The sequence below is a fragment of the Amblyomma maculatum genome, chromosome 4, assembly GCF_055883805.1.
Source record: "Amblyomma maculatum isolate TAMU_Amacu chromosome 4, ASM5588380v1, whole genome shotgun sequence".
NCBI classification, from domain to species: Eukaryota; Metazoa; Arthropoda; class Arachnida; order Ixodida; family Ixodidae; genus Amblyomma; species Amblyomma maculatum.
In genome coordinates, this window is record NC_139347.1 from 124,563,716 (window position 1) to 124,635,615 (window position 71,900).

Here is a 71,900-nt window from a genome sequence, read left to right on the forward strand (position 1 = left end):
GTGATACGTTACTCAAACGCCTCTAAGGAGACTGGCGAACGTAGACAGCGCCGGTCGAAGAGGATCGGCGTATTTGCGGCGTGCAACGGGTGGGAGGGGAGGCGCAACCGAGGGTGCCGTGTTCATTTGCTCCTCAGCTGGCATCGGCGGTGGCTGGACAGGTACGGCAGCTGGTGAAAGAGGCGCAGCGGGAGACGACACACACGGTAGCGCCTTAGCTGGCTCCGGCGGTGGCTGTAGAGGTGCGAGAGCTGAGGAAGGAGGGGAATGAACTGAGGAAGACAGACGCGCAGCGGGGCCTGTAGCTGATGCGACAGCATCTGAATTTGGTGCTGCTGGGCAGCTAGGGCCGCCTCGAGGGCCGTGATTTTGAGGTCTGGCCTGTGTGGGTGCGATTTCCAGCTTTCAGGTGTGTTGGTGGAACTGGCGATGGTGGCGGGGGCAGTGGAAGTCTCCGACCTGGGCAGAGGCCGGAAGGAGATAGAGCGATGGCTCCTCGCAGGCCGTGCACTGCGGGAAGCAGAGTGGCGACGGGGATGGGAAAGGATGGGCTCGATAGGAGCCGCTGGTGGAGAAGGCTGCTGTAGAGGTAGTCGGGGGCACGTCGGGGGTGATGACGGTGGTGGTGGTAAGAACATTTATTTACACAAGGGCCAGGAGGTATGTTTGGATCGGCCCATAAGGGACCTGTCCTTACAAGCACTAGGTGGAGGTCCCTAGATGGGGACCCCAGTGGCGGTTGCCGCCGCTCGGGCGCGTACGACTAAGGCTTGTTGGGCCTGTAAGTCGTGGCAGCCGAGCAGGACCGCCTCCCAGTTCTCCCGGGTTGGGTTGGGGATGGGGGGAATAGCCGGGTTGGAGGGGCAGGCCCAAACCATGTGATAGAAGACACCGCTCCACAGTGTGGGCAGCTGCCACTAAAGGAGGGGTCGAAATGTTTTAGGGCTGCCGGGCACAGCAATGTATTGGTGAAAAGGCGGAGAAGGAGCCGCTCATCCGCCTTTTTGAGGCCTTTACATGGGCTGGGGTAAAGGCGATGACAATTTTGATAGTACGTCGTGATATCTTCGAAGGTGTAGGCCGGCTTAAAATCGGGTTCCTGATCGGGTAGGGAGGAGAAAACAGCCCGGTGAGAGAGCGCGCGGGCGGCTGCGTCTGCGTCCTCGTTTCCTGCCAAACCCTGATGAGCAGGGGCCCACATAAGGTAGCGGTGTGCGGGGTCCGTATCCCGTATGTAATTTAAGTAAATTTTATAGGCTAGTAAGGGAGTCCAGCCTTGTCTGACGTTCCGACAGGCTCCTCGCGAGTCGGTAATTATGTATTTTGAGTCGGAATGAGAGGCCGCGAGAGCAATCGTCACCTCTTCTGCGTGTGTTGTACTGTGGGCTCTGAAGGTGAGACCGTTAACCGTTTTGCTGTTGTGAACTACAGCGGCCGTGTACCATCCCCCGTGGTGAGGGCCGGAGGCGTCCACGTAGTATACACCTGTTTTGTTGTCATAATGTCGGGCTAGGGCTTCCGCTCGTGCCAGGCGCCGACCATTATGATCTTCGTGTGACATATTCGCTGGCAGAGGTCGCACGCAGAGGGCGCGTCTCCACAATTCTGGGATACGAAACCTGTCTTCCATGAGTGTGGTGTGTTGGATATGGAGTCGAGCAAGAAGGCGGCGACCCGACTCCGTTTGCGACAAACGCGTGTACTGATTTGTAAGGTGCGCCTCCCGGAAAGTATTCATCACCCCAAGGGCCATAAGACGGCTGTTTGAAGCAGTGATGGGAAGGTCCAGGGCACGCTTGACAATTTTGCGAAGGATAACCTCAAGGGCATCCTCCTCTTGTTTTCGTAGGTGGAGATAAGGTGTCGAATATAGAATCCGACTGGTCACGAAGGCGTTTGCCAGCCGCAAGGCATCCTTACTTCGCAATCCCCCGCGTTTGAAATCCGGCGGACCATGCGGCCCACCTGGTCCCCCACCTTACGAAGTTTGGCCAATGTAGTGTCTGACCGTCTGTGTTTGTGTATGTAGAGTCCGAGTACCCGTATCTCGTCAGCTTCGTGTATGGAACCACTGTCTGAAGAAAGAGTGATTGGAGTTGTGCACTTTCGCGAGGGGCGGAGGTGCACAAATTCTGATTTTTGTGGGGAACACTGAAGTCCACAGCGGCGGGCGTAGCGGTCTACTATCGTCGCCGCTGTTTGCAGGCTGGTTTCAATGTCCCCGATACTGCCATGCATGGCCCACAGGGTGATTTCATCGGCATACAGGGCGTGCTGCACACCAGTGACACCATCGAGCTGGGCAGGCAGGTGCATCATAGCCAAATTGAAGAGCAGCGGGGAAAGTACTGCGCCTTGGGGGGTTCCCCGCGTGCCGAGTAGGTAAGGACCATGCTCATTATCTTGGATGCGAATGTAGGATTGACGCCGTTGCGGTAGAACCGCAACCTGCATGGGCGCGACCACGTGATGTGGACTCCTTGCACAGGATGCAGCAGGGGACGCAGGCTAGGGGCTCGACTGCCTTGTCGGCCCGGCTGCAGCGGTGGCAGAGGCTAGACTTAGGCTTCATGCAGACGACCGCTCGATGGCCAGGGGTCCAACATTTCATGCAGGCCTCGGATTTGGAACGGAATGGGCGGCAGCGGTAGATGCCACAGTTGAAGATGATGGTGCTGGGCAAGGGATGGTACCGACGAAGGTGATAAGAATAGAATATCGTGCGCCCCATCTGGCGCGCGTAGGCGATGACGCAGGGGGTGTTGATATTCATGCACTGCAGGTCGTGGATGATATCGTCCTGTGTTTGGGAGTCCACAGCGTTGTATATTATGTCACGGAGGCCGTTGTCGGGTTCGACGACGTAGGAACGCAGGGTAAGAGCTATCCCCAATGCGGAGTCGAGGGCGTCAGGGAATGAGTCATATTGTATATTATCAAATACTTTGGTAACATCCAGAGCTAGTAAGGGACTCGTACAGTTTCAACTACAGTGTACTAGAATAGTTTCAACGCTGTGGATCTAGAAATCCTTCGGAAATTCGAAGCATGGTGCACTGTGTGTATAAGTGCCTTCTGAATCCCAGCATCATGTGTGGAAGAGATTGTGGGTATACATGTGGTTGTGTAATCTGTTAAGGATTACATGCTTGAGACGTTTCCCATGCATAATGTGAGAAATATTGGTCGGAGATGAGATATGTCTAATGGTTTGTTTGATCTGAGAATGAAGGTGACTCTTGCGTGTGTCCATTTGGGGGGAAAGTACCTGCCTTGCAGTGCTGGTTGAGCACGTCTGTCACGGCTTGGACCGAGTTATCGAGGTTTTGCAGCGCTTGTTCGTTATCCTACCTACTCAAAGAGCGGACATAGTGCGGAGCTTAAACATCGCTGCCCGAACCTCTCACGTCACTGCCTGCATCGATATCGGAGTTGGGCTTCCTATGGTACGCCATCTGCCGGAGCTTGGCGAGTATTGTGTCGCATCGTCACTGGTTTTGTATAAAGAGTCCAAGAACTCTGATTTCCTTAGATCCTTGAATGGGACCGCTTTGCAAGGAAAGGTTGATTTGAGTCGGAGCATGAGCGCGAGGGGCGCAGATGCACGAATTCATATTTCTGTGGTGAGCATTGGAGACCACAGCCGCGAGTATAGCGGTCCACTAGGCTAGCAACCAATTTGCAGGCTGGTCTCCATGTCCCCCAAACGCCCTTACGTGGCCCAAAGGGTGATGTAATCGGTGTACAGCGCGTGCTGCACGTTGAATTGCAGATGGGACAGCACTGGCATTGCGGAGTGCCCCTCGTGCCGACGATTTTGTCGTTTCTTGTGAATGTGATGGGGTTCAGTATATCGTGGTCGAGTTGGAGCAGGACATCCTGTGCGGATCTGCGTGGGCGAAATCCTAATATGGTGTACGCGAAAGTGTTTTGTTGTTCAAGGTACTCAGACAACCGATCCTGCACCATCGTCTCTATCAATTTGCCCACACACGAAGTGAGAGAGATGGGTCGGAGGTTGTCCGTGTCGACTGGTTTCCCGGCTTTGGGAATAAAGTTGACGAGAGCCATCTTTCATTCAATGGGGCGGAAATGGCGTCAGGCTTCCGCCGTTTCAATTTTAGTCTTGACAAAGTGTCTTCCGTAATTTTATTGGTGCAGTGGAGGCCAGCCCGCTGTACCGAATGCTCCGGTGAACTAAGGCGCCTTAAAGGCGGGCCTCAAGCATCCTATGCTCCCCTGTAACATACTAATAATAATAATAATAATAATAATAATAATAATAATAATAATAATAATAATAATAATAATAATAATAATAATAATAATAATAATAATAACTTTATTTTACCACCACAAAGTACATGGTGTCAGAATGCCTACAGTAAAAGCTGCCTCTTGGGCAGCTGGACAAGGCCACAGGCACCCAGCCGTTTACTTTGGCAGCAAAAGTAGTACAACATATTTAGAAAACGACAATACATGTATCACAGAAAACTACATAAGCGCATGACAAGTATTGGCCACAAAAACAAAAATAAAACCACATACATAATTATTCACATGCAAAATAAAATCGCCATGTAGAATTTTACTTTCATAATGGGGTGTCGTTCAGTAGGAAATATTTAAACAGTGTCTTGTATGAGGTATTTTCTAGTGGGATATCATTGAAATGAAGGAAATTCGGGAGACGTGGCAGCGTATTTTCCAGTGTTTGACAGCCGTATGTTGTTTTGTTTCTTTTAATGTGCCACTTATCGATGTTTCTCGTTTCGTAGATTTAGAAGCTGAGTTCAGTGTTCGGCAGTTTATGAATAAAAGACGTGTTATTAGTGAACATACAGTGTTATTAGTGTACAACATAGTGTACATATCTTTTTCGCCTATCCTGTCCTTTCTCCCCGTCGCTCATCTCTTTTATTTCCTCTCCCTCTTCCTTCATCATCACCATCAGCCGACTGTACCCACTGCAGGACGAAGGCATCTCCCATATACCCCCAACCCTGTGTTGTCCAAGCTGCATCCGCTCGACCCTTGCGAAGTTTTTAACATCATCCGCTCACTTAACTTTCTGGCGCCCCCTGCCGTGCTTTCCTTCCCTTGGAATCCAATTTGCTACCCTAAGCGATCGTGGGGTGTCCTCTGTACGCACTATATGCCCTGCCCGTGCCCATTTATTCGTGATTTCCACTAGAATGTCGGTAAACTTCAGTTATTAGTACGTTGCACTACTTGCCGCAATCACGAATTTTGCTGATGTCTGTCCGAAACCCTTCATTCTCTCCTCGTGAGCTTGAAGTGGAGAAGTGGAGAAAGAGAAATTAGCGAAGCGCGCGTCGGGCGGCTCGGAATTGACCAGGCGGAGCGGCCGCGCAGCTGCAGCAGCAGCCGCTCTTTCTCTCTCTTTCTCTCTCAGCCTGTCTCGCCATGAACTTGAAGGGAAAGAGAAGGTGGTGACGCCCACATTACGCGACTAGCGTGCGGAACGGCCGCACAGAGGGGGGGGGGAGGTGGCGAAGGGTGGCAGTTCCTGGCCCTATGGGGCTGGGATGGTAGGTCAACGCCGCTTGCGGCGGGGGCTAGCCAGCCACCGAATTTTATCTGTTGTAGGCCGTCATTGCACCCGCCACTGCTTCAGTGGTGGACGACGGCTGTTGTTGCGGCGCGCGTCTTTCTCTCCCTCTTCTTTTTCCTTCTCTATTTTCTCTTCTGTCCGCACGAGGCAGCGGAGGTGGCTCAGCTACAGAGCCAGTAGCAGGCCCGTGCATTTTCTTTTCCTTCTTCCTACAGCCACAACAACCACAACCGCATAGATCCAACCAGTGAGAGAGTAGAGTGCGTCACTGTTGCGGACGTCGCGGCCTTCACAGGGCAATGTTGTACAAGTGTGTGTTATTCCAGACTGAGCAGTCATGTGTTTCTCTAACCCACTTTGCACGCTTCCTATCTCTTAACGTTACACCTACCATTTTCCGTTCTATTGCCCTCTGCGTTGTCCTCAACTTAAGTAGAACCCTTTTTGTTAACCTCCATGTTTCAGCCCCATAAGTCAGTACAGGTAAGATGCAACTTTTGTATATACTGTTTCCCTGCTGTCCTCTTCCTTACTATTCCTTTACTTCTGTCCCCACTTCAGATCTTCTGTCTAGATAGCAGATACCGGGGCTGGCAAACATTTTTTACTTCTTTTTTGTTTATTTGGATGAAGCCATGCACTTACTACTGGTGCAGCACGTGGTTAGGATGCCCGACTACTGTACCAGAGTACCCGAATTCGATCCCGACCACCGGACTCTGCGTTTCGATGGAGGCGAAATGAAGAGGCATCCACGTGCTGTGCGATGTCAACGATGTTAAAGATCGCCAGGCTGTCGAAATCACCGCGCAGCCCTCCATTACGGCACTTCCTTGTCCTTGTACTTTCACTCCCACCTTCCTCCTTTCCCTTACGGCTAGATTCGTGTCCGCAGAACAAGTGTGACAGGTACTGCGCCTTCCTTCTGCTGTGACCAATTATTATAATATAAAACTATGAAAAAAACGCTGATTGAAAAGGCGATGTTACAGAGGCTATTGCTGCAACATTCACAGCTTTCACTCTATGACTATATGTTCAAGCCATGTTTAAACCACAAAATTTATAAAGAGGAGCGCGCAGCGAGGCAGGATATTGCTGCAGCATGAAGCCCGAGGAGAAGAACGTGCATGGCGTTGAGCCCGAGCGCTCAATTGCCACAGAATCAAGGCGCTTCCGACCATCTAGTCGACATCGCCCGCCTAGCAGCTGCTTTACAGCGAATGCCTCTTTGCAGTCATAGCCAAGGAAAACCTTTCAGCGCAATAAGAGCTTTACCACGAGTAATTAAGTGCTATCGTGTACACACTAAGTTTAACCATTGCTAACCCACCAGCAATTTTCCTGTCGTCTTAATTCACCACAACACTGAAGCAAGCCTCCTTCAAAAGCAGGAATCACAACGATTGAAGGATCAGGGATGGTTTTCATCCCTCAGGTGGCTCTTGGCATCTTGAATTTGGCTGCTGAAAACGAAACTGAAACAAGTTAGGAAGGAAAGATTGCCTGGCTGTGGTCAAGACACCCGCAGTCAATACTAGCACATCCGAAGCCGAAGCTTGCTGTGTTTACTATAGTGCCTAGAATATACTGTTTACAACTTCTAGAGCACTGTAACATTTGCAGCAGAAACTGTGTTCGGGCAGTTAAATATTCCATTTAAGAATAATGCTCGGACATTAGTGACTGTCCATTTTCGTTAACACGTCCTTCTTGTTGACTTTCACCCAGACACGTAGTTGTCGTTCGGCCGTGTTGGATTCGTGTTCGCTTGATCTTGCGACAGTCGTTCACGCGCTCTCTTGCCAGAGCACTTCGCCAAACAAGTGCCGTTGATTGTGTCGCATCGGCTGAGGGCCAGAAGAACTCGAAATGACCCGTCACGCCCGCAACTGCACCGCGGGCGCGGTGTACACGTACCACGAGAAGCAGAAGGACACGCAGGCTTGCGGTTATGGCACGCAGAAGATGCGCCTGGGCAAGGATGCAGTCAAGGACTTCGACTGCTGCTGCCTGTCACTGCAACCCTGCCGTAACCCCGTCATCACGTGAGCGTCTCTCTGTTAACCTCGTGGCGCTAAACGGAAAAAACACCAGACATACCGATGTCCGGTTACCACGCAACCACCGTATGACAACAAAAAATTCCAGAGATGCACTAAGGAAAGCTCATCACATATACTGCGCGCTAGAACTAATATAATTGGCTACTAGTCGTCTGTTCTTAAAAAGACATGGATCAAGTCTTGGTTTGAACACACAGCTAGGAACATGTCGAAACCGAACAGTGTACATGCCTCTGTGGCTGCGATATTCAAGCAAACAGTAACAGTTTAACAAAAATGTAGCTTTTTGAACTCGTGCAGTCAAAAACTGGCCTTTGCACGGGCCACTTTCATTCTCACTGCACATGTTCACCACATAGTAAATGAGTCGGTTGATCGCTATAGTGCTATGCCATAATTTTCATTGACAACAAGCCTCGTTTACCCGCGAGAGTTATCTATTGCAGTGAAGCGTGTGGAGTATGGCTGGCACGACTACAATGAGGGGAAGAGCAGCACTTGGCAACAGCTTTATTTGAAATTCATTTATATGTACAGCTCTGGCAGCACCGCATTCAAGTCACACCTTCAGGAATTCGCTTTTTAAGTTCAACACAATAAAACAGGTGTTGGGACATGTCAGGCCGAGTGACGATAAGCTTACTATGCCAGCCAATTGCATAATTCATAGAATGCATTCCAGTGAGCTGCACAGTGTTGTGCATAGAAGCTTGTTTGCCATGGAACAGAGGCCATTGTCATTTTTTCTCTTGCTCATCATGGTGCATCTTTGGAAAAGTGTGCAAAGTGAGGGCAGTAAACTTCCAGTAGAAAGTAGGGCAGTAAGCTTCCATCTGCCTTTTTAAAAAATTATATAAGCAGAGAAACCACATGGATGAGGTTATCACACAGCATGCTGACACCATGAGGAGGACTACTCACTCATAAGTTGAACCAGCAAAGCTCATTTCAATTTTGTCTCTCATGCTGACATGTTTTCTGTGCATCTTTCTCACAGGGAATGTAAATTGCCTCTCTGCTAGATTCTCTCCAGAGGACAGCTGGCAACGAGCGGTATAAACGATCTTAGCGGCCGTAAAGGCATTTTAGTTTGGCACAAACGCTCTCCCATGAATAGAATCAAAGAAAACAAAGAAAGATTTAGGGGAAACCTCAGTCCACAAGCCAACATTTCGACAACACAAGACCTCTTGTTGAAACACTGACTTGCAGACTGTGGTTTCCCCTCAAACCTTGTTCAGTTTTATTTGCTATTATGTAGTAATTTTCTTCACCCTTGGATCTTCATCAGTTAATGTTACAAAAGTGGCAGGGTACATTGAAATTAGAAGAAAAAAAAGAACACTGGAACACTCAACTATATTCAAATGCATTTTGCAGACAGTAAAAAGTTGTAAGTATGTAAGGGCATATGTATGTGGTAAATTTCTGACGAGTAGCTGACACCTCCAAGTGTTTAGGCCATTCCACTCGTTAGCATTACAATATTACAAGGGAAGAATGATATAAAATGCTGTTTTCATGGCGTGGGTTTGTGATAGCTGCTGCTGACAGCTGACATGAAAAGGCACTAGGGTGGTGTAGGCGGGCAAATGTAAGGCTCCTGTTATATAGCCCAGAAGAACTTGTGAAACAAATATTGGCTGGGCTTGGTGGCATCGTTGTTGGAAGTTTTATAGATTGTACTTTGATATTGAAAATATGCGGATGCCATTAGAATAAGAATGAATTATTCTATTCACTTTCTTTTGGACTGTAAAACAGCGAAAGATTGTGGTGGTCATGAGAATATATATTTGTATTCGTTATTTCTGTTACTACCCAGTTATTGCACCATTTTTGTGCATGATTTTGTTCGTCTTGTAATAACTAATGCTTACAATAGTGAGTCATTGTTTTGTAAATGAAATAGCCTCCAGCAAAGAGGTAAATATTGCAACCTAATTTGTAGACCCATGCTGTAAGAACGACAGACATAAATATAATGGAGGAAGTGACCCGCTATTTACAAGTTCTGGGTTAATTTCATTAGCCCTACTTGGTGACGATCATAACGGTTTGTTGTTCTGTAAAGAATAGTTTGTTTGTTAGTCGTGAGGTGCAAGCATATCAGAACAACTGCTGGCCATTCTCCTCTTGTAACACTAGTATTCTCATCAGAGGAAAAAGTTTTTTTAGGCGGAATATACTGATACAAATAGACATTGCTACAGAAAGACCTGCTTGTTTGTGTGGTCTTAACCTTCCACATTTGTCGCAAAGCTGCTAGAAGTTAATTGGTTAGTCAATTTACTAAATGGACAATAAGCATTTCTACCTGTCGATTTAGTGTTGCATTTCAGAACAGACGTTTCTATTCTCTGTCTTTCCAAGAGGCCTATTGGACAGTGCTTCTTGTGATTAGCATGGGAATGGAATCTGGAAATCGTCAATGTTTTATGCATTTTTGTGCTTGGATTGACAGCTTAAACAGGGCAAAAGCTGGTAAATTTTCATTTTGGTGGCACGACAATTTCCTTTGTTGTAATGAATGATTGCTCTTGTTTGGAGGTTTCCTTTATTACCGAAGAGATCAGCAAATAAGTGCGGATTGAGGTCAAGAACTTCATAGAGATAATTGTGGATATAAATGTATGCTAACTATGTTGCTGGTTAGTATGAGATCAAGAAAGAATGAAGGAGAGAGCATGAGAAGCTGGTGTGTGTCAGTTGTGATAATAGCTGCATGGGGCTAAATTCAAACACGCATCGATAAACTAATGGGATCCAGTTTGAAAAAAAATTCGGAGGAGGCTTAGAGTGGTCCTGCAACATAATTTCAGCGCATTTTTTTGTTTTTTTGTCGCAATTAAATTATGGCGACGTTACTACTACCGGTCGTAATGCACATATTTTGGCATTTAATATTTTAATTTGCTCGAGAAGCAAAATAATGGTACTGTCGGTGTCGACAAACAGTGGTGATTGCCCCGCCGGGTTGGCGCAGTGGTTACGGCGCTCGGCTAGCCACTGTAGCTCGACTACTGTACCCAAAGATGCGGGATCGAATCCTGGCCTCAGTGGCCGCTTTTCGATGGAGGCGAAAAGCAAGGCACTCGTGTGCTGTGTGATGTCAGTGCACGTTAAAGAACCCCATGTAGTCGAATTTTCCAGTGTCCTCCACTGCGGCGTCTCTCATCGTCTGAGTTGCTTTGGAACGTTAAACCTCACAAACCAAACCAAGCAAAGCATAGTGGTGATTCTTTGCAGTGGAAATGGCGTCAACAGGTGCCCTTTTGGCGATTGAACAAATAGCAAATACACTGTAAATTGTGTCCATTAGGAAAAATTTGTCATGTCACGTTGTATTTTATATTAAGTAAATAAATCCAACATGTTTCCTTTACACAAAGGCACTGCGAAGCAAGTAATTGCATCTTAGACCTCAATTCCTTTTACGACCTATACACGTGGACAGCTATGTGTGGCTGTGCAGCCAAAGTCAGGCAGGAAAGATCTCAACCACCTCGCCACTCGCTATTGTAGGATGCCTGCAGAAAGATAGAAAGGGGAGGTCAAGGAGTGGGCTCACCAGAAGAGCACAATAGTTGGGGGTGCATGGTGACAAAGGAATGTCTCCTTCCCAGGCCTGCTCCCGGTCTCTTTTTGTTCCTCATTCTATTTCTGAGAAGCGCCATGGAAGAGATCTTGTCAACTTTTTTAGCAAAAACGTGTTATAGCGACCGGGAAACCATGAGAAGACATCTTCCATGACGTTGTAGTGACGTGCTCTTGTAGACTATTTCGATTGGTCACGCATGTGTCGTCATTGGGCGAGTGAAATAGGAAAGCGAAAGATGAGGAAAATTCAGTTGAGGGCAATTTTCGGCTTACTTGTACTTTGAAAATTTATTCCTTTATAACTCCGGCTCAAGTGCACTGATTCCTATAATTCTTTTTGGTTCGGTACCTGCAGAACATAAATAATTAATCTAGCGACAAGCATTGCAGGGCCCCTTTAAGATTCTTCATAAGATTAGACAAGATAGCGCCTTTTCTTTTGCACGAACTTTTGGCGTTGAGAGACTTACGGAGATTTTTGACAAAGTATTTACTAAATCTTTAGATGGCTTAATAGGAAGGAGCAGAATCTGTCTCAATTCTTGGCGAACGTCTATTTCCCCCCCTCTCTTTTTTTTGTATGTGTTTTGTTTTCCTAGGCAGCCCTCCTCTCACGTGAGCAAGCTATTGTGGATAAATTGGCTGAAATGCCTGCATACGAATGGGAGGATGCAACAATAAGTCAGCAGGTACATATGAAAATGAAAGCACAGGGAGCGAAAACTTGGACATTGGCCCAGCTGTAGTTTTGCTTGGTGGAATGGCTTTATGACAGAGGTGCCTGCCCTGCTAGTCTTCGTTGAATTATGAAAATGCTTCTTTTTTGGTTGCAGTGATTAGGCGAAGAATTTAGAGAGCGTGACTTCTTCATTTATGCGGTTGAATATTTGTTTTGGAAGGAAAAAAAAAATGAAAGGAACAGCTTTCTGATCTGCCTTCTGCAGCTAAAGTCACACCCCCACTCACTTTGCTATCACTAAGGAGGCTATTGGTTATTCCTGCTTTTTTTTCTTGTTGCGCTCAGGCCCGATGGCTACCTGTACGACAAAGAATGCATCCTGGAGTACATCGTGCGGCACAAGGCAGAAAATGCACGCCTTCTTAAAGAGTACGAGGCCCAGCTCAAGAAGGAGGCGGTGAGTGGTTAGCCTAGTGTTCCTAACCCTCGCTTACCAACACCACATTTCGTGAGTAGTGGTGAACTTCTTTTGATGTCACTGCAAAGTGGAGGCTGATGACGAAATTTGGTGACAGCAGCTGCACACCACTGTTGCTAATGCCTGCAATAGTTGTCCCTGCATGAAGCACTGCTGTGGCAGCAATTTTTGTACTGCTGTCAGCAGCATAAATTGGACACCTTGCTTGCACTGACGCTTCAAATCTAGAGTCACTTCGGAATAGCACATTCTTTCCCCTCACACGAAGAATGTGTATAACTTTCTTTCTTTCTCCAGAATTAAGGTCTGACTTCCAGAAAAAAGTTTAAAGAGTGTCCTGTCAGTGGTATATTTATAAAGTGCCCAAAATCGGTTGTTCCAACTGGTGGACCCAAACTACAGCTAGTTCATGAAATGTATGCGATGCATTCTTTTCTTTTTTTCACGCAGAAGTTGCAAACAACGCACATCTTAAAACACTTACCTAGACTTCTCAAGAGAGTGCTATGCAAGAAGGCATCAGTCAGCTGAACAAAGAAGGGGAGGAAAATAAGCAGTGCTGAGTGAGGGTGGAGCTGGCAGGAGGCCAGGAGGGCTGGATGTAGTTGTGAGCCCTCTGTGGAAAAGGCAGCTGTAATAAAACAGTTCAGAGACAGTGGTTCAAGAATGAGCCAGGGTCTGTGTTAGCAGCCGTTTCCTCTGGCTAACTGAGTTTGGTTTGATTGTAGAAACTGTGGTAAAAATGATGACTTGGCAGGAATCTAGCCATGTGTGGCTCCACCTGTAGTGGCTGTCATCACCCCTCATTTGATTTGCATAGTTTATTGCTCCGCTGTGCTAGAGGAAGAAAAAAAATATCCTGCTGCTTGTGGAAGGGCTGCTTGTTTACTGCATTGTCCCTTGTCGGCATTGGCGTGCATCCAGCTGAATTTGGTGTAGTCATGCCGTCATCACTGAGTTTGGAAATGAAGGAAACACTTCCCTCTGTTGTACAGTCTGAAGCGATTTGAAAGCGATTGCTTCAAGCATAAATTACTTGGATTAAAGTGATGTAATGTGGGTTATTTTGGTAAGAAAGGTGGATATCATGCATAGTAAGCCAAATAAGCGCTCTTTCCTGCTCTTCTTTTTTTGTCACTAAACAACTGTCCTGGCAGGAAGGATTTTTGGTCTTCTCCAGCCAAAACAAGTGCGGTAACCTTCAAATCGCTCTAGACCATCCACTGTCATGTCATCCCTCTGACTCTTTGCATAAAAGGGAGAGTGGGAGGGAGGAGGTGTACGAGTAGATGGTCATCTCATGTACCGCCCTTGCAGAAGGAACTGGAGGAGCTGGCCCTTGCAGAGCAGCGCTCCAAGGCCGAGTCGTTTGCACGCAAGGAGCGCACCATTGTGGCCGTGCCGTCAACTGCTTCTGGTATGTGGCATGCTTGTTTGCTGACCCAGGGGGCTTTTCTCTGCCTCCTCTCCAGACTAATTTTCTTTCCCACCCATATGTGTAGCTGCACGTCATGTTTGGCTGTGTCTGGCAGAGAGGCAGTCGTCCTGATCAGTGCTTGGGACTTTGTGGTTCCTAGGCAGGAGCAGCTGTGTGCCAAACTAACAGAATTTTAAGCAGTGCTCGTAAGAGAGGACTTAGTAAGCATATTCAGAACCAATATGACTGTGACCAGTTTAGGCTTAAAGGGTTCATGACAGCTAACAATTGAGCATAAACTGATCATTCAGTTTCACTCATCACGGGTTAAATTATAAATCCTCGGAATTTGAGCTCATTTCGTGCAGTAGATAATTTTAAAATTAATTTTTAATAATAATATCGGAAGAAGTTTTCTGGTCTGGCAACCATCGCCGCTTACATCACAACGTCAACCGTGATGTCTCCATGTCGTCTGCTATTCGCGGTGCTGGCATGCACGTTGTGGATGGTGGTCTTCGAGTTTTTCTTTTTCTGCAGCAAAAATATTTTATTCGCATATTCTCTTAACTTTGAGTAGCCTTCACTATAATATGCGACCTTAGAGATCCTCGGGCTTGTTTTGGGTTTTGTCCAGAGATTGCCGAAATCGACGGGCTCATGCTGTATAATTTAGGCATGCAATCAGAAGCGTATTATTCTTACATTATGAGAGTTAGCTTCTTTTAGCAACAAGCGCTCCTGCATATAAAAAGGCACTTGTCCAATGTTTCTTTCGGCCGTGTACATGTGCTGCGAAAGTGGGGAGAAGATATCGTTATGTTCCTGATTGTTGAGCTATTGCCGTCGGTCTTTGGGTCCAAAAACTAAGCGTAAATATCAGACAGGCATACCTAGACGCGAGAGCATACGTTGCGACATTAGAGGAACAGCCAAAACTTTTGAACGAATCGCTACCTCGTGACTTGCTTTTATATGCACGTGTTAGACTTAATTATCTTCGACTGGTAAAACATTTTTTCAAAACTATGTTTTGTCTGGCCACGGCCAGAGCACGAAAGCATGTGATGCCGCCGCTTCAGTCCCGTCATCGCAAAACCCAACGCGATTCGATTGCTCTCCACTGCATGCCCGCACTGAACAAGAGCTTCCCAGTCGCCACCATCTCCGTCTCGCCTCCCCCGCAGCCGCGCGCGCGATTGCAACGGACTTACAAGCATCACCTTCCTTTTTTCTAGTGCTTCTCCAGAAAATGACTCGTGAGTGATTCAACGTCAGCATACACCATTTAGTATTTAGTGTGTGAACCCTAAACTCCCGCATAAATGCGGATTACGACTGCATCCCCAGCGTGTTTGTTTACATAGCTTTTGCAATGACTGGATGTATGCTGCTTGATCGCAGAACATAAAATGCAAGCTGAGCTAGCTGAGTTGCACCTTTATTTGTTCACGAATTACAACTGCGCTGCAAGAAGCGCCGTGGATGCTACGTCCCCTGCCTTCGCCGGGTATACACACATGCGGTGCCGACAGCTGCCGGCTGTGCTCGCTATACAGGGTCACACATATCGACGCTTCCCGCTCAATGTGCACTCGCTTTGTGATGTAAGCAGTCGTCGATTTCGGGTCGCTACTGCCAGAACTACACTCGATGATCACATGCGACCGCTAAAGCTTGTGAATACGCGCTCCATAATCGCCGAAACTCTACACCCGAACGCACATACTCAAGCTAGGCCTACTCGTCGCTGAACGAGCCAGCAGTTCGGCGTCGACTAACATTTCTGCCCAAGGTGATTGCTGATGACAAGGGGGAACATAGAAAGTGTAGCTTCTTGTTTTCCTTTTTCTAACTCGGTTAAGCTACAGACAAGCGCAGCTGTTCAGGACGTTCACTCGAGTATCGGGTGTCAAGTTCTCGCTCAGCGGGCCTCTGATCGAACCAAAACAGGGACGACAGTCCGCAAATCAGTTTCGTCGGCATCGCGGGACCGAAAACCTCATGATAGCCTCCTTTATAGGAGGCTATTACCTGACACTATGGTGATAGGATAGATGACCGTTGACCGTGCTGTCATCGTCGCCAGTGTAATGCGAATGGTCAGTGCGTCGATAAGCTAAGGAACCGTGCAGCCCGCTAACTGTGAGCGTGCCTTATGCTGAAGAAAACATACCTTACTCTATATCGCTTTCGTGCGGTAACATCTTCATCAAGCACTTATACATGGGGGACGACCACCGTGTCAATCGTCACAAGAAAGAAACAAAAAAATAGACGTGTCCTTTGATATTGCACCCTGCCTTGCAGACGACGCTCCACCGTGTATACGATGCGACGTCACATGAGCATTTCAAAATAGCGGTCGCTCTCGGTGGGAGGAGCTTCCGATTTCTATCGCGTTTTTTGTAATATGCGCCGCGAGCTAGGCACTAAAACTTTGCGAGTAGAATCACGGACCTGTATATTATTCACAGAAGTATAAAACGGCAATATGTCGAACGACCCTGTCATCGCCCCTTTAACAGAGTTGGCTGCCGAGCTAGTTGGTGGTCAGGCATACCAACAGGGTATTCAGTGCAACACAGACACACAGAAAGAGAACACCACGAGCACTTACTACAGCTGTTTAATGGAGGGAAAACAGCCGACATATATAGCCTTCTCGGCTAATGCGTACGCATACAAGCCATCAGGGAAACACCACCAATCTTATCAAAGGAGGTGTGAGAGAAATGTTTGTTCTGCTTCATAAAGAAAAACCGACGTGTTGCTGCCAAAGTTCGAACCTGCTTTTTGATATAAAAGGATTCTGGAGTTTCACACGCTGTCTGTCGTCTGCCTCTACTCAGAATTCTCACATCGCAGAACTGTGGTATACAATTGATGCAAGCCTTACACTGCAAAATAAGTCGCTCACCCTCATTGTGCTCAATATCTTTTGCATCTTCCCTAAGTCAGTCATTCACGCAGCGTTCTGCTTGTCCGATATAGGATTTTCCAAGGGACAATGGAATTTCATAGACGACATTGGTGGCGCACATAACGAACCACTGGCAATGCCTGTTCTGACAGCTGACCTTCTGACTTTCGCAGCTAAGCCTGTGGGAGGGGGGAGGGGGGCAGAAGTGCCATTAGTGCATTAAACTAGCGCCACATTTTAGGCCATGAGTAACTCTGTGGACATATGGAACTGCAACAACCCTTTATTTTCCCGCCAATTCATTCCTGCTCGCACCAGCCTTTGTTATATACAGAAGTGTGTCCGCCGCTGGCCGTATGATTCTCCCCACTCAAAGGTTATGAAAAGGGTAATTGCAACCTTCTGCTTGGGGTCGTTGCTCTGAAAGTTGTACATACATGAGATGCGAGCGACATTTAATAACTAGTTGAAGAGGCTTGTTGAAGCCAGCTTCTCTTAGTTGGTCTTGGTACCAGTGGCAGAAACACTTTCGTGTCAAATGTCTACTGAGAAATGAACGAGTAAAACCATGTTAACCCTAATCTCAAGGGACCTGAGAAAATCTGGGCTATCGAATGGACCCTGAGAACAACGTGAAAGATCAGTACATCATGAAAATAGCTTTATTTCATGGAAAACCCCATTATTTTTATTTGATTTGTTATCGGAATCTATGTGAGAAGTTTTCTTCAACTCCATCAGGTGGTGCAGTGCACGTGCAGTGTCTTGAGATTCGACACAGAATTCCTTCAAGACAGCAAAGGCCTCAGCATCCTCTTGCATGGTATGATGTCACGACGACTGGTAGCAATTGTCATTATCGGAACAATCATTTTTCATATGACGTGGTCAGTCAGTCAGCTGGCCAGTAATGGCTAGCAACACCATCCTCCATGCTAATGGCATTAGGCAGAACTCCAAGCGCCTGTCATCTCTTTGTCATCATCCTTATAGTGTTCTCTGCAGTGGCCTCAGAGCATACAGTACATCAGAGTCATCAGGGCCACTGTGTCTGAAGGAGTTTGCTGTTACCTCAGCTAAATGTGCTGCTCCAGACGTGTGCTAAAATAGTTTGTGCCGAGGAGGTTTACATTGTATTCTCGTGCTGCCTCTTTGCAATGCAGTAGCCGTTTGTCTATACTTGGTCTTTACATGCTGAATAATCCCCTTACCCAGTGGCTGCAAAGCGGCCGTCAAGTTTGGAGGAGGCAGGCATGTGATGCTCGATGTGCGCCAGCCTGCTCACGCTAGTGTGCATGCTGTAGTTGTCATCTGCCAAAAAATCTTGCAGTTGTTGGTGGAGAAGTGGGAATCGAGCTGCCGCAGGCCGGTTTGGAAAATATGCTGGGCAGTCCAGGCCTTTCTACGGCAGACTGTGAATGTTCTTAAAACAGCCCTGGTGATTTGTATTAAAAAAAAAATGTTAATTGGTTTATAAGAAAGGAAAGGTGTGATCACTATCGCACTTTTCTGTGGACATCTAAACCGCCTCGTAATGGAAGAAAGAAAGTTGTTATTGAAAGAAAAAATTGAGAACGAAGGTCCATAGTAGAGAGCTTCATCGCAGCACTGTCAATGCACAGCACCTGTATGGCCGCCGGCAGTCGAGTTTGAACCTGGATACTCTGGTTCAGTAGCCGAGCGTCTTAACCATCGATTCCCCTTCCCAAGAAGTGGTGTGTACCTGAGCCGAATACATTTGTGTGCGAGACTGGCTGTGACCTTTCTTTGCTGCTCTTGCCGGGGATTTTAGGATTTTGTCCAGCAAGGTCTTGAAAATGTTGGACAGTTTGTAACAAGCCAGATGTGTGGAAAATTCGGGTTTTTTCCAGTCAGTGGTCAAACATTCGTCCACCTCACACACACACATTATGAAAAAAAAAATCCTTGCCTTTGTTTGAACTCGCGAGCATCTTTCAGTGCAAAGAGACAAGATTTGATTTCAGTGCATATTTTTCAGCTTGCTGAGAGATTAGCAGCCCATTCAAAGGAAGCTGTGGATGTATGTGCGATCCTTCGGAGCAGAAACTTTTTTAATGTTGGCCGCCCTGCTGCTTTTAGTTTTTTATTTATTTTTTTGTCACGTGTTAGAATCTTTGGTTTGTTCTCCACGCAGTTTCTTAATGTGCTCCTCTTGATTTGATACGTTTTCGTTATCTATCACCAAGAAACACCTTCGCTGACCCGCTTCAGTATTGCAACCTTTGTTTCTAGATCATTTTCTCGCTGCTTTTGTCAGTTTTCTGGGGTTGTGGCCAGCATCACTGCTGAGCGTGACGGCGGTGACACATCCACCAACACTGTCAGCCCAGCAGCCCGGTCTTGTCATTGGTTGCGGCAAAGGAGGTTGAACCTTCAGGCTTCCACACGCAGCTTGAAGGTGGAAGTTCTCATAGCTTTCGGGTTGACCGAGTTAACTGATATGCCGCCAAAGGATTCTGTGTTAACAAGCTTCAACACCTGCACACATTTTTGCCAAGACTGTGCAGCATGTTCAAGTTTACCGAATTTCTGAGTTATTGAGGTCCGTGTAAATAAGGTTTTATTCTGCTGCTCGTTTTGTTTCTGATGACCAATAATTATTCCTACCGCCAAATCGTTTGAGATGGCCTAAAGTTTAAGGCTGTTTTTCATGTGACCCCTGGTTTACTGCCTGGAATGCGTCGGAGTAAAAAGTTGTCACAGTACCATATTTTCTACATGTAACTGGCATTCTTTTTCTTTTTTCGCTGAAGTTTATTGTGGTATACCTTGTACAAAGTGCAGCTTACTTACAGGCAAAAATGGCGCACCACTGTGCACCACCTTTTTGCTGTGTCCGGAAAGTACAGTGAAACCTTGCTGTAACAAAAGCGATTTCTGCTGAAATAGTGGATGTGCCGGAGAGATGGACGTTCTTCTCAATAGCTTGCTTTTAGAAGGGAACTCTTGTGCAAGCTATAACAAACCTTCAAAGGAGCACACTTGCCATTTTGCACCAAGCGTGTTATTCCTTATGTAACAGTGCTCCCCTACCGTTTTCATTGGCCAAGTGCAATTCCCTTGTCTTCCAAACTCCTTGCTGCTTATTTCCATGTACAGTGTTTTTGTTTCTTTTCTTGCAGTGTGATTGCATAGTTAGAGGATTTTCACGGTGCGCCGGGTGTTCTCAATAGTACCGAAGCCCCACCAGTAGCGCAGTGCCAGACAGTGGGAAAACGTAAGCTTAATACAATTTACAATTCCCTAGCTGGTGGCCATCATGAAAGTCTACAGCCTGGTGTACTCATTCTTGAGATGACAGTCGTGTCACGCAGTGTAGTGTTGTAGACCGTATAGTCGTGACCCATGCAACGAAACCAATAGCACAGCACTCCCAGCGAAATTTTCGGTGCACGGCTTCATTTGATGCGGCTTATATGGCTTCAGCACCTGGAAAATGGAGCTAAATGTTCCGAATAGGTCTCTCGCTGTTCTCTACAACGTTATTCCTCTCTGGGCAGTGAACAAACGGGCATAGGCTGATATATTCATTTTGGAACATCCATATTTGGCCGTGCGACAGGTGCTCAATGTGCACGTTGAAGGGCTCCTGCAATGGACGCTTGTGGTTCATTAAAAGCTTGCTACGTTGCCTTCAGCATACACAGTGGTAGAAAATCCCATTACATCACATTGCTGGGATAGTCTTGCACGACTGTAACAAGCTGATGACAGTAACCAATAAATTTGCTAAGCCCCCTTCGACCTCTTTATGCCATATTTCTACTGTGTGTTTGAATTTAGGATTCACTTGTTGAGAAGGAAAAGTTCATTTATTTCTTAGATTATAATTTAAGGACAGAATCGTGGGATCTCACCTCAGCCGGACTGGATGTGGCTGTTGCATCGGCTTCGGTGGTTCCCTTTTCAGTCTTGCTTCGCACGCATCACATGTTGTTCTTACCTGTCATGGCGTAGTAGCCTTAACTGTTAAAGAAGCTGTGATGCAAAATTCAAGCTGCATGCCATCGGTGAATAGGAACTGGGCAGCAAAGAGATAGTTCAATGGGAGGGAAAAATATTATCTGGGTTTGGTGCACGTTTGCAACAGCACTTCTGTCTATAAAGCCAGCTGAAATAGGAGGTCGTGGTGCTAGCTATTATAGCTTGACAGTTATCTGCACACAGCATCTGCACATGCAAGCATGTATCTTCGGTGCACTTTTATGGTGCTTACCGAATGTACAGGCGCATTTCATACATTGGTGTGATGTATTTATGAGTCATTCTTGCAAAAAAAAAAAATCACTGTTTGGAGGGGATGGAATTTATACACAGGTGCAATTTGCGAGTGTGGCCCAGAAGGCTAGTTGGTAAATCATGACTGTTAAAAACAGCGCAGCCTTAGGGCATAGATGAAAGATAGGATAGACACCAGACCACTGTGGTTTCTAGTCTTTTCTTAGTCCATGTCCTAAATTTGCACTGTTTTTACCACTCTTTCAGTTAATGCACATACTAGGAAATCTCTTAGCACTGATGTTAAAGAAGCACCCGAAGACAACTTGATGTCATTTTTTGCCCCCTCCTATGTCTTCTGCTGCAGGGAAGGGGTCTGGTGAGGAAGCGGGCCCCAGTGTGTCCAACATGTCGCGGGGCAAGGAGGCCCAGCTGCCCAGCTTCTGGGTGCCCAGCCTCACACCCACTGCCAGCAAGGACAAACTCGAGAAGCCTGTACGTAGCACTCACTACTAACCGTTCATCCCCCTCAGATTTCGAGAAGCCTGGTCATGACAATAACTTTCCAGAACCGAAGATTGCTACCAGAGTAATTAGTGCCTGTAAACTTAGCGAGAGGTAGTGAGTTAGCTCACAGTGCCAACCATGTGGCTTTGCAGAGTAATGTCTGCAATCGAGTGGCCTGCTAAGAGCAGGTTGTTATTGTTGGGCCCAAGGCATGTTTACTGCCTTCCGTCTCACTATGGTGAAGCAAGAGGGCTGCGTCTTTGTCACGTCCTGTAGCCAAGAGAAATCATTGCAGGTGCATTAATGAGCCAAGCTCCCTGGGAGGCAGGTGCAGGGAAAGGCTTTCCACGTGGTTCATCAGCTGCATCATGAAGATGGTGGATTGCCTAACCCACTCTAATGCATAGCAGGGGCTGCATTAACCAAGCAGGCTGGCATTTGAGTGACCAATTGCATGAGCACCGGGGGGGGATGGTTGACAGTTCGTGAGATTCGGTTGGCCAGTGAGGAGAAAGGCACAAAACGTAAGCACCACCTGTGTACCTTTGAGCCAGGCAGCCACTGGAAGCTCAGAATCAAATTACAAGGTTGTGCTATGCAGCAGTACCGTTTGGTTGAAGCCGTGCCACTTCACCTCCAGTGCATGATCACCGTAGCAGGGTATCCACATCAGCAGGCAATAAATTGTATGTGAGGGTTTCACTATTAAGTTTCTGGTTGTCCACGAGACGAAATTCTCGCAACATTGTTTCTCTATTTGGACAGATTTTGTTGCACTTTATGTGCACTGTTCTGTAGTCACCGTTAAGGTCATTGCTAAGTAGAGGGTAATTGCTGTTGAGTAGAAGGTTGGTAGGGTTAGGCTGCACTAATGTTCAGCCATGGAAGCTGCAAAATCCGCATTTTGCGCGAGTTTTCTGCGCATGCGCGAAGTCGTAGCGGCGACCAATGGAAACACATTAGACGGCGTCGACAACGTTTCTCGGCGCCGCCAGTGCGCGGAGGCTGGCAGCACCGGGCGGCACGGTGACCGTCACAGGCTAGGCAAAGCGATGCCAACCACATCTGCCACGTGCGGTTGCCACTCTCTAGGCGTGCCGGGATGCAAGACGCGGTTTTTCAGGTTTCCTTTGGCTAGCCGCGACCAACAACGACCTGAAGCTTGAATTAGGGCCACTAAGCGTCAAGATGTGAATGGCCGACCTTAGCAACCGACTGCATACTCTCATCTGTGCAAAAAACACTTCGTTACAGGTATGTATGCATCTAAGGGAAATGTGCATGATGAAAAGTATCTACTGGAGTTTGCACCAAGCCTGTAACCCACCAGTGATAGCCGCAATGAGCATTTGTTCGGCGCGTGTTTGCTTTATGTGCGATAGAGCCTGATGGCTATGTGTTTTGTTGTTTGTTTTCTTTATGTGCGAAGGGGCTGGGTAGCGCAGATATTACGGGTGGCTGTGCGCGCTAGACCGTAATATTTAGCATGTTTTATCTCGACTGCCGCCTGACTAAAAAGAAAAAAGTGGCAGTCACGATAAAACATGCTAAATATTACTGCCCAGTGCACACGGCCGTCTGTGATATCTAAGCTACCTAGCCCTTTCGCACATAAAGAAAAGAAACGACAAAATACATCGCCATCAGGCCCCGGTGCAACTAAAGCAAACACGCACAGAAGAAATTCTCCTTGCAGCTATCACTGCTGCATTACAGGCTGGGTGCAAACTCCTGTAGGTACTTTTCATCATGCATATTTCCTTTAAATGCATACATACCTGTAGTATCAGTGTTTTTGCTGCTCGGAGCATATGACACACTTGACACTTTTGCACGATGCACAGTATTTTTTTTTTACCTTACAGGCTCGCCTTCGTGCTCGCCAAAGCATTCAGATTTTGTTCCTTCGGTGTACGCAATCAAATGCACTTCGTTAGGGAGCTTGATAATCGTCGTCTTCGTCCAACCGTTTGCAACGGCAAGGAAACCGCCCGGCACAAATGAGTCTCCTGGAGGGGTCATGCTCGTTCACCTGAGGAGTGGATTGCTCTGGACGTAGAACAGCGTTGGTTCCTGACCGGGATGCGCATCCGATATGTAGGAGATGCACGTTTTACCAAGTCGTTGATTCCGCAGAAATTGCGGCGGAGGCAGAAAGGCTGTGGATCCTTTCACAACAGAATGACCATTCTCTGTGCACCGAGAACCTTTTCACCACTGCGACCACATCCGTTCTGACTCCTGAGGGCAGAAACCGGCTACAGCGCTGAATCATCCGTTGCCAGAAAAATGCCGCGCGTTTCCTGCAGGTGTGCATTCCGGCCGGGACATTGCCCTTTTCAGGGGGTGTGTATAAGTGCCTCCCTGCCGAGCTTCGTAGATGAAATCCTATAGCTGCACGCTTGTAGATGACGCGAGGAGGAAGCGACACCCATTGCACCATGCCGGCGCCGCGGTGACCGCATTGTGCTCGGCAACTCAAGACACCCCGCTTATATGCGCCGCTCGTAAGTCACAGGAGACGATCCCACCTAGCCCTGCAGTATCAACAAACCCCTGGCTGCTTTGCCCTTTAAGATCCCTCTCTCTCTCTTTCTCTCTGCCTTTGCGCTCTCCTGTCTGCCGAGAACCTGCACGCTGAGAGCGTCTCATTCTGTCACGTCGAACATGGCCCGCGCTACACGCTCTTACAATACGAAGATAGCATATGCGTGCGTTATGAGTGAATTGTGAAAACGCTGTAACATTCCCCCATACTGCTTGAACATGATATACTGCAATCACTGTCACTACTTTCCGCTGTGAGGCCAAAACAGGGGGGAGCTTTCGCCTTCTACCTGCGTTGGCGTGGCCATTTCGTATGGTGCGTTTTCACGTCGTTTGCTACACTGCCGTCCAATGTGTTTCTCGCCCGCTCCCGCATGGTGGTGCCACATCCTCCCGCAAAAGGCGGATTGAGCAGGATGCTTTGTTGCTTTGACTAGTAGTTCCTTGTACAGCCTGTATCAACAGCTCGTAAAATGATGCGAGCAGCACAAGTGTTTTATGGCACTAATGTGAGCGTATCTCACACCTATGCAACAATCCCGGGCAGACAGAGGGCAGGAAAGAGAGGGAATTGGGTCACATGTGGTGCAGGTACTACAGCGGTTTGACACATGGCCGAATAACTTGCTCATCACCCCCATTTCGGGGAGGGTTGTGGATATGGCAGGCGGACTCTGTCTGGGATATGGCAGCACGATGCACATGGGTTGCAGTCCAAGCAAATTGTTTGCAAACGGTGGTCAGTGTTGTATTTATGTGAGCAACGCCTAGGGACAGACAGTCAGCTCAGAAGATCGATAGGCACTGGCTCTTAGAGAGGAGCTGGCAAGGCAGGCTTGTGTCTGCCATGGGACATTTGCCTTGCATGGTGGAACATTCTTCACTGAGCTCAGCGACAAGCACATCATAGTCAATAATGACAGGTATAGTGCATGCATCAGTCGCTCAACATATGTTTTACAAGGGCTAGCCGGTGCAGTGTTACACTTGTAGTATTGCAGTCTGTACTCTGCTGAGAGGTTCGTGTTCAACGAAAAATATTATAGAGGAGGATGAAGCGCTCATAACGAATCGCAGCTGTCGTTTGCACATTGCTGATGGCAGTGGAGTGGAGTGATTTTGCCGACCCGGGTAAAAGGTGCAGAAAGTAGGGAGCAAAGTTTCAAGGCACAGTCATTCTTGCATGCTTACAGTATTAGATCCAGAGGACATGGTGCACACATCAGTGTCCCATCAGTAGCTCTCTTGGACAAGGAATATGGAAATGATCAGCTTATACGCACTTTTCCAGACCAGAAACCGTCTAAAACGAAAATGCAGGGCTTCAGGAAGGATTGCCACCACCAGCTAATTTCAGTTGACTAATGCGGCTTCATTGGAAGTTCATCTTGCCTTTCTATGTGTTTTCTTCTTTATTTTTTCATATGTTCCATTGTACCGTGGTGCAAGCAGTCACGATTCGTTTTGTGTATGTCGGCCCGCCTTTTATTTTTTTATCTGGACATAAATTTGTAAGCGCCTTGCAAACTTCTGACTCCGGCACATGTCTTGGAGGTTACCAAAAGTTTGCTCTCACACCGTCTACCCCACTTGGATGAAAGCAAAAAACAAAAAAACACCAGCGCGAGTGAGCTAGGTAAATGGTGACGTGCAGGCAACTTGAATTTCCGCAGCTGAATGATCTTCACATCAATTTATTTTTTACCGATAGAGCTTCATGCATCTGCCAGAAATGGGCACGTGTTAGTAGATTGGTTCTGTGTGTGTGTGTGTCAACACCTTAGTTTTAGATGGTCGTTTTGGAAAAATTTTGACTCACTGTGGCTGTACGCAGTAGTTTCCGCCAATGTGAAGCCTGTTTTTGGCCGCCAGCCATTGTTCGTGCTTCCTGGTTGGAATTTCAATACTGCCCATGAGTAACTGGCAATAGCAGTTTGAAACAGCAGTTTGCATGACGACTAGTAAGAGGATATTTGTAATTCTAGAGTCTTCTTGGTTGGAATTCTTGCTTCCAGTTAAGGAATTTTGTGGAACAGGTTCTTTGATTATATAGTTTCTGAGAGTGTAATGCATTAAGAATTATTATCGCGTAGCGCTTTGCTCAGCTCAGCTACTTTGGTCATCTGATGAGAAGAGAGGAGTCGCTGGAGAAAGATTTGATGTTGGGAAAGGTTGAGGGTCGCCGGAGAAGGGGTAGGCAGCGAACGCGATGGTTAGATGGCATTCTCGAGGCATTGCAGATGAAGCTATGTGATGTTAAGAAGATAGTGAGAGACCGGAAAGCGTGGCGTGACAAGGTCCATAGGGTCACGAAGAGTCGGACACGACTGAACGCCTGAACTGAACTGAACGCTTTGCAAAGCTCTGGTTGTCAGCGTGGAACTCTACGTGCACCTGAGACTGTGCCAAACCGTGATGCTCTCCATTGTAAACCACAGTATAGCTAGACTGGATACCTGTGTCACTGTTGCTTGAGACCTGAAGATATAACCTCCACATAACAGTGCAAACTATTCTGTTCAGACTTCGAGGGACCGAGGCATCTGAGGCCAGAGCCCAGGGCTGTGGTGCTGCATCCTGACCCTGGTAGCTACGGTTATTCAAAGGAAACATGCAAAAGGAACCGATGCATACTGTACAATGGTGGTGCACATTAAAAGAACTGCAGCTGGTGCAAACCAGTGCAATGCCCTTATTATCCCCAGTGTGTACCTTCCAAATGTTGAACTATGTATATCACAAAACCATGCCATCCTCCACGCCACGGACCAAGAAGTTTGATTCTGTGTTTGTTTTTTACGCTGTGCAAAGGCTATGTGCAAGGACGTCTCCACTCTCGGCATAGTCTGTATGATGACTATTACACAGTGTCCCTGCAGTGTGCATTATGTGTGTTTGCATGTGCAGAGGAACGTGGTGCTGTGCCCCATGAGTGGCAAGCCCCTCAAAGCCAAGGACCTGATCCCCATCAAGTTCACGCCTGTGGTGGATCCGGATGACCGGGCATCACTCATCACCAAAAAGGCAAGTGGCTTTCAGCTCCGTTTCAGTTATTGAAGGAGCCACCTGAAGTATTCAACGTGGTAAACATTTTTCAGCCTTTTACCCCAAAACCACGGCAGCATTTCAGGCCTCCGCCCTCCAAAAGCTCGTACAACAGCGCACCGGAAATGTTATGACGAAATCAAATTCAGAAAAACAAGGAGAGTGTAGTCACTTTAAAACCAACACTGCAAATGCAGATGTGTTGCCCCACATTGTAGGATCAGCCACCGGTGTTGGCATTGTGGGCAAAAAATGGTGGGTGTAGCTCTGGCAGGTGGTAGCCGGTGGTTGGCATGGCCGGACACTGGTTGGATGTAGGGCTGCCTGATGTCATGTGACTAAATGACATGGCGCGTGGCATGTTGTTATCCTTCATGGATCAATGGCATGGTACCTCTCAGTGTCTGGGTTTTTCATTGTTTTGCATCTGTGTGTGGTGTGCATTCTGCAAAGTGAGCTGCTATGCCTTTTTCCAGGCACGGTACATGTGTGCCGTCACTCACGACATCCTCGGAAACTCGGTGCCAGTTGCAGCGCTCAAAACATCGTGAGTTGGCAGTTCTTTGTACCCCCTGTGGTGCTTCTTGCTGTGGGGCAGCCCCTTCTTTGGTGTGTACAATGTGCAGTGCAACAGCCAGGAGAAGGGCTTATGGTGCTTAAGCCTCCCCACAGAATGTTCTCTTACTGTCATGCGCCGCCAGCTAAATCAACCACTGGCGCAGGAAATCAATCTGGACTTTGGCACAAATAAAGATACGAAAAGTGCATTGAGCTTTCTAAAGTCGTACAAACTGACAAAACATGCAGTGATGTCCGATGCGTGGAGGAAGAAAAAAATGAAGCATGATGCAAATGAGCAGTGTCTGCAAGCCAACCTCCTCTTACGTTGCTGCCTTCTCTCTCTCTTGTTCTTACTGATTCTTGGGGCTTTTAGTGACTATGCATGCTCCGGCAGAAAACCTGTCACAGTGGTCTGCTGAAACTCCACGTCTGTTCATAACACCTCAGTTCCTTAGTGTGCAAATGCCGCATTATAATCATTGTTATAGCCACACTGGAGAGAACTGCGAGTAGCCATTTCATCTGCGGGTCCATCAGGAAGGCTACGTATTCGAACTGACGTTGATTGCATGCCTGGAGAACTGGCTATGGTTCATTTTAAGACCTGCATTTAAAGTAAATGATTTTCAACAGAAACAATATACGCGTGGGATACCCGATGCAGCGAAAGCCCCTGGCAGTATTATTCTTTCGTACAGTCCTTGCATCTGGACACGCAGCGTTTATGGTGCATTTGAAAGGCGACAGGTTGGTCACACGTAGCTCGATGCAGAGGAGACCAAGCAGCAACATCAGGCCCCCTTGAAAAAAATTTCTGGCTGCGCCACTGTCCCCTGCAATTTGATCAGTGGTGATCGGGTATTGCGCCGAAAGTGTTGTTACTATGGCGACTGTCACTGGATCATGGCTGTTATATGACACAGTTTCTAAAAGTTGCTGGATGTAGGAAAGGGAACTGTCTAGTTCTCCCAGCTGGGAAGAGGCGCAGGGATGCTGAAAAGTGGGCACATCGTGTTTCGCCCAGCTGTGGGGATCCGGAAGACATGTACACTTGTAGCAATATGGGTTTTCCTCAAAGCAGAAATGCTTTGTTAATTGCGGAGGATGGTTCACGAGCAGGCAGCCAAAGACTGAACTTTTGGGCGACAGATAGGCAGGAGCTTTAATGCCTGCTCTGTAATTCAAGGAAATGTCCAGGACGTCTCAGAACACATGCATGTGCCCTTAGATACAGCCCTGGCTGTGTTCCTCTTGTTCGCTAAGAAAAGAAAAAAAAATTTGACTCTAATTTCTTTGTGACTGCTGCAAAAACCTGTGCAGATTTGCAAGTGTCTTATTTCAGGTACAGTACAGTGGCAGAATTCTCATTTTTTGGCCCTACGTTCTCCATAAGCCAAATGCAAAATGTCTGAAAAACAGTTTTGCTTGCCAATGAAGGAAATTAAGGCTACAGAGGTAGAGCATCCTTAACTGTGTCACACTGCTGAGTGGTTCAGGCGTAAGACGGTGTGCTTGGCCACTTGATGCGTCCGTTCTGTTGCTGGGTCAGCTGGCGCCATCTATGGAGGCTTCTTGTAACACAATGCAAATTAGTTGTAATTGAGGAAACAGTTTTTTTTTTACTTTCGGCACTGAAAGTCGGTACATATGTCATAAATACTACTTCTACTAACTAGTAACTGCAAATGAGAACTATGTTTCACTGCTTACAAAAAGGCCGCGTGTAGTGGCTGAAGTATTCGTCATGAAACTCGCACAGATGCAGATGATGGGGTCCCTGCAATCAATTTGATGCACTATCATTCTGCGGATGTGCAGTTAGAGGCACATCAGCAGCGAGGCATCCATTTGCCCTGCCAGAATATACTAGAGCCCCTTAGGTATGCAGGTTCGTGCCCATTCCTGTCACGAAATGTGCGACGCACACTGTGTCCACACCCTCTCAAGGACAGCCGCCTGTTTCACCTCAAGGCAAGCCTTATATGCACTGGCACGAAGTCGTAGCATGTCCCCAAGTTAGATGACGACCATTTAGCCACACTGCTTTCGATACTCAGGCTGGCTGAAATGCGCTGCGAGGTGTGAGTGCCCCTTCAAGAGGATGGCACTGCGCACCGTTCCCTCATTATCACGAGGCTGTTTTATTTTTAATGCAATAGGCTTGGGAGTGCCAAGGTGTCGTGAAGCCCCAGGGTGCGATAGCAGAACGACGGCCCTAATGAAACATCAGCGCTTAAAAAAAAGAGATAGAGAGAGAGTAAACATCGGCTTTAGTGAAGCATCACCTGTAGCAACTTGGTACTGTCGATTCAGCGTCAGAATATATAGTCATTTTATTATAGCGGTGGTCCAGAACAGGCTCTGAGCTGCAGAATGATAGAACAGAGAAATAGAAAACAGAATGCTATCGGATTTTCTCTGCCTCAATCCATTTGATTAGCCAGCTCAAAGTTTTGTACCTTGGTCTTATAATAAATTAACGTTCAAACTTATGCATGCAAGCCGCTGCTCGGGCAATAATCTCACAGTTGTCACAGTCATGTTCAGCAGTGTTTCCCGACCTGCGCACTAGTTATGGGGGGACAGGGCTCTTGGAACAGTTTTCTTTATTTCTAAGCTAAATGCAGTGAATATGCACAGTCTTATCATGTTCTTGTGCTGATTTAAGATATTGTTGGGAAGAAGAAGATAAGCAGTGGCACGAGAAGCGCTCGTGCCTGGCGACAAGCGAGAAAATGGCACAACATGGCGACAGGGTGAAAGATGATTTAATGGCTGTCCTAGCATGAGGGCTGCTCTCTCTCCACTCTTTTTCACAACACTATGTAATTACTTTTCTGATATGGCAGTTTTTTCAAATTATTTCACATTTTCACTCTACTGTGTAAAGAAACTATAGAAAATAATCTACTTACCGGAAAACTATTATTAAGATGCAACTAATAGTATTTGTATAAGGAATACAATATAGTAACTAGATTTTTGGTAAAAGCAATATAGTCATTTTACAGCTTATTGAAGTTTGATGTAAGAAGAAGAGGTTGACGAGCCATTTAAGTTAGAGCATGCAAAAATATTACCAAGCAGAAATTGAGAAATCTGTTCCCAACATTGTATAGTTTAATCTCCTGGGAGCACTCTGCAATAAAAATTATGCTTTTATCTGCTCTAGATGCAGAGATATCCTTCTAGTAAACTAGCGAACCATAAAAAATTTGTGTTTTCAGGAAACGAGAAAAAATGAAACGAGGTGGGATTTGATGCGTTTGCACCATATAAAGTAAATGACCCAGAGAGTGAATAAGTTAGTGCACATGTAGAAGATGGGTTTTACGTTTCCAAAATGTCATTTTCAAAAAGTCACTTCTTTTCCGCGATTTTTGACCCTTCAAGAGCCTTGTCCTCCGTTAAAGCGTGCTTGCTGCGAGAGATGAAACGTCAGTCACATAATAGCCGACAGTAATTTCATGGGTGTAAGCTGATTTGCTGATGACATTGCCTTGCTAAGTAACTCAGGGGATGAATTGCAAAGAATAATTGATGACCTAGACAGGAAAAGTAAAAAGGTAGGCTTGAAAATCAATATGCAGAAGACTAAGGTAAAGTTCAACAGCCTCGGGAAGGAACAGCAGTTTACGTTAGGTAGTGAAGCACTGGAAGTAGTAGGTGAATATGTGTACATAGGACAGGTAGTGACTGCAGATCCAAACCCTGAAAGGAAAATAACAAGGAGAATAAGATTGGGATGGAGCACGTTTGGCAAGCACTCGCAGATTATGACTAGCAGCTTATCGGTATCGCTCAAGAGGAAAGTATGCTACAATTGCATCTTACCTGTACTTACCTATGGGGCTGAAACATGGAGGCTAATAAAGAGGATTCTACTTAAGTTGAGGACAACGCAGAGGGCTATGGAGCGAAAAATGATAGGGGTAATATTAAGAGACAGGAAACGTGCAGAGTGGGTCAGAGAAATAACGTCGAGTTACTGACATTCTAGTAGAAATCAAGAAGAAATGGGCATGGGCAGGATGTGTAGTGCAAAGAGAGGATAACCAATGGTCGCTTAGGGTAACAAACTGGATTCCAAGGGAAGAAAAGCGTTGCAGAGGGTGACAGAAAGTTAGGTGGGCGGATAAGGTTAAGAAGTTCGCAGGGATCAAGTTAATGCAGCTATCACAGGACCGAGTTAATTGGAGAAATATGGGAGAGGCCTTTGCCCTACAGTGGGTATAGTCAGACTGATGATGATGAGCAGCAGTGGACCTCTCTTCCTTGTCTGGCTCTGGTCGAAGCTGTGAGGCCCTGAGTCAGGCTTACAACATGTCAGCAAATCATCTTTCATGGCTCTGGCAAGGCAGAGCTAAAGAGCTAAACAGTGGCATGGTTCATTGCGCTAGAGTACGTACAGCCATGCCCTCCTGCTAGTCTTGCAGTCCTCATCGGTGTGCACATCAAAGAGTATGTAAAGAAGGAAAACACAGGCAGCTAACGAGGCACCAGAATAAGTGTGAGACAAAATCCTTTAGAGGGTTACGCGTACATCCAGCTGAACAAAAAAAAGAAAGAAAATTAGAATTGAAGAAGAAAAAGAAAAAAAAGCACGAACTCCCAGACTGCATGTGCAAATTGCTCAAGCTCCTTTGCCCTTTCTTGCAAATGTGGCCAACATTTGACTTGCCCAGCTCATTGCCTTAGTGTGTGATGGCTATTTGTGGCTGGTACTGGGCCCACAGCCGCTGAGAGGCTGGGCGTGTTCTTGTATTGTGTCAGGGGCAACGTGGTGACGATGGAGTGTGTGGAGAAGCTCCTCAAGAAAGACTGGCTGGACCCAACCAATGACAAGCCACTTAAGGAGTCGGACATCATTCCCCTGCAGCGGGTGAGCTGGGTTGCGGTGCCCTTCACTTTACATCTCTCGGTAGTGCACTGTCCTTAATGGGGCAGCCCCACACCATCGTGCTCAGGTCTGGAGTTGGGCGCTTGCAGAACACCACTGTCTCTCTGGTTCCCTGTGGGTGCCTGCATGGTACCTGTCAGCCAGGCATCATTCTTTTCTCTGAGCTGTACAGTGCCACAGATGAGACGCAGGCCTTAACGGTTGGTTGTGCCACCTTGCCTGATAAATTCAAGTTGTTTATTCTTTTTCAGACTCTCATTTTAGCTTTTAGTCCTAATCTGGTGTGTTGCCCTTCTAAGCAATTTTCTTGCTATGTTCTAAGCTGTGTAAATTATTTTCATTTCTGTGATGGTTTGTAAAATTCTTTAAATCTGCTTTTATTTTCTGCCTGTACGTCCCTTGTTTGTGTCTGCTGCTGATGTGGTAATTTTTTTTTACTATGCCTGAAAATGGGGGGATCAAAGTATAGGGTAAAGTAAGGTAAGGGAATGTAGGTGTGAGGAGGTAGGCGGGCAGGTTTGGAGTCCAATTATTGATGGCAAAGTCTTTCGATGCATTTTTCTGGTACGGCAAACCTTCTCATACTCTTCAAGACTGTCACATTCTCCAAAAAAACGCAACACTGTTTCAGCGTTGTCCCAAAGCATCTTGGGCTACGAGGGACTCTGTAGTGATGGACTCCAAATAATGTTGACCACCTGGGGTTCTTCATCTTGCACTAGCATCGCACTGCACATGGGTGGCTTGTGTTTCACCTTTGAACTGCGGCTACATGGCCTGCATTGAACCCATCTCCCTGGGTTCAACACTCGGGCGCGCGCCCTAACCACCAACTCACTTCGATGGGGGTAAACATTGAGGAAGCTACTCACCGTAAATCCGACTGCATAATTCTACTTCACTTTTGTTTTACACACAGATACCTTCTAGGACGCTGTAACTAGACACACAATGTATCTAGCTGTGTGAGAGACTACTCCAAACTTGTTTTATGTGCGGGACTACTTGTGATGGGAGACAGCAGCCAGTCACACCAAGGAAAGCGTAACACCAAAAAAAAGAAAAAAATCCCCTGTGCTCTCTTCGGAGCCGATGGCTTTTGGGTCCCATCCTATGTATCCCGCACAAAGGCCTTCATTTTTTCTATATTTGTCTGCTGATTAGTTTGATGGGGGCCTCGAATATGGCAGCTTCGATGCCATAGGTAGCGTACGAGGGTTATTGCACAGCTCCCACCCTCCCTGCCAGGGCACGTTCCACAGTGACGCTCGTGGTAACGCAGGGCGTTCAATGTCTGCCACTGTGGATAAGGGCAACGCTGGTGAACACTCTGAAGGCTAGGTTAAAGTGCATGCAGCATAAATACTACCTGAGAAGGTCAGAGATTGAAGGTCCGTTGCCGTAGCTCAGTCGGTAGAACCCCAGATGCAAAAATCCATGGTCATGGGTTTGGATCCCACTAGCAGCATGTGGCAGCTGTTTCTTCTGCTTTGTACCCATTGCCTCCGTGATTGTGTTTACTATTTCACATTGATCAACATAGAAAAAAAATTCCTCGTGGTTTCTATGGCATCAGTGGCTGTTGGCTCCCTTCGTACTTATCTCATAACGAGCCCCTCATTTCCATACTTTTGTTTGCTAAGGTGGTGTGCTAGCATCTTGTAGACTTCTGGCATGTTTGCTAAAAAACGAAGTACACTGCGGTTGCTGGTGGACAGCCAGAGAAGGCCTTGATTGGGTATCGGTTTCAAATGCGAATTTCTAGCGTCTTCAGGTCACGAGCGTATTCGCCAATTTGAAAAAAAGTAGCTGGGCTCATGTTGACCTTGTACGACGCATCATGTGAAGTTCTTAAGCACTGTATATTAGTACATGCATGGTCGGTGCTAAGCAAAAAGCGAGTTCACCCGTCAGTGACACTTTCTACTAGCCAGAGCTGTCTTACCTACGGACATAATCATTAGCATAACTGTTGACATCACTTTAGCCGAGCACATATTCGCTCGCCATCTTGAAATGCACTGCTGCACAATGTGTGACTGGCCACACTTGCACTTAGCCTAATTCTCAATATCTTGTACAGTGCTTCGCTCGACAGTCTGTGTTTAACAATGCACGTGTTTAAAGGGTGCAGCTTCTCTGGTAAAAAGAAAACAAAACAAAAAAAAAACCTGTAGTACTCATGCTCAGACTATATCTGGTGAATGCAGCTAGACATGCCCAAATCTGTTTCCACATTATTTATAGGATTTATTTTGTGCCACGGCCATACAACGACAGAAACTAGAGCAGGAGCTTCAAAGTAAACTGTTTTGTACCATCCCAATATAACCGCACAAAAAGTGTGCAACTTTAGCAGGCTTAATTTTGTCTTTCCTATTTGCAAATAGTGCAAAATAATACAGTCCAACCTCGCTATAACGAACACAGATATAGCAAATTATCGGATAAAATGCACTAAAATCAAAGTTTGGTGGGTCTATGGTTTATTTCTATAGGACTTTTTTTTTGTAAAACAAAAGAAAAATTTTAAAATTTGACGCTAGATCGGTTATAACGAAGCAATCCTTTTGCATTAAAACGGCAAAATATGCATAAAGAAGCCTGAAAAAACCTTAAGAAGCGAAATTTTTTAATCAATCGAATCGCCCGCCACAGAAGAGTATTTAAATCACCCGCGCATTCTCGTGCCGCATCATCTAGCGGCAGAGACAAAAAATAGCACCAACAGCTCATGGCCTCCGAGATCGTACCTCTACGCGCGGTATTCTGAGGTCATGAACGGCCATGGCTGGACTCTAGCTATGGTCCATACTCGAGCTTCGCCGCTACCACTGCTCGAGTAGCCATGCAACGGCTGACAGGCATGTGACTGGCATGTCATCACCATTGCCTCGTCATGACGTGAGCCCCTGCCATGCCTCTGCTACTGCGGCCAACCCGTGCACTCGCACTACGCTCCCCGAATTCACTGGCTCCGTTGAGCAAATTGTACGTGGAGGCAACATCCTTTCTTAGTATTCATTTTTGCTGTCCAACATGGAACGAAAAGTGAGATTTCATGCTTATACCAAGCTTTTAATGAAAAAGTTCTGCGTTTTCGCACCTTTGCGTTGTCCATATTAGTGCGCAGTTTTGTTTCGTTTTATTAGCAAACTTATTTACAGGAATTTGGGTGTGTACTCTTATAACGAATATTGGATATAATGAACAGATTTTCATGCTCTGTACTACTTCGTTAAACAAGGTTCGACTGTATTAAATCCTTGAACATTGTTTACAATTATCTATTTGTTACTTTATTGATTATAATTTTGTAATTATAATAATATATATATTTAACTATGTATGCTAGATTTTTGAAATGGCATTTCTTGAATTTCTAATACAGCAAATACGAAAACTGCATGTCTATTTTATGCCACAGAAATAGTTAAGGGCTGGGCTAAACGGTCAACTTTTCAACTGTTGCACGAATTTCAATAAAATATTCAGGGGTAGCTTATCTTCCTCTTATTAGAATAATTTATATATATATTATTAGAATATATATAATATTATACTATTAAGATTAGAGGCAAAAAGCAAGGTGCCCATGTTCTGTGCGATGTCAGCGCACGGTAAAGACCCCCAGGTGGTAGCAATTCGTGGAGCCCTCCACTGCGGCATCTCGCATAACCTGAGCTGCCTTGGGGCGCTAAACCCCACAAACCAAGCCAAACAAATTGATAAAGAAGTTGTATGTCAAAATGTATAATAAAGTGTGTCAGCTTAGGAAAACTATCATTTAAAAAAATCATGAAGGTGTACTAATCATTCGGGTTTAAATAACTTCTAGGTAGGGCATTGTGCAGGATAAGGCCAATTGCGAGTTCTTTATGAAATTTTTTGTAAATACCTGATTTATGTCTCATGCTTGATAACTTTTTTTCTTAGAAAAAAATTAGGAATCGAAATAGTACCTTATATTGTTCGCAACAAAATATTAGCCCATAAATCACCTTGAATGCAGCCTTTGCAAAAGAGTTTGGAAATCGTGGTTTTCCGAACGGTTGTGCTTTTGCAAGAAGTACTATACTAAGAAAAATCAGTTCAAACATTTAAGAACATGCTATTCAAATTTATGTCCTGAATTAATAAATCAAAGTAGCCTGGTGCATAGGTTGGGCAGTCCTTTTTTTAGCACAACCCTGCTCCGTGGCAATTGCTTCGAGTTGTGTCTTTTTTTTTTTTTTGCATTTTTACAGCTGCCCAGCGCCCTTGTCTGTGCTCTTGCAATGCTTTCCTTAGTTGTTTGATAGGCCTGCCTCTTCGTCTATGCTCAGCTTGTCAAGCACTCTGATTAGAAATGCTCCCAGTGGTGCAAAAACAGTATTCGAAGGTTAGGTGTTGCCTTTTGGTCAATCCAAACTTTGGCTTACCAGCCAATCTGCTGTTGCCATGGACCAAAATTTGCCTTTTCTTTCTATTTTTCTTTTTAGCTGTCTGCTGTGCTCGTGATAGCAGGTCCTTTTTTGGCTAGAGGGCATGAAAAACAAGCATTCTAACTTGGGCGCACACTCTGCATTCTCTGCAACTGTCTTGAAATCAACGTTCATAGGCGCTTTTGGTGCAGTGAGCACCACATTTCAGAAAAAAAATTTTTAATTTTTCTGCGGTGCAGTTGACAGCCAAACTTGGTCAAAAGTTTCTTTAATAAATTTACAATTCAATGCAGCAAAAATATAAAAACGTTCTTTTTTTTTTTTTTTTGTTAAAATTGTGATTTTTAGCCTCGCACCCACCTTAACATGACATCCGGGACATTACTATGCCAAGTGACTTCATTTTAAAAATGTGGATTGCAAGAAGCCAATCTTATGAACCAAAGAATGCATATTTTTGTTGTTGAATAGTTTGAACTGCACTACCGTTAAAAAAAAAAAAAAAAAAAAAAAAAAGATTTAAATGGGGACACTCTTGTGTTGACGGCCTTCAGTTTCTTAATATTGGCCCTTGAAATCAAAAGTAAAGAAGTTAATTGGTTAATTTCAGTCATTAATGGTTTCATCACTGATATCTGTTGCTTTACAATCCACCTGAAATGACTGCACCAATGTAACTCTCGCATGGAGGCTACCGTCACGACTTTTCTTTTTTCTTGCATGCTGGCCTGGTTTGCGTTGAGGGGGAAAGGGGGGAGCATGATTTTTGATCACCCATAGGTTCAGTGCTAATGAAGCTAGCTTAAAAATTTTTGTGTTGCGAAGAAGATTAATGGGATACATATTCCTTGTGCCTGTTTTATAATTTGCATAAATAGCTTACCATGGGCCCTTAAAGTTCAAAAACAACAAGTTATGCATTGAATTGAGGCATTTGCGGCGCTTCTGGGTGATGAATCCATTAGCGCTGAAGTTTCTTTCGGTGCTATCTGGTGTGACTAACATGTTCTTTGATAGGAAAACAAGTTTGCGGTAAGCAGCGTATTTGCTTCTCCAAAAGTGCGCTAACTCTAAACCTAAACAAGGGATTGATTTTGTGTCCAAGTAATCAGCGAGCTCGCCTGGCTCACCATGTGCCTTTCACGTGAGCTTTTCGCAACAAACGGAAGAACAGGAAACTCCTGCGCAGCAGATGCTTTAAGCTATGCCATGCTTCAACGAGACCATGTCAAGGCAGGAGTAAGCCACAACAGAGACGGCTGATAGGCGACAGCGTGGCGCGATGATCGTAATGAGCCTGGCTAAAACGGCTACGGTGGAAGAAGCTTCATCACTAAGGGCTGTGCATCATTGGCAAAGGCTGCTGGAAAGAAAAACTTTCTCTACTAATTTTGCTAGAATGTGATCATTATCTCTCTTTGTTTGGTACGCTGCTAATGTTTGCCACCTTATTCCTCTACTGTGACAGGGTGGCACTGGTTATTCGGGCACCAACGTCACTCTCAATGCCAAGATGAAGAAGCCAGTCATGACAGTTTGAAATGGCGGCAAACGCTTTGGGGACTTCCAAAGCGTTCCAAAGAATTTACTGCAGCGTGCCGGTAAGCAGCGTCAGCCATCGACAGCCTCCTTCACTATCCTCTCTGTTGATAAAAGACCTGGTCACTCATAATCACATCTTGTGTTGGCATATTTTTCTTCTTGAGTACACGTCACAATACAAACCAACTGATGCATAAAATACCTTGTTGATCCAATAATAAAGTTCACATTTCTTGCCAGAAAGTAAGCCTCAAAATACTATGTGGACCACACTGAACACAAAAATGAAATGACACCAAGAGCAGAGCGATTGACGCTCGCTCTGCTCTTGGTGTTATTTCAGTTTTTCTTCTTGTCACGAGACGCTGGTTAATGCAGTTTATTTTTTTTATTTTCTTTTTAATGGGCGTGCCTCCAGCCATATATACCCTGGTAGGTAGGTGTTCAATGGCAGGAGGCGCATTTTTACCTGCAGAAAAAAATCTAAAAATGTATTCCCTACCTATGAGCATCCATCAGTGCACCCGCCTGCACCCACTAGATCACACAGCATCAGGATAACAAAGCTACAACGTAATCAAATTAAAAAACATGGTGGAAAGGAGATGGATGTAAGAGTGTAATGTGCGAGTTGTGCTGCTAATTCTTTTTTTCGTTGTTTTACTGTCTGAATGCAAATGACCCTTCGATGCACACCACTCCTAGGGCAGTTTGTATGGCTTGCCTAATGCATGGCTTTATAATATCTATGTCAGGTGGTCTTTCGTGTAATCTGGTAGCCTACAACCGTGTTCGATAACAGAGGCACAAATTAAGAAATTTAAGAGAGTGTGTGTCGAAGTAAGCGAATGAAGATTCACAAGGGGAGCCACAGACAACAGCCATTAATGCTGTCCTGTTGGAGCCTTGAAGGCAGAGCCAGATTATTATTTTTTTTTTTTCCAGCACATATTTGTCACTCTTTTATAAGTCTTGTTCACTATACTCTCCCTTATGTAGTTACTGAGCAAAAATGTTTCAAGCGCTTGTGGTTCCTGAGAACCGGTCATTTGTTGCAAAAATCGATGTTTTGAAGTAATTGCATTTGAAGTGAAAAAGCACTTATGACACATTTGCAATTACCATATGTACGCTGATATTTAACTCCAGTAGTGACCAGCCAGGTATGCATTTCAACAGTCATCATTTTTCTTCATTGTCTGTTGCTGCCTTGATTTTTGGGCGTCTTTAGACATCGGCTCCGTCGCCTTTCCATAAATTAATGTGCCACCTATCAGCCTCGGGCAGCCGCTGTGCCATATAGCACTCTAGAGACACACCTAACAACATGAAAATGTCCACTCAGAGGAAGCTTCTGTCATTAAAAATGGACACTGTGTTGGTCCCCAATGTTTTCACCATCTCAAGACCTTTGCAGGCTTTAAATTGGGCAGCCAAAAAAATTGTTGTCCTACCGGCATTGCCTAAGTCACAGAGGGCTTAAAGCAGTAAAAACACTAGAAAAAAGAAGAGCAACAAGTTTTCCATCGGAATAAAAAGGGTGGGGAGATGACCATCATGATTGCACAGCCACGGGGCAGACTCTCTACCAGGTGCATTTATCGTTCCTGTAATTGTGTTTAACAATTCTTGTCCAATCGTGACATACATTGCAGTCTTGCGCCGTCGCGGTGGTGCAATGGTTAAGATGCCCTACTACTGTGCCGGAGTACCCGGGTTCAATTCAATTCAATTCAATTCAATTTTTATTCAACACCGTGAAGATGTTAGGTGCGCCGACAAAAAGCCAGAAAAAGGCTTGACAGAGGTCGACGCACCCTACAAAGAGTTGGCAGCAGTATGCACAAACAAGCATTAGTTACATAATAAGTAAAATCTGTACAATACAATAATATCAGATAGGTGTATATGAATAGTGTATAAAACAGAACGTGAAACACTTACATTACCAATAATACACACAAAACAAAAAAAAAAAAACAAGTAGAAATCACAGTGATGCAACATTGTTGGTAGTGTTTTGTATACATTAGTTTACTTGTACATTGTTTAGCAAATAAGGAAGAGTATAGCGCAACATTTGGCGACCATAATTGGTTCTAGTTTTTGGCACAGTCCATGTGAAATAGCGCGAGTAGAATAATTTTGGTCTTTTGCTTTTAAGAGAGACAGCTGCGTCATGAATGAGCTTTGTTTTAAAATATTAGTCTTGTACCTCCTAAAAAGTATCGTGTCATACAGCTGGTGAATGGAGATGATGCCAAGTGCCCCAAAAATTGGTTGTGTGTGATCAAATCGCGAAGAATTGGTAATACTACGAACAATTTTCTTCTGAATGAGATGCATCCGTTTAATATTGGTAAACGACGTGGTACCCCACACCAAAAAACAATAATTAAGAACAGAAGAAAATAGTGCATTGTACAACATCTGTTTAATACGCTGCGGCAATAAAAATCGCATTCTGGATACAACACCAGCAACCTTCGACAATTTGTCCCCAACCATTTCGACGTGCTCATCCCATGACATGTTTTCATGAAAAATCACACCTAAGCTTTTGACCGAATGGACTATTTGAATCAGCGATGAACCACTGTTTATGTGGAGTGTGAGACATGGCGGACAAGAAATCAGTTTATTTCGAGGCCTAAAGAGTACAGCCTTGGTTTTTTCGGTGTTTATAATTAGCGAATTGCATTCAGACCATTCATAAAGAAGGCGCAGACAAGCTATGGCTTGCTGTTCAAGGTCTTGTATGTGTGCGGCTTTAAAGAATAGAGTTGTGTCATCAGCATAAATTACAAAGCTTGGAATCTTACTTATGCATACGATGTCATTGACATAAAGGAGGAAAAGCAACGGTCCTAAAACGCTACCCTGCGGAACGCCAGAAGAGAGGCGTTTGAAATTTGATAATTCATTGTTTATGTTCACTTGCTGCGCACGGGAACTAAGGTAGGAGGTAATCATTTCAAGAAATTTCCCGCGAAAACCATAATGTTCAAGTTTGGCTAACATTGTTTTGTGATTGATTCTATCAAAAGCTTTTGAAAAGTCAACAAAAATGCCGAGTGTAAGAAGTTGCTGTTCAAATGACTCTAAAATTAGTTCTTTTTGGGTTAGAAGTGCGGTCTCTGTCGAAAAGTTTTTCCTAAAGCCATGTTGAAAAGGTGTTAGTATGTTATATTTATCACAAAAAGTGGACATTCGCCTATACAGAATTTTTTCAAAACACTTCGAAAATATGGGCAGAATAGATATTGGACGATAATTTGACAGTTGATTTTGGTCTCCACCTTTGAAGAGAACGGTTACCTTGGCAATCTTCATTCCTTCGGGAAAGACTGCATGTTCGAGGCAGCAATTAAAGATGTATTCCAATACTGGGCTAATTATATCGACTACATATTTTACCGGCAGAATTTTAAGGTCATCTATGTCCCGTGATCTGCTGTTGCGCAGAGCCAACAGGCAGTTCTTAATTTCAGTGGCATCTGTTGGCATCAAGTATGCTGTGGAAGGAACCCGCGAGTCAAGGCACTTCACATTCTGCGGGCAAGGATTATCATCTACCAGGGACACGAAGTATTCATTAAATTTATCTGCTAGTTTTTTTCCGCTCAGTCGTTCCTTGTCTACTAAGATATCCAGCATGCCGTCAGCTTGTCGACCACGGTTTAAAACTTCATTTATAGTTTTCCATACAAGGTCACTCCTTTCTAGTACAGCTGGATTAAATAATTTTTCCATATATTCTTGTTTTGCTTGACGAAGAAACGACGTTACTCGGTTTCGATATGTCTTAAAGCTCGCTAGATCATCCAGATTTCTGCTTTGGATGAAACGATTATAAAGATCTGTTTTTCGTTTTATCATCCGAAGACATTCAGTTGTTATCCAGGGCTTACGTGCTTTGGAAGGTTTTTTGAAAGTGACAAGTGGAAAACTGCGTTCATATATAGACCTAAATGTAGTAATAAATGTATTATAAGCATTTACTGGGTCATCTTCGCTGAGCACAACACTCCAATTCACGGCCGCGAGTGTTTCCCTAAAGGAGTATAATGTGTCATCGTTTATACGCCGATATTGTACAGCAGGAACCGTGCACTGTTTTTGAGGGGATAAGCGGTCTACAAACATGAATATGGGCAGGTGATCACTTATCTGGGCATTAATGACTCCTGAGTGAACACAGTCAACTGGAGAATTACTAATGAAGACATCAATTGCCGTCGCTGTCTGAAGCCGTGTTGGTTTATTTATGGCATTGGTAAATCCATTGCTCTGCAATATGTAGTCAACCTCACGTTTACTTGCACAAGAAGATAAAAAATCTATGTTAAGGTCCCCACCTAGAACTAGGTTGAGCTTGTTTACTGTTATCCATTGCAGGTAGTCATCAAGGAAGACAGCGAAATTCGAGACGTTTCCTTTGGGAGGCCGGTAAATAACAGAGAAAACGTTTCTGCCACTTTGTAGCGAAAGCACTTCGTAATCTTCGTGTGTTACAGTAAAGTCATCCAGAATGCTGCATTTGAAAGATTTTGCCAACGCTATCATAACACCGCCTCCTCGTTTATCTGTGCGGTTCTGCAGGTATGTGTTGTGATCAGACAGGTGCATAGCTTCGCTACTATTTTGATACCAAGTCTCTGTTATACCAAGTTTCTGGGTTCAAACCCAGAAACTTGAGCTTGGTCACACATGCAAAACCATAATGCATTTTTCACTATGGCCTGTGGGCTGGTCCAAAAAGAGTTGACATCTACTTGACCAAAGTGCGGCCACATGGAGAATACACCTTTAAAGACAAGGTTTCACCACTCTATATATCACCACTCTATCACCAGTCAGCTTTGGGCTACTTCAATGTCGTTACTATTGCAGATTCTCTTTTTTTTTTTATTACAGTACTCCTGTTTTGTGTGAGAGAAGGTCTTCTAATTTCCAATACAATCACATATTCATGCCGCATTTTGCCCAGTTATTGGCCTTATGCATAGAGTTGTATGCAATTCACCTGCAAGTTATTTTAAATGTTTTAAAAGGTTGCAATTATCTCCAATCATCCGAACGCCCCAGCACCAAGCACTCATTGCCAGTGACACAGTGAAGGCTGGCAGCGCAAAAAATCACTTGTATTGAAGAACAATGCTTGCTTAAGTCTTGACACTGCAGAAAAAGCAACACTCAATCTGAACACAATGTTCACACAAAATACCATTTCTTCACCATTTTGCGGCTCTCCAGTGTCCATGAGGTCACACATGAAGACATGTTGCTGGTGACTTGCTCCATCAAAACAAAGGACATGACTTGATCTGGTTGATGTTAAGTAGTCTCAGGGTGTATGGCGGGGTCTCTGCAGCAGTGACGTAATCACTTTCAATACCTGGAAAGCCTTATTCACGTTTATGTCCAAGTTGTATATCAGGTAATGCTCTACAAGCTCAAACAAATCATTCTTGTTTCTCATCAGGGCATGGAATTCTTTTGCGCACCCTCCGCAGCTTGGTAAGCTTTCTATATACGCCACAGCCTCTTGAACTGTCCAGCCTGCTGGCTTTTCGGCAGCTAGTAACGCCAGATGCTCTAGCAGTTGTTCTGCATCTGCTCGCAACTCCAAGAAAGGTTCAGGAATTCGGTTGGCTTTCCTTGTTTGCTGCGTTCCGGCGGCTGGCGAGGTAGCGGTCCTCGGATTATTGCCCTCCTGCAGAGTAAACAGTTGCAATGGCTGCACAACTAGAAATATCCGGTCAACATGACTGAGTGGCAGCAATTCAGGTGGCACTCTCCTCTGATCATGGCATGAGAGAAGACACATGATAAACAATTGCCAAAAACCCAAATAAACTTTGATTGGTGACTGTTAGGCCATCAAGATCCTCGGTGTATGGTGCTGACTGCACCAGGGCCCTACAAGAATTGCCACAGTTGAGCCAATGCTCAAAAGAGTACAGACAAAAATAAACATACAGATGTGGGAAAACTCAATTAATCAATGCTAAGCTCTGAAAAAGCTATGAGGTTGTGTTTCAGTCGGAGACTACGTGGAAAAAGAGACAATTTATAGCGCTCAGCTTCAGAAAAATACGGCCTCAGTGAATGCTTGTGATATCGGGTATGTCGGGTGGATAGCAGAGAAAAAATACAGAAGGGGCTAAAACAAAATTACAGTTAAGAACGGAATGCAAGAAACTAACATGTGCACCGTATGCTGTAGTCTCAACCAAACTTCTGGTTGCCAAGTGTACTAAACACTGTCATTTAAAAAACAACTAAAGATGCAGGTTTATTTTCCTGCCTTCTACAGAAAATACTGCTTGAATAATGGCATTATGCAGAGCAAAAAGCAAGCACATCCTTTTGAAGGCAAAGTTTGTACGACACTAGTCGAGGAGAGACGGTGAGATGCGCCTTAGCTCGAGCACGGCTTGAACGCATGCTAGGAGGATGGAGACCACCTCTGTTGACAACAAGATGTCACTATACCAGCCAGTTGTATGGTTTGACACATGCACGATGAACTGCAAGTTGTCTTTATCTCGATGCAGCCCTAAAAACGACTTAGGTCATCAATATCCTCGAGATCACGCACTGCCTAAATCGTTTTCACTGTGACCACTGCGTGCACACTCGACATCCTAGGAAACTGCGAGGTCCACGGATTAGCATGTGCACTCCCACTTTCTGTGCTTGCCAAGACCTTTTCACACTTGTCCCTCCCATCAAGCTTCTCAAGAACAAGCTGACTCAGTGCATGAGAAAGAGACAAATTATCTTGCTGTTCCGCGTACCTTTTGGCCACAGTGGACCATTCTCCTTCCTAGACTCTCTGCATCTCTCGCGCAAGCAGATCATCAAGCATTGAAAAGGCTAAATTGGACACCACTGACTCAATTTCAGCTTAACTGCTTCATAGCGATGGATCACCTCTGTGTTTTGGCCACCTGCACCACCTGCCACACATTAGCAACCTATAGACCACATCCATTGAGATTGCCACACTTATATACACATTGCACCGGCCCTCAGCGCTGCCTGCGGGGGGCTCTGGCATGCCTCCTTGCAGATCTGGTTCTCGCCCAGAGCCCACTAGAGAGATTTAGCACACCGTGATCCGCGATCCGCTACCGTGGACCGCCACCGCGCGTTCCATTGCGCATGCCCAGATCACTTTGATGCCGATAGATGGCGCCACATACTTGATGTCGGCACATTGACCTGGCGCATCGGAACCAATCAGCTTGAACGCCCCGCCCACGAGCGGTAGAGTGTCACGGTGGCGGATCGCGGATCACAGTATGCTAAATCTCTCTACTGTCTGCCCCGACTATATGCCAAGAGCATCTGATATATGTGCACTCTTGATATTGATTGACCCTGAATGATTCAGCAGAGCCATCCGCTCTGCAACGTTTGCTGCTACCTACAGGACGCTGGCACCATGAACTGCATGCCTCCTTTCCCCCATCCCTGACATGACCCCCAGACACAAAAAAAGGTAGGGACTATACATGAGTTCGAAATCAGCCACAGCGTTCACACAGGCTGTGTGGTGTGGATGAATGCGGAGAGGATGCGCAAGACATCATCTGACCAAGCTCCGTCCCTACACCCTCATTCGATTCACATGGGCACACACGCTCATTCGATTCACATGGGCACCGGAGGGTCTTCAAGAGGAATATCTGTTTACAGTTACGTGCAGCAGGGCAGTGGTGGAAGTCTAGTAGGACAAGCGTTTCATGACTAACGTATATTTTGCCATGCAGGGAAATTGTCCCAAGAAAGACTACAAAAGACACCATGCGAAGTAAAATAAAACCGTACAGGAGAAAACACGGATGCGCAATAACGAACGTCAAACACGGAAGACCACGGGGTGCGAATTCCGGAGGTGTACGTGCGAATCGTGTAATTATCCACTCCGAACCTGTGACGCGTTTTTCTTTGTGCGCATGCGCACAGTCTTCGAGGACAGGTCCACACACATGGCTGCGATTGCCGCGAGCTGGCCGCGAGACGCGCTGCACACATCGCGGCCGCGCGACCCCGGCTATGACACCCTTCTGTCTCTCGGAGAAACGGGCATCGTTCGTGTAGGCCGGTAGAAAAGTCTAGATCGTGAACGGCGGCCGATGAAAACGGATGCGGCGTCATCGCGCGGCCTCGGGAAGGCGCGACATATCTGCGCGGTCTCGCTGAGGAATGGATTCCATCGCCCATTTGGATAGCTCTTAAACATTCCCAGGTGATCAAAATTCCTAAAGGGCGAAAGCACTATAATCCGAAGGTAGATAGCCGAACAAAATCGTCTAACGTTTCTTTTTCGTACAGTGTTTTCGCACTGTAAAATAAAAAAAAAAAGCTAGGAATTTATTGTGGGAAGAGTACGGAGCGCCATAGGTATCCCCGCAGCCGATCGTCCCGTGCAGATTGCAACACAACCTCGCGCTGTGCATTTCACTACGCCATCTCCATGCATCAACTATCTTTGCGCAAAAACTTCCACATGCCCTATTCGATTACACTATTTGTTAAAACCCGTCCGTTTCTGTTTTGTTTTTTCGTAGCCCTCCACTAAGGTACTATGTTAAAACCCGTTCGTTTTTTTTTTTTTTTTTTTTTTTGTAGCCCTCCACTAAGACACCTCTTAGTAGTCGCCACAGTAGAATTGAACATATGCACGCGCACTGGCAGCGACTGACTGTATCGACTTCCTCAATTGCACCCAGTATGGCACTCACCGTTATCGATGCAACAGGTGCCGTAGATGCAAGGGTTCCTGATGCCGGAGAGGGTGAAACATGGTCTGCAGGGACGGCACGCGCAGTAGTGGATGAAAATTCAATTTGACGCACCGTCTCTCCTTCCTGGCGAGCATCTGTTGCGGGGCTTGATGAACGAACTTCTAATCCTCGAGGCTGCTGGCCATCGTGCGATGTGTCCTCGGTAGTTCGAGTTCCGTCCATGGCAGCCAAACGTTGCTCTTGGTAGCGACCTCACGAAACACGAAGGGTTGGATGTTATAATGTGTACGGGTGGTAACCAGGATATCGCTTACTGTCGGCTCTTGGAGCAGAACGTCGTAGGCTTCAGACGATCACCAAGGCACGCGATGAAAGAGCGTAACCAGCTGCGTGCTCTACTCAATTCTTTTTGTAGAACGCTCATCAAACTCGACAGTTGTTTAGAAATGAGCTTTTCCTCGTTGCGACTGGGAAGCGATCGGTGCAGCTAGTGCTCGAAACTGAGGTTGCCGTTTCACTACTATGTGCTGAGATGAGGAGATATATGGATGGCGCGTTCAGACCACTCGAACCCGAAAGTTCGCAAGTAGCGAAAACACGTGCGAACTCTGCCGCCGCGCCGCACACTCTCGCAGATCCTCCTCTCCTACCTCTTCCATTGGCGTGATTGGCTCCCGTTAAAAGCGCGCGAAGAGTTCGCTTTGCTTGTGTTTTCGTTTTTCGTCGCTGGCCAGCCGCCGCTACTCGGACTGAGCCCCTTCGCGCCACGGCCGGACTTGAGCAGCGGCGGCGGCGCCGCCGCTCGCCCTCTAAAAGAGTAGTAGTGGGACGATCGCCGCCTGAAAGCAGGTCGCTTTTGCGATGACCGCCACCGATTCCCGGGAGAAGGCGCGACGTGCAACATGGGCGCTATGTTCGTCACTCGGCGCGCGCCGCCGCGCAGCCGCTGCAGCGATACCGGGGCCGCGCAGCTACACCAAATTGCCGCCGTTTTCTTCGCAGCTATTCTCGCTACTTATTGCAAGTGTTTAAAATAATCGTTGCAATTTGTTTACATCTCTGTGGAGACGCTATGCACGCTTGTGCAAGCGCGGGGCGTTAGATTCGCTATTTGAAATTGGTTCAACGTTTCTTCCCGCGGGCAGCCAGAAAGCGTACAGATGAAATGTTGTGTCCAGCAAAGCGTGGTGTTTTGCATCCCTTGTTCATGTGCGGAAATAAGTGGTGCTGCCGATTAGCGGCGGTTTGTGAATTGATGGGTTTGTCACAAAGCGACCCAGTCCATGATAGATGCCGTAATGGTGAGCTGCGAAAATTTCGACCGCTTCGGCTTCTTAGCGTGCACTGACATCGCACAACTTACCCTTTTTCTCCTCACCCGAAATATCTTGGAGGTTGCCTTGCTCGGCTGCTCTACCTACAGAGCCAAAGCTCTCGTGGCTAGGGTCTGAGCTGCCACGTAAGCTACAGCAGTACCGAGAGACCCTTCATAGAATTTTAAGGCCTCACACTTTATCCTCTAAAGGGCCATGAATAAACGTTTTCCACGTGCGCATTGCTTTTCGATTGCCTCCGATGAAAAGCGGCCGCCGCGGCCGGCCGGGATTCGATCTCGCATCCTTAGGCACAGTTGTCTAGCGCCCTAACCAATGCGCCACAGCGGTGGTGCCGCCAAGAAGGACAAATTGGATTGTATTCGGTGAATGGGGACAAATTTCGAATGTTCAAAGGGCCGAAGTTTGGAGGCGGTCCACCTAAATTTGAAGCTCACCACTGAATTGGTCATACTGAAATTACGTAGGATACCAGTTTCTGTCAAATTCGGACGAGGTTCAATTTCTAGGGATCAAAGGGCCAAACTATATGGAGGTGCTTACCGACACTTCTGTAGATACGTTCTGCGGACAAGTACTGTGCACTCTTTGTGTGGCATGAGCTTATTAATTATGGTTGAAATATTAGACTGAGGTTCAAAATTAAAGCGACTGTAGATTGGCACATTAACGACGCACAAAGATCAGCAAATAGGGATTATCGGCTTCGTGGCGATAATCATTATAAATACTTCGCAGAGGACGGCCTGCTTCGTCGAGGTGGAGAGCTTGCGGCCTATGTTATTTATTCGCCTTTTTTTCTTGGGCTGATTTCTTTTCCGCAAGGAATCACGAAAAGTATGAAACCGTTTCCACGCTAGCTTGTGGAGTGAAATGAACAGTTAAATGGACCGCGCGTATCGCGGAAATAAAAGCTCTAAAAGAGTCGTCCTCTAGACGATATTCAGTTTGATGACTGCGCCGCGAATGCATTGGAGCATGGTGCTTCTTTTGCGATGACGGAGGTGCTGCGTGTGTGTGCGCACTGCGCGGCGGAACGCGTAATCGCGCGCAGTGTGCGTCCTTATTTACGTGTGCGTCGTCTCGAGTTGTTCGCAACAACTTTTTAAGCATAAATCACTTAACGGGGTTCATTCTTGTATAGTTATCTATTTTATTTTCGAATCTGGTCCGTCTACAACACCTAGTTAAATCAACGTATAACAGGAATAAGGAAATGAGCTGCGAAAAAAAAACAGCTTGGAGAGAGACGTACGAATCCAGACTCGCACTGGCACGCTTCACTCGCCGTCTGTAGCATGCATAGCTTGCTGTCGATTTTCCAAAGCGTCTGCTTATCGTTTTGGAATACCCGAGTTTTGCAAAAAGAGCAGTTTAAGGTAGGACGTATGAAGAAAGTCATACAACACGTACGTTTCAGCGATGACTAAAGCTATCCGCCAGCAACACCATCCGCAAAACAGTTCAGCAGGTATATTTCATTGTTTTGCAGGCGTCTACAGTGTATTACCTGTACCCACAAGATATGTCAGCATTCAGCTCTAGTGAAAAGTTGGCTACCTCTATGGAGGTATAGAACAGCTTTTCGATGGAGGCGAATAGCAAGGCGCCGGCGTGTTGTGCGATGTCAGTGCGCGTTAAAGAACCCCAGGTGGTCGAACTTTTCGGAGTCCTCCACTACGGCGTCTCTCATAGCCTGAGTTGCTTTGGGACGTTAAACCCCAGAAATCAAAATCAAATCAGAACATTTTTTCCCAGCCATGGATGTGTCGGGACCCCTTGTGAGCCAGTAGAATTAGTGATGGGGGACTGCTCGAAACAATTGGAGGGGGGGGGGGGGTATCCTGTACTGCAATGCCGTAGTTCCGAGAGCAAGTTGCGTAATAAGGATTGAAACAAGGCTATATTGGCCTTTAAATAAACTGGAACTTTATAAGCCCGCGCGCCACGGTCTGAAGAGGCCTCGGCGCTTGTATGCATGCCACTAGAATGCATTCGACTCCTCCCAACATCGCACCTCTCGCTCATCGGACACTCGAGATGCTTTGCATTGCAGCCCCATCCATCAATGCAGCCAGAGCTCGAGTTTCACCGATGCCGGAATCAACGAACGTGCCGTAACGTTCTCTCTCGCGCGCACGCTCTCCGTTTCCGCTCCTGGCATTTCTTCCGCTTCGAGAGACTAAAAATCAATCGACTAAAAATCTCCGTGTTTTGAACTGCAAAACTGCGTCTAACGCGCCTAGAGCTATACATAGTCCAACCTTTCCTTATTTGGTGTAGTCGTAGGCTTCACGGACCCCCATTTTCATTGAAGTAAACAAGCTAATTAATAACAGGACACTGTGTCTGGAAAGGTGGAAGGAATAGGAAGTACCGTATTTTCTGTTGTATAAGTAGCCGTTTTTTTTTTTCTGAAAATTTCGTCAGTGCGCCTTATCCACCGGAGCGACTTATGTATGGAATAAATCCGGGACGCGGTGGCCGCGCCTAGTGCGCGCCCGAAAAGGTGCCTGTGCTCTGCGCAATGTCAGCGAAGGTTGAGAGACCCAGGTGATCTAAATTAATCCGGCGCCCACAACTACAACTTCGCTTATGGCCCATTTTACTTCGAGACGTTAAAACCAGCCATTTACAATTTTTACATGGCAAAATATCTGTTGGGTGGCGCAGGCATGCGCCCGAGTCGGGAAATGACGGGCCACAACTGTTTGGCATGCACACTAACTGTATTTAAAAGGAACTCAAAAGTAACAGCAAATCATTTTTCAAAAACGAAACGCAGCTCGTACACTTTTATAGACAGTTTAATTTTGAAGAAGGAAAGTGTATTGGTTCATTTCAATATGGTATAGCTTGCCAATAACAAGTTTTAATTCTCAAGCCGCTCTCATTCGCGTCATTTCCGTCCGCCATGACATCTTCATTGCACTGATCGCAGTGGCGTTATGGTAGCCATAGCAGCGTGCTTCATCTGTGCTTCGCATGTGTCGCATCGGGTCTTATTTCTCGCTAACTATGGCATCAGCTGCGAGGCGAAAAAATGAAAGATGGCTTAGCTCTGCTATGCCTGGATATACGTAGCGAAAAGCAGTGACTACCTCGGGATCAGAAGAAGTTAATTTCTCCAGTCTTCTGTGACTGGCCAGAAGCTAAACTCTCCTTGGCTTCCATGTCGAGCGCGTCTAAGTTCACCGACGTTCTATAATTCGTTTACAGGAAAGGAAAGGCGCAGCATCGCGGAAGGCAAGAAGCGCCTCCCGGCGGCGTTGGAGCGCACTCGTTCCCGCTTGGTCTTCATAGCTGATGGCAGATGGGTGACGTCACATTCTTGGCGTCACCCTAATTGAGTAACCTAACTATTTTAGTCTTTAGTACTTTCAAAGTGCGCCAATCGCAATATCTGTCACGCGGAATCCCGCTATCATCCTCACCGTACACAAGCGGAATTATGAAGAGCGTTTCACGACCCGGTGGTGGTGGTGACAAACATTTATTTACTCTTTGTACAAGCAGGAGTTTGGACCGTGGCCCTATTGGCCCAGGCCCTCACAAATCTAGGTGGAGCTCCTATTCCGGAGCCCCAATGGCGTCTAACGCCGCTCGCGCCCTGGCGACCAAGGTCCACTGGGACTGTAGGTCATGGCAGCTGAGCAGCGCCGCCTCCCAGGCCTCCCTAGAAGGATGGGTAATGAAGGATTGGGAACGGTGGGGATTGGACGGACAGGCCTATACCATGTGGAAAACGTCCGAGAAGGTCGCTCCACACAGGATGCAGCCCCCATCAAAGTCTGTATTGAAGTGCTTCAAGATTGCCGGGCGCAGCATTGTGTTTGTAAAAATTTTGAGAAGGAGCCTTTCGTCCGCTCTCCGGAGACCTTTACAAGGTTCCGGAAAGCGGCGGTGGCTGTCCTTATAATATGTGGTAATTTCTTTGAATGTAATAAGACTATGCGTGGGCTCGGAGTAGACTTCCCGAACAAGTTTGAGTGCCCGGGGAGAGAGCGCGCGGGCCGCCTGATTGGCTAACTCACTGCCTAGGAGTCCCTGATGGCCGGTAGCCCAGATGAGATTACAGTTTTGAGGGTCGCTGGACCGACAGCAATTTTGTAGGACGCTCTTGGCTAGCGGAGGTAACCAAACCAGCTCATAATTCCTACAAGTCCCCTTGGAGCCGGTAATGATGTGTTTTACTTGTGGGAGGGAGAGGGCAAGCGCAATCGCGATTTCCTCCGCGTATGTTGTGTTGTGGTCCTGGAACGTTAGTCCTGCCACTGTGTTGGTGTTGTGGACCACTGCCGCGGTTCACCTCTCACGGTAGAGACCGGCAATGTCCACGTAGTATGCATGTTGTTGTCTACCATAATGCCGGTCCAGTGCTTCCGCACGCGCCTGACGACGGCTATTATGATCAGAGTGTGACATGTTGCGGGGAATGGGTCTGACCCTGAGGGCGCGTCGCCAGGGTTCTGGCGCTCGTACCCGTTCCTCAAAGGTGGTGGTGGTGCATTGGATGTGTAGTCGGTCAAGAATGCGGCGACCGGATGGCGTTTGTGATAGGCGCGTGTATTGGCTGAAAAGATGTGCCTCTCGGAGTTCTCGATAGGTGTTGACCATCCCAAGGTCCAACAAACGCTGGTTGGATGTAGCAATGGGAAGGTCAAAAGCCCGTTTGGTAACTTTTCGATGTATGACCTCGAGTTGGTCCTCGTCATGCTTGCAGATGTGAAGGTAGGGGGTTGAGTAGAGAATTCTACTCGTAACGAATGCATGTTCCAGCCACAGGGCATCTTTACTTCGTAACCCCCCACGCTTATTGGAGACCCGGCGGACCATACGGCCCACCTGGTCGCCATACATGCGAAGTTTCGTTAGTGTTGTGTCCGGTCTGCGTTGTTGGTGAATAAAGAGACCAAGGATGCGGATCTCCTTGGCCTCTCTAATCAGACCCGAAGGGAGTGTAAAGCGAATTGATGTGTAGTCTCGAGAGGAGGGATGGATGTGGACAAATTCTGATTTGGTGGGGGCACATTGCAGACCACAGTACGCAGCGTAAGCTTCCACCACCTCCGCTGCCTGTTTTATAGGCATGTTTCCATGTGTCCAAGATTACATTTCGTTGCCAAGATAGAGATATCATCCGCATATATGGCATATCGGATGCCAGGCATAGAGCCTAATTTTGCGAGAAGGTTTTTCATTGCAAGGTTGAAGAGTAGAGGAGACAACACTACGCCTTGTGGTGTACCTTGGGATCTGATGGTATAGGGTCCATGTTCCGTGTTTTGAACTCGAATGTAGGCATGTCGACCCGTGAGAAATTGCCATATGTATCAATACGTATTCTGACCACAGTTGGTATCTTGGAGATGATTTAGTATCACTTCATGTTTGACGTTATCAAAGGCTCCTTTCAAATCTAAGGCCAGGACTACCTTGTCATTGTGAGGGAGTTCTTTAGGCTCTAATATGTCATGATGAATTTGTAGATACCTTGTGGGGATTTCTGTGGTCGGAAACCAAACATAGTGTCCGCAAAAGAGTGATGTGTTTAGAGGTAAGTGGACAACCTGTCTCGCACCATAGTCTCCATCAATTTGCCGACACAAGATGTGAGGGAGATAGGGCGCAAGTTTTCTACATCAATTGGCTTGCCTGCCTTAGGAATAAATGTCACTAGGGCTGTCTTTCAATCCTGGCGGCGAGGAATCTCCCGGCCAGATTTGGTTGGTAAATTCAAGGAGGGTATGGTACGGTGCATCCTGACGGTTCGCGAGAAGTTTGAAGGTAACCTTGTCCCGGCCCGGTGCCGTACCGCGCTTTAGTTTGGCTAGGGCCTCCTGCAAATCACGGAGCTGGAATGGGGCATCCAGCTCCAGATTTGTTTGGCCTGCGTATGAGCATTGTGAAAGACGATGGTCTACTGTAGTAGAAAGATATCTGTCACACAGTGATCGGGCCAACTGTGTGTAGTACCGGGAAAGTTATGAATGGCACGGTGGAGATGTCGCGTCGTTTCTGCACGTGTTTGAGAGGGGTCTACAAGTGCACGAAACAAACGCCACGTATTACGACCAGACATCTGGTGCGCAGCAGTGTTGCATCGATCCACCCAGTTAGTGTTGACTAACTGAGCGGCATAGTCGGCAGCCTTTTGGGTGAGTTCAACGATGCTGTGTCTGAGTTTCTTGTGTTTGTGTTTTTTCCATCGTTTGGTAAAACTGCGGCGGGCATCCCAAAGATGGAGAAGATGGTTGTCTACTTCTGGAGGGGAGTCGGTGAGTTGGATGCGTTGTTCGTTAGTGCGGAGAGTTGTCATTAGAGAGGTCACCTACTCGTGATATCCCGAACGGACAACGTCGACAGAGGGAAGTGTCGCGCGGAACTTCGTCCAATCGGTAATATACGCTTGTTTGGGGCGTTCAAGGGGCCGTGCGCATATAGTGGTATTAATTGGTCACTACCCAGGGTGTCTTGCGTATTAAGCCAGTCGGTGTGCTGAATATTGCGGGTAAGAGTGAAATCAAGACATGTATCTCTGAATAATAAGTTGCCGATGCGAGTGGCATTGGCCGGATCGGTGTGGATGGTAAGACCGAGAGTCGAAATTAGTTCCGCCAATTTTCTTCCTCGAGGTTCCTCTCTAATGTAACCCCATTGCCGACAGAGAGAATTGAAATCTCCTACAGTGAGTAGGGCGTCGCATCCAGCCACGCGCATTGCTTCTGTAAAGAGTTTGGAAAAAGTTACATTTTTAAGTTTGGAGGGACAGTATATATTTAGCACATGAGTCGGGGGGTCTTTGCTTCGCAAAGGTGAGACTATGGCCATGACAAAGAAGTATTCGGGGATCGATGGAAGGGTGACCTCTTGTGCTGTGTAGTCTTTGTGGACTAGGATGCAGGTTTGTGTGTCCCTCTGGAAAATCTGATAGTGAGTTTGGCGTTGGCTCCTGGCTCCTGAAGGGCGACCAGAGTCACGAGGAACTCAAATGTTTCAAGGTAAAGGCGAAGGTGCGTTCGCTTCTGCCGGTCCTTCAAACCTCTGCAATTCCACTGGGTTAGTTTGAAGGGGTGTGTTTGTGTGGATGATCGCGATCTAGGATTGGGGGCCATGATCAGAGCTTGAAGGGGTGAAGGATGCCACTGTGTTAAAAAGGTTCTATCCACTGGCGCCCGACGCCTCGCGGATGGCGCGTTCCTCGTTATCAGAATTGTCAATGCGACAAGAGAATTTTGCGGGACGCGCTGGAAGCTTACGGGGTCCTGCGCGTTTATAGAGACGTGGTTGTTCGAACATCCATTTCTGTGTTAAACTTGTTACCGAATGTGATGCGGGCAGTTATGCTTTCCATCTGAGTGGTAATGGCAGCGTTTATGATTTGAGGAAGTTGGGATGCAATGTTTTTTATAGCAGCCACTCGGGCCTCCAGGGCATCAGAGTGCGCTTCAGTTTGGGGAGAGGGGTCCCGTTCAGTCATGTTATCGTCGTCCTCCGTAAGGGGGCCTAGAAGATGCGTTTTCAGTGGCCAAGGCGTTCAGTCTGGCTTCGAGCTTTTCATTCTGTGCCCGGAGAAGAGCAAGCTCACGTCTAAGTTCAGCTTCGAGGGGAGTTGGTGGAGGTGGGCGATGGGAGAGAAGAAGGAGGGGACAGGGAGGCGACTCTATTGGCCAACTGCCCACCTGTGATTGTCTTGGTTCCCGCTGGGGTACGCAATCGACGATGCCTTTTTGCTGACGTGGTCCGGACGCTGGGGCGTGTCACAGTGGTAAAACACTCGGCTGGGGATCCGAGGGGATGGAGGCTGAATTCCTGGATGGAGACCATTTTTTTATGAGGAGGAGTCGCACACCTCTTAAGCGTTGCTAGGCAACGCCGGCAGAACTTGGCGAGGGGGCTGCTCAGCTGGGCTGGGCGGTGACGTCACTCGGTTGCGGCATACAGCATACGCGAAGCTCGGTTCCGGCCTCTTCGGGATCCATTTTTCCGAAGCGTTTTGTTAGCGCTTCGGCTCTCTTATTCCTCCTCTCGGTATTATGCATATTCCGGATGCATATTCCTCGGGAGTGGGGGTATCACCATTTTCTCCCCACATTTAGGGGGGACGTTAGTTTTAGGGTGCAGCCCACGGTCAGAGTGTAAGCCTGCCACCTACAAAATGGCTCTGCCAGTGGTGCTGCTAAGCCTCTCTAGCTTAGACATGCGAACTGCCTCTGCGTATTCTTTCCAGTTATTATGCACACCCATGGAGAGGAGTTTCTCCATAGAGGTGCACATCGGGAATCCTAGGGCTCTCTTGATACATCTTCGTATGAGAAAGTCTAATGTCCTCTTTTCATCCGCTCTAAGATTTAGGAAGGGTGTAGCGGAGCACACGCGGCTAAAGATATAATCCTGTACTAGCTTCAATAGGCTTCTCTCATTAAGGCCTCTGCCCTTAAGGGAGATTCTCTTAAAGATGCCTAGAACTTGCGACGCGTAGTCGTCTAGCTTTTTTATGACGCCGTCATTGTAGCCGTTTTCCTGGATAAAAAAGCCCAGGATTCTGATTTGTTCTACTTTAGGAACGGTTTTACCCTCGACTTTGATTTTGAATTTTGAGTCTATGTTTCTCCTAAGGGATCTAGAATTGTAGACGAATAGTTCCGATTTTTTGGGGTAAGCACGAGAGGCCCTTATCGGCGGCGTAGGCATCCACCGTGTTCGCTGCCTCCTGCAAGCGCTCTTCTATGCTTGCGTCGTTCCCTTGGTTAATCCAGAGGTTTACGTCATTTTGTTTCGGTGAAAATAAAAAATTGATTGATTGATTGATTGATTGATTGATTGATTGATTGATTGATTGATTGATTGATTGATTGATTGATTGATTGATTGATTGATTGGTCCGCGTATATGCTGAAATTTAGACCCTCAATTTTCTTGAGAGCCGTGGGGAGTCCTCTCATGGCCACGTTGAAGACGAAAGGCGGTAGGACAGAGCCGTGCAGCGTGTGGACGCAGCTAGTGGGAAGACTGGCGCGGCGGTTGCCTCAGTAGTCACCGGACTAGGAGCCCCCAAATCGGCAGCCACTATTCGCAGCCGCAACATGGAGACGGCCGAAGAAGTTGCTATAACGCTCGCTTGTGTTGGAACGGAAGCAACATTTGTAGTCAGCGATAGTAAAATTGCTATCTGGAATTTCATGAAAGGCAGAATCTCGCCGGAAGCGGCGAGGATCCTGGCCGGCGAAGAGCTGACACGCAAAGTCAACCTAATATGGACCTCAGCGCACACGTCGGTTCCTGACAATGAAGCGGCACATGAGTTAGCCCGAGCTATCTACTTCCGGGTAACCGTTGAACCGCCGGATTGCCAGAACCTAGACGAACGCGCGCAAACATATTGTGAAATCGTTGAAAATTATAGATTAAACAGAAAACTACTGCCACCACCGGATGAGACACTAAGTAATAGAGAGGCGACCGCATGGCGGCGACTGCAAGCTGGAAATTTTGTTAACACAGTATTGGCCTTTCACATACTACCAGGGGAACAGGAAAAGGATCTTTGTAAAGCGTGTGGGGAGAGGGCTACTCCCGACCACATTATATGGGAATGCGTCGACTCTCCTGGAGTCGAGGAAAATATCAATAACAGAGAGAGCTGGGAAGCCCTGCTACGGAGCGAAGACCCCGCTCGGCAGCAACAAGCCGTCCGCCTGGAGGCCGAGGCCGCGAAGAGACGAAATCTCTGTTAGCCTTTAGTCGCGGAGGCTCCAGCCCCCACCCCCTAGGCCTGCGTGCCGGGGGTGGGGAATAAGGGGCCTCTATTTAAAGTGGACAATAAAAGTTGTCATCCATCCATCGGCTCCGACCCTCGTGGTGAAGCTTTTCGCTTCAAAAGTTACGACGTGAAATTCAAGCTGCGTGCAATTGAATTTGCCGAGGAGTATGTGTGCCGGGTTGCAGCAAGGCAGTTTGAGTTAGGGAAAAAAATTATCAGGGAATTGCGCAAAGCCGCCAGTGTCGTCCGGGCGATTAAGTCGACCGCTGCTCCGGCCCCTGTTTTTTTTTTCCTGTAGAAGAACAGAGGTTTGGGCTAATTGGTGATAATTCAAGTTTAAGCAACAGCGGAAAAGGACAGAGACGAGTGGAAGGAGGGACACAACGACGGCGCTGAATTTTTTATTTTACTTGTCTTTATTAGGAAAACACACATCAATTTATACTCTATTCAATCAGCGCACATGCGCAACGTCAAAAACATACGTCACACCAGACGTCCTTAACAGGATAAAATCACTTACACATCACATGTGTGTGCACTGAGCCTTTAACATTTGTGTAGTTAAAGTCACGGATAGTGTGCGGACACACCCGTCCGTTTTTCTCCTCCTTTCCTTACCTCCTTTCCTCCTTCTTGCCTTACCCCCTCTTTTTTCTCCGATGATTTTGACTAAATGACATGTGTAAATGCATGCCATCTGTATATATCAAAATAAAACATTTGTGAAAACTACTGGTCAGACATTGGTTGCTGCATTTATCGTGTGAGCACTAACGGGATATGTGCATACACGGCGGTCGCCGCAAGCATGTATTACTAAGGCGAAAGTCTTTGTAGACTCATAGAACAAAATCCCGTGCGCGAAATTCCGCGAGATGTGGTCTCCTTGTCTAGCGTTCCTGCCATCTGCAATCCCACACTTCAACGCGCGCTATTTAAGTAATGGCACGCGACAGGAGCTATGGTGTACCGTCCAAACACGCTTGCCGGAGAAAGTGTGACAGATACTGCGCCTTTGCTTTTAATGTAGCACTGCAGCGAACGCCGATAAGAGGCAAATGATGAAGGCAAGTAATAGGAGAGGGATTAGGCTTTCGCCATTCTCCTATTAAGAGGCATCAAAGAGACCCTCCAATTTTTGTACTTTAAATTTCTTTTTATGTAGTCTCCGATGATTGCTGACACTCGTTGCCAACAAATACAATTTCGGTCGAACAGCTTGTATAAACTACTTCTTAAAAGGTATTGCTATCGCTCCTCTTGTGGCGCCTTAGCGGGTGGCAGGCGACTCAAAGCATCGGCGTTTTCCAAGCTCGCCCCTGGTCTGAAGCACAACCGGTAGTTATATATCCACTCAGCGTCAGTTCCCAACGCAACACTCTCGATGAACTTTAAAGTGGAATTCGGTTCTCATGACCAAACAGTCCCAATAATGGCTTGTGGTCGGTGATAACTTCAAATGGCCTTCCCCACACAAACTGATGGAACTTTAACACACCAAAAATAACTGTCAGTGCCTGTTTATCCAACTGAATGTAATTCTCAGCAGCTGTTAGTCTCCGAGAAGCAAAGGCTATTGGCTTCTCCTCTCCGGACGGCAGCCGATGTGCTAGTACAACTGCAATGTTATACGGCGACGCATCGCAACACAGCAACAAGGGCAACCTTGGGTCGTAATAAACCAACACTTGCTGATACCAGCAACTGCTTACTTTGTGCAAATGCTGCTTCCTGCTCAGGTCCCCAGTGCCATGGGACGCCGTTCTTAAGCAATTGGTGCAGGGGGTGCAGTACTGTGACAGCTGTGGTAGAAACCTCCTGTAAAAATTAAGCAGACCCAGGAAGCTCTGCAACTCACGCCTTCCAGTCGATGCCGGTGCTCTAACAATGGCTTCAACTTTCTCTGGTGCTGGATGCAGACCATCCTTGCCGATGACATATCCCAGGTATGCTACGCTTGCTGCGGCGAATACACATTTCTGGGCTTTCAGCTTTAACCCTGCATCACTCAGTCGTTTCAACACTTCCTCCACATTCTTACGGTGGTACTCATGCCGACGCTCCAGCAAATAGTATGTCATCCAAGTACACGACAGTCTTTCCGCAACAGCGAAGCAAATTCTCCATTTCGCGTTGGAAAATTGCCGGTGCTGATGCCACTTCAAATGGCAGTCGGTTGTACTGAAACAGTCCCTGCTGGGTATTAATAGTCACATACTTCTTAGAATCCTCATCCAGCTCCACTTGCTGGTATGCGTCTTGAAGGTCCAACTTCGAAAACAACACGCCTCCTGCCAGCTGCGCCCAGATTTCCTCAACCCGTGGCACTGGATGTCTCAATATCGGCTGCTCGGTTCACTGTGACCTTGAAGTCTTCGCACAGCCTAACCTTCCCGTCCTTCTTCAAAACGGGCATCAGCGGTGCCGCCCATTCTGATGTCCGCACTGGATTAATAATATCTTCTCTCTGCAGCCTTTGTATCTCCTGGGTCACCATGTCTTTCAGTGCAAAGGGTACTGGCCGTGGCCTGAATAATCGTGGCTGCGCATCCTCGGGTACTCTTATCTTGGCTTTCACTCCTGAAAACTGTCCGAAACCTTCGGCGAAAACATTAGGGAACCGACCTATCCAGTCCTCTATATCGTCGACTGCGTTAACGTTGAGCAGGGTCTCAAGCGACATGCCAAAAGCTTTTGCCCAGTTTCTGCCTAATTGGGCCCGTGAACCACCTCTGGCGATAAACAATGGCTGTTGTGAAACCTTTCCTTCAAACTTTGCAAGCACTGAAGTTTTCCCCGCGACCGCTGACTGGTGTCCAAAGTAGCCTCTTAACTTGAGATCAGACTTCTCCATAGCCATACTCGGGAAACGTCTCGTGAATTCCGCCTCGTCCATCACGGAGTTGACTGCTCCTGTGTCGATTTCCATGCGTATCGACTGGCCATTGGCGCTAACTATAGTGTAAATAGGTGGGACTCTCGGCTCGAGGACGTTCACACTGTCTGGCTGTGGCCTGACGGTGGTGTTCGCTGATCTGCTCTCCAGTAACCACAGATTACCGACGTCCGTTTCTCCGTTCTCGTCTTCGGGTGGCGTATCTACCGGGTCTACGGCCATCACCCCGCGGCGAGGTCGATATCTGGCCGGCCCTTCTCCTTGCTGCCTGTTCTGTTCCGCGCCTCGCAGACTTGTACAGGTTCCTGTCCGGCCGTGCATTTTTTTTGCTACGTGACCTTTCTTCTGGCAAGCAAAACACCGTAAATTCCTGAACCTGCACGAACGCTCGTGGTGCCTTCCGCCGCAGCGATGACAATCACTGTCCGCCTCGCCGCCTTTCGACACGCGGTGAACGTTCAGCTCCTCAGTCTGCCCGGTCATCATTTTGGCGCCCGAAACGGCAGCTTCCATGCTAGTGAGGATTTTGACTGTGCGGTCCAGCGTCAGCTCCGACTCTTCCAGCAGCCGTCGTCGCATTGCATCATCCCGAATACCATGTACGATCCGGTCCCTCAAGTTGTTCTCCAGTTCCCCTCCAAAATCACACAAATCCACCAACTTAGGCAGTTCGGCAACGAACTCCTTGACTGGTTCTCCGTCCCGTTGAGCTCAGCAGTGAAAACGATAGCGTTGTACGATCAGTGACGGTTTAGGCGCGTAATGGTTGGTCAGCAACTGGATGCTCTCGGTGAGGGGAACGTCACTTGGCCGTCGGGGTGCCAGTAAGCGACGAAGCAGTGAATACGTCGGCTTTCCGCGTCAGCTGAGAAACACAGCACGCTTCTTGTCCTCCGGGACGCTGTTGGCGATGAAGGGCTGTTCAAGAATCTCCACGTACTCCTCCCATTCTGGTCCTTCGCCCGCAAACGGCTCCAACTTCTTCATCACGGTCGACATTACTCCGGTTACACCTCGTCGCCAGTTATTACAGGTGTTAATACACTTTTATTATCCTCAACTACATGGCGGTCAGCATGACAGTTGTCCAACCAGTCCTAGCCCTAACCCAAGCACACGAAACATAGCACACCAGACACCGCATGAGACACCGCGTCCAGTCCAGTCAACGCCCCCGTCAAGTCCAAAGTCAAGTCTGCCTTCTGCACGCCACCTGGATATCCACTCCGTGCCGCTGGTTACCGACACAACACCTCGGCGGCGCTAGTTACCACCACAACAAGTACCGGTGAGATACAACTGTTATATACTTTTCTCTTGAGTGATACCGTTAAGCTGCTAGTCATGATCGGCGAGTGCTTGCCATTTAGTGTTTGTCATCTATTCTTTTTTTTTTCGCATTACAGCATTTTCTCTTGGTTAGCGCTTGGAACTATCATACTTGCCAAGACCAGAATTTAACTGCGTCTTTTTTCGCTTCATGCACCTGCAATAAATTATATTGTAACGGTACGCAGTCTAGGAGACGCCGAAGTGCGCCCCAGGCAGGCCAGACACCCCGTCCTGTTCGCCTGTGATACGTCTCCAGTCTGACCCCACGAAACACATAACGTCTAATAAACTTCTTTAAACAGCTCTGGAAGGCTACAAACATCTTGTTCTGGAACAAAACCTCTCACAGACGTCGACGGAAAGAAGTTTCCTGGAAAACTTCGTTAGCACGTCTATACTAAGACGCCTTTTCAAAGACGTCTCAGGTATGTTTTTTTAGAGACATCAATAAGATATTTTTCCAAAGACCTCTCAGCGATGTTTATTCAGAAACGTTTCACAAATACTATTGTAGAAAGGGTTTACTAACTTCTTCTAAAAATCCACAAAAAATACTCCATGTTTCCCCTGTTCAGAATGTTGAATCCCTATTCAAAGAATGTTCACGAATCACAGCGAACATTTTCTACGCATGGTTTATTGCAGCCACGGAATTAAGCAATAATTACGGCACAAATTGTTAGACAGCTGTCTCAACTTGATTATTTGATAATCAGGAACAGAAGGTAGGAGACTGCTTTAAAATAACCTCGAACTTTGAAACTGCGGTTCGTTCTAGCGGGAACCAAAGCCCTGTCATTTACGGTCCAGCTAACCTACCGCTCGTAAGGCTGCACTGGGTTGCACACCGGTCCTGAAAGACGAGGGGAGGCACGCGAATGACAACACTTTTTTATGCTACGAATGCCTCTTCATTCCAGTTTGCCTGGCCAACACCAGAAAACCACCGTATTGCCGCTCGTAAGGCCGCACTGGGGTAGCATACGGGTCCTGAAAGAAGACGGGAGGCACGCGAATGACATGCTTCTACTCCGGCTTGCTTGGGAGCACGAGAAAACCACCACACTGCCGGTAATTTGTTGCTTGGGCAAGAGAACAGTCAGCAGGAGAGCCGATCGTACGCTCAAACATTGTTCCGCGCGCTGAAGCCTTCTGCGTGGTGGCGCTCTGCTCGATGCCGCTGCAATTTACAATTTGTCAACATTGCTTTATTATTTCAAACCTTTTTTTTTCTTTTTTCTTTGCAAAGCATGGGGTAAATTGCAAAACAAAATAAAATTAAATTCATAATTGTTTTTGTAATAGTTGGGTTTTGTAGGCAGTTATTGCTTTATTAGCATTTTGGCGTTGCAGTCGCTAGCGACTGCTTGCTACCCGCGCGCACCGATCGTTCAACTCATCTTTTCTCGTCTTTCGACATGCTCAATGGTTGCTCGACATGCTCTCGATGGTGTGTGTTCGGTGTTCTGTCTTTGTTTCCCGCGCTTGAACATTTACGCTGATTTTGCAACTTTCCCGCGCTGTATTTTACAACCACTGCTGCGCTGTGATATGGAGCTCATATTTCTCAACAGTAAGTAACTTTCCACTTCTCTTGTATGGTGAATGCAGCGCGCCGAAGTTGAACCGCAGATGCGTCTGACTAGCGCGCTAGAAACACGGATAGATAGCAATGCGTGTTTGTCTTTCTATCTGTCCATGTTTCTAGCGCTGTTTTAACGTACTGTCCAACCAACTCGCCCAACAAGCAACTTAGCTGTATTGTATTGTCTTTCTTAACTTCACTGATGCGTGCTAAGTATGTGCGGTAGCAAATGTAGAACTGAAGTAATATATCTGAGTTATTTTGTTGCTAATGGTCGTGTTGAAGATGTGGAACTATATGAGTCTGTGAAAAAATTCCGGCACTTCACTGGCGTCTGATGTAGAATATTCGTGTTTTCTTCCATAAATAGTTGGTAGTTGTGCGCATATGGTGTCCTATTCGTTTTTGTTGTCACCTTTGTACCGTAGCGTTTTCAAATCAGTAACCTCAGCTTCTTTAAAGGTTTTCTGTGTATGTACAGGGTGAATAAAACTTTCTTCTTTTAAAACACACTAGAAAAGACTGTTCTTTCAGTTCACGGTAGGTCAATGCCCGAAGCATAAGGCCGCTGCCTCGACCTCGTTTTGTGGTGCGAGCTATGAGGGATATTTGTTTTTCATACATGGGGGGGGGGGGGGGGGGGGGGGGGGGAGGGGCTACTAGGTGAATGATTTCAGTGGCGTTCATGGTAGGTCCGGGCATTTTGAATAGATGCTAGTGGTATCACCGTATTTTGGTGTTTCCTTTCTCCGTGCATATTTTTCTTTAAAGACCCCACAAAACTCAGGCACGTAGCTCAACTGCCACTGCCTTTGGCTCGTTTGATTATTTTGAGCTGTTTTTGTGTCTTTGCAGGTTGCTGGAATCTTGTCTGTCTTAAAGACCTCTGGAAAAGGCAGAACCTGGAGCTTACGATAAGCCATTGAATTTAGCTCATCAGCCAATGTCTTGAGTGTGCATTAATTTTATATATATATATGCAAGTTATAAAAAAATATTTTTATGCAGAACTTTCTGGGCGGATGGTTCCAGTGAGTTTACACCAGTGCATTTGCATGCATGCCTGTAACTTAACTTTTTTTGCCAGTGCAGGTTGTTTGGAATTTACTTTTGCAGAAGAACCTTCAAAAAAGGCTTCTCAAATCCATATTGTCAACAAGTTTATTTGCTGATTGCTTTTACTTTTGTAGATGGAGTGCAATAAAAATTCGGTCTGGAGAAGCATGTGTTATTTATACATTCAGCATGTGCATTCACTATTGAGTATAGCAATTTTGTGCTCATTGTCCTCAATTCTGTATGTGAGATCACACAATAGTCTGCTTTGAGAGCATTTTTTTCTAAATTTTAAATTACAGTTAACTGGGGAGAGGGTGAATTGTTGAAGGCTTGCATTTTCTACAGCACAATAAGAAACAGCTAGAAATGGCACATAATCGGTGGGGTGTTAAAGGAGTAAAATTGAAAATTCTGTAAAAAAAATTAAAATTTTAATTCTCTTCAGCCCAACCGATTTTTCGCCATCTCTAGCTGTGTCTTATTGTGTTGTACACAGTGCAAGCCTTCATGAATTCGCCTTCTCCCCAGTCAACTGTCATTTCATTAAATTTAGAAAAAAAATGCTCTCAAAGCAGAGCACTGTGACCGCACATGCAGAATTGAGGACAATGAGCACAAACTGCAAATCGTTACACATCTAAAACAAGAATAGAAACGTTCTAGCCAAGAGGGTTTAAAGATGTCTACTAGCACAGCCATAGCAGAGCTACAGCTAGAAGCAATGTCTAGAACAAGTATAAAAATTTTCTAGGCGAGACGTTTTCAAGACTTCTACTGGCGTAGCGTTAGCAGAGCTAAATCGGAGCTACAGAAAGGCTTGTAGCTCTTGGGTCTACAGAACGTCTCAAATGAGTCTTCTTTCAGAAGTGCCCATTTCTTGGCCTAGACATATTCTAGATGTCAATTAGCTCTTTTTGTGTTTCGTGGGACTGAACCAGTGAGTGGGCATTGGCCGCTATTTACTTAGTGTAGCTCATTAGGCTATGTCCTTTCCTCCTGCCTTTGGCGGTTTCTTCGCCCGGTCAGGGTTCTTCGCCCTGGTCGGCTAATCGTCCGGCGGAGTTGGTACCTTTGGACTGCTTCCTTAGAAATGGAGCTACTACTGTCCTGGTTGCACTTTTTCTGGTTGATGGTAGCCCCATTCGATTAAACGAGTCTGAAGTTATCCAGGAGGAGCTTCGCTCTATTACTTCACATTTCTTAGACATTTCGGAGGTGAAGCAATTTGTCAAGACAGGCATTCTATGCAGATCATCAAACGTTGAGTGCCTGAGTAACCTTCTGGCGTGTGTCAGGTTTGGCAACTCAGCCGTAAGGACTTTTGTCCCCCCGCACCTCGCTTGCATGAAAAGCATTGCCCGTGGCGTTCCTGAAAACCTCTCTCCGGAAGCATTTTTGAAAATGCTTGTCCATGTTGGTGTAGTGTCCGTTTACCGGTGCACTAGGCCTTCAGGTGACTCTCGCATACCCACCGAGAGCGCGATCTTAACTTTCGCCGGCCTCACCTGCCCATCTGAAGTTAAAGCGTGGCCATACCTGTTTCGAGTTGAGCCCTTTTTGGCTCCACGTCCGCTGCAGTGGCGCAATTGCTGGCGTTTTGGCCACAGTGAAAATGCCTGCAGGTCCGCAATTCGCAGTGGCTCATGTGGTGGCCCCCGTTCCCCAACTGAATGTACATCTGATGTATTAAGTGGCTGCCTGTACTCTACCTCACACGCTGCTTCTGACTCTAGTTGCCCTGCTCGCAACAATGAGATTGCGCTCCTTGAAATAATCGAAAAACGTCGTTGTTCACGTGGGGAGGCTGAGGCAATATTGAAGGATCGTAACTCTGGTTTTGCTGCTGTGACTGCGTGTCAGTCAGCTTCCTTAGAATCCACTATTTCTTCTGCTGTGACCTCTACCATTGAAAAGTCTATAGCGGTTGTGATGGAGCGCTTCTTCGTTTCTTTTGCGGAGACATTTTCTCAGATGCTTGTGACAAGGATGCAAAAGTTTTTCTAAAATCTGACAACCGGTGCTTCTGCAGTCCCTGCTATGCCCGCGGTCTCCAACACAAATGCGCCTCCCAACAAAGAAACCTCTGCTACAACCCATGTAATCAATTCTAAGGCGTCTGGCTCCCTAAATTCTGGGGCTTCTGTAGTTCGAGAATCGCTGGAGCATGCACCAAGCGCAGTAGCTCCCCACTTCAAAATCTCCCAAATCAGCCCTTTAAATCTCGACCGAAGATAAATCCTGAGAGTGAGCCCCAGCAGACACAGGATGTGCTAATGTCTGCTGTAGAGTGCATCTTTGATTAAACATAGGTTTTTAAAAGTTTTGCAGTGGAACTGCCGCTCAATTATTTCTGGTTTTGATGGTCTCCTCTGCTTAGTACTGAAAATTCACGCTGATAATATTTTACTTCAAGAGTCCTGGCTTTCCTCTCAAAAACGATTCTCTCTTAACAACTTCCGGGCGTTCAGGTTAATCGCCCAGGCAGGGGTTATTGATTTTAGTTTCATCAAAATTGTGTCACAAGGTTTCAGTTTCATATGAATTCGTTTGCCAAGATTCTGAAATACTTGGTTTGGACTTTACGCTGCCCGGTAGTACCCCTTTCACAATGGCCAATGCGTACTTCCCAAATGGCGTTCGTTGTACTTCGCAGCTGGATGCTTTGTTAACTCGCTGCTCTCAAAACCTAATATTAGCTGGTGATTTCAATCCCCATCACATTTCTTGGGGTCTGAAAACTGATTCTTGTGGGCGTAAGTTGTAGGACTGGATTCAGGACAATGGCCTCCAGTGTCATAATTCTGGGGATATCACCTTCATGAGGGGACAGGGCTTCTCAGCTCTTGATCTTGTTTTTTCAACTGCGGGTCTTTTTATATCTTCGTGGGCGACCATAGATAGCGGAACTAGCAGTGATAATCTTCCTATTACCTACAATTTAATTATTTCAAAAGCTGTCTACAGGATTTACCAGAGCCGCTTTGCAAATTATGTTAATACGAAACCGCTCTTCGAACTTCCCTTTCGTCTATTTCCCCTTCTGATGCTCATTCACGGGCGGCGTCTATGGTGTCATGGTTGGACGATGCGATTGAAACGGCTGAATTTTCTGTTGCCTCATCTAGTCAGCCCTCAAATTCATCTTGGTGGAATCCTGACTGCCCTCGTGCTTATCGCTGCCGAAAAGCTGCATGGAAGAGTCTGCGTCATAATCAGTCCCCCTCTTATTGGTTACAATACAAGTTTCATGCTGCCCTTTTTAAACGTGCTGTGTCATCAGCCAAGCAAAAACATAAAATTGATTTACATTCTTTTTTATCTGATAATAAGCACCGGAGTACGCTATTTCGTTTCCTGCGCCGTGCTAAATCTCCACAGCAAGTAGTATGGTCTTCATCTGTCGTGCTGAGCCCTAGCGAGGCGGCTGATTTATTGGATAGTGTTGGTTGCGGTTTAGAAATTCGCTTTTCGTCGCCATGCCCAAGGCCGTTCGCATTCCCGGTCGCTGCGACAGATTTTTCCAAGGTGACTATGTCGGAATTCGCTACTGTAATTTCAAAAACAGCTTCAGCTTCAGGCCCTGATGGTATTACTGCTGGTATGTTAAAGATCCTGTTCCAGATTTCTTTACATGAAATAATTATTAAATATTGATAACTGTTCGTTAAAGTACTCCTGGATACCTAGCTCCTGGAAGCTTGCAAAAGTGGTTCTACAATTAAAGAATCAAAGCCTTGGCTGTGTCCTTGACAATATCAGACCGATTTCTTTAGCATCTATTCTGGTGAAAACAATAGAGCGCATAATCTATTCGCGTTTATCTCAGTTTATTTCAAGATATAAACTTCTTTCTCCCAGACAGATTGGCTTCCGTCCAGGATGTTCAATATGGTCTTCTCATATTGACCTGGAGAGCAGAATTCGTTTGTCTAGTCGGTCTTGTGAAATATCTGCTCTAGTAACTTTGGATATTTCAAAAGCTTATGACATTGTTGATCACAGAGTACTAATTTCTCATTTCATAAATTGTCAAGTTATGAACTACACAGTCACCTGGATTCAAGAATTGTTTGTTATCAGGAAGATTTTTTTACTGTTATCAGGATGGTCTTTCATCTCGCACGTTTTCTCAATCGAAAGGCGTTTCCTCGAGGTTCGGTCCTGTGCACTCTTCTATTCAATATTTTACTTTCTTCAATACTTTTGCGAGACGATGGTCACCTTTATGTCTACGCAGACGATATTGCCATCTTTTCTTCATCCACAGATATACATACCTTATCTCATACCTTCCAGAATTACCTAAATGCTCTTGAATCCTGGCTAGATAATCTTTCCGTTATTCTAAATGTCAATAAATGCTTCATTCTAGTCTTTCCGGTCAATCAACCTGTTTCTATTTCCCTTTGGTACCATCTAGAGCCTTTAGTTCAGGTGACAACTCTTAAGTACTTGGGCGTTTGTTATGATTCTTCAATGAGCTGGAGACCTCACATTGAACATATTAAGCGCAAGGGGGAGCGTGCATTGGGACTACTTAGGGTGCCTCGATGCGCGCCCGCTCTCGGGAGCGCATCGAGGCACCCTAGGTCTCGTATCAGCCACAAGAGATATGGAAGGAGAAGATCTGCCCTTGTTACGATCTATAAACTTTATGTGCGCCCTATTCTCGAATTCGGCTGTACCTTGTTTACAAGCTGCGAGGCTTACAAACTTCGACCACTTCTCTTGATCGAACGGCAAGCATTGTGGCTTTGCCTGGGCCTTCCGAGTTTTGTGGCATTAAATGTCTTGTACTCTGAGCCTAGGGTACTTCCTTTGGATTCCCGTTTTCAGCAACTTATGGTACAATCCATTCTAAAGTTATATGATTCTTACCTATCGTGTTCACAAACAATTTTTGTTACCTCACCTAATTTATTTTTTCGTACACATTGGTCTCGCTATCAAAGACCGCTGGTTGTATATGTGCAGTCGCTATCACCTCCGTTGTCAGCCTATATGTGCTCTCTTTCACAAGCTAGTTCTCGTCTACCTCAAGTTAATTTAGTCCATGATGACATTTATCCCAATTATGCCAACTCTTTGCCAGTGTCCACCTTGGTTTCCATTTTGAATGACCATCTGCGACATTTCCATTCATATGTTGTAATTGCCACTGATGCTACACAGCGCGGGGAAAAAGCGGGTGTTGTGATTTTTTCTTCTCAACTTGATTGGGCTTTTTCATTCCGCGTTCCCAATTAAACCCCCATATTTATTGCGGAATTTTTTAGCTATTGGTTTACCCATTCGGAGAGATTTTTTTTTAGATCACCTCAACGTGATCGCAATGACGGACGCTCTTTCAGTTTGTACTGCCTTGACTTCTTCAATTTCATCGTCTTTGCGTTGCCAATTTTATGACCTCGTGCCGTCTCGTATCCGTGAAATTAGACTTGTGTGGGTTCCTGGCCATTGTGGAGTTTCAATGAATGAATCTGTGGATTTTTTTGCATCCGCTTCTTTGAATGGACCTATCCTGTCATTAATTCCACACTTCTCTTTATGGGTGGCGGCGCGATTCAAACAATTTCTTTGGATGAAATCCTCAAATTCGGCCTTTTTATCGTTTGACTACTTCCGGCATTTGAGGTATAAATGGACCCCTGGACAGTGCCTTTCCCGATCGTGCAAGGTGTGTTTGACAAATTTCAGGTGTAGGATTCCTCCCCTTAACTTTTATCTTTATAGATCGGGTTGTGCTCCCTCAGCCATGTGTTCATACTGCAATGAAACTGAGACGTTGCAAAATTTTTTCCTGTGCTCCCTCAGCCATGTGTTCATACTGCAATGAAACTGAGACGTTGGAACATTTTTTCCTGACCTGTCACCGCTTCGCCTCCCTCCGAAAACTTTTCCTTGGAATTCCTTGCAAAACTTTATCTATATCCTTGACTGTTCCAAATTTACTTTCGTTTGGCGCTACTCAGCTGGGCTTCAGCAAGTATGCTTTGCGGTACACAAATTTGTTAATGCCTCTGGTCGAATTCCCTGCTAGGTGTACCGATTCCGCTGCTTCTCCTATTCAGGTTGCTATTGAGTTGAAATTATTCTTTTTTGTTTTCTGATCAGTAGGGCCTTTTTCTGTCGTATTGCATATTTAAATGTATTCGTTTTGTTTTGTTTTATTCTTATATCTAACAGCATAACTCCCTTAATACTGGTTTCACGTGTGGCCAATCCCCCTCGTGCGTATGTGCCATTATCTGAGGGCACAACAACAACAACGATGACGCTGAAGCTAGGCTGTGTTGGTCCTGCGAGTGGGTTTATTACGCACATCAACGCGACGTCCGCTGGCTTCTGGACTAGCGCCTGCTCGTCGAGAGCGCAGCGGCGGTGTTGTGTTCATTTGAGAGCCAGTCGCAGTGCGTGCCTTTTTGTTGTTTCCCATGGCCCTGGATCGCGGAATGCCTGGCTGGTGTCGATTTCAAGTCGATGACGCAACGCGGCCCGTAAGACGACTCCGGATGTCCGCGCGTCGGCAAAGGCGAGCAGCAATATTCCTAACCGCAGGTTCGGAGATCATCTATGTGTGCGTACGTGCGTGCGTGCGTGCGTGTGTGTGTGTGTGTGTGTGTGTGCGTGTGTGTGTGTGCGTGCGTGCGTGCGTGTGTGTGT

General features: G+C 46.4%; 1 protein-coding gene across 2 annotated transcripts; it reads left to right on the forward strand.

The window, feature by feature from the left end:
* Positions 1-7,121: 7,121 nt before the first annotated feature.
* Positions 7,122-43,104, forward strand: LOC146192297 (nitric oxide synthase-interacting protein). 2 transcript variants are annotated; one of them, XR_014706751.1, is made up of 9 exons: positions 7,122-7,626; positions 12,269-12,380; positions 13,719-13,818; positions 21,348-21,475; positions 26,942-27,058; positions 27,556-27,626; positions 32,414-32,522; positions 38,433-38,565; positions 42,905-43,104. XR_014706751.1 is itself a non-coding variant. In XM_084602423.1 (8 exons), the coding sequence occupies exons 1-8, from the start codon at positions 7,451-7,453 to the stop codon at positions 38,502-38,504; spliced, it is 885 nt and encodes a 294-aa protein (XP_084458549.1). In that variant the 5' UTR covers positions 7,122-7,450; the 3' UTR covers positions 38,505-38,639. The 2 variants fall into 2 exon arrangements, 1 of the variants encoding a protein (XP_084458549.1); XM_084602423.1 differs by lacking the exon at positions 42,905-43,104 and having other exon boundaries at positions 38,433-38,639.
* The last annotated feature ends 28,796 nt before the right edge of the window (positions 43,105-71,900 follow it).

Coding starts and splice junctions, on each gene's coding strand:
- LOC146192297 (XM_084602423.1), top strand. CDS start 7,451: ATGACCCGTCACGCCCGCAACTGCACCGCGGGCGCGGTGTACACGTAC. Junction 12,381..13,718: donor CCCAGCTCAAGAAGGAGGCG/GTGAGTGGTTAG, acceptor CCGCCCTTGCAG/AAGGAACTGGAGGAGCTGGC. Junction 32,523..38,432: donor ACATCATTCCCCTGCAGCGG/GTGAGCTGGGTT, acceptor CTACTGTGACAG/GGTGGCACTGGTTATTCGGG.